The sequence below is a fragment of the Helianthus annuus genome, chromosome 16 (assembly GCF_002127325.2).
Source record: "Helianthus annuus cultivar XRQ/B chromosome 16, HanXRQr2.0-SUNRISE, whole genome shotgun sequence".
Classification (NCBI taxonomy): Eukaryota; Viridiplantae; Streptophyta; class Magnoliopsida; order Asterales; family Asteraceae; genus Helianthus; species Helianthus annuus.
Window position 1 is genome coordinate 145329233 of NC_035448.2, and position 72089 is coordinate 145401321.

The following is a 72089-nucleotide window of genomic DNA, read 5'->3' on the forward strand; positions in this document are numbered from 1 at the left end:
AGGGATTGACTACGAAGAAGTTTTTGCTCCGGTTGCACGACTGGAAGCAATCAGGCATATGCATCATACAGAAATTTCAAAGTTTTTCAAATGGATGTAAAGAGTGCTTTTCTTTACGGGAAGGTAAAGGAAGAAGTCTACGTATGTCAACCTCCAGGGTTTGAAGATCCTCATTTTCCAGGTCATTATTTCAAGTTGGACAAAGCGCTCTATGGTCTTCACCAAGCTCCACGTGCTTGGTACGAGACTTTGTCAACTTATCTGTTAGAGTGTGGGTACACCAGAGGAAAGATCGACATGACTCTCTTTACCAAGAAGATCGGGGAAGATGTAATGCTGGTTCAAATCTACGTCGACGATATCATTTTCGGGTCGACTAACGAGGAGTTGTGTAGAGAATTCGAGACCGTCATGAAGGCAAAATTCGAAATGAGCATGATGGGAGAGCTGAAGTTCTTCTTAGGGCTAGAAGTGGAGCAAAAGGAGGATGGGATTCTCATTCATCAGGCCAAGTACATTCGGGATATTCTCACGAAGTACAACATGAACGACTGTAAAGTTGCCAGCACCCAGTTCGCCTCTCAGACAGAGCTTACTCTAGATCCTCAAGGAAAACCAGTAAACAAGTCCTTTTATCGCTCGATGATCGATTCTCTGATGTACTTAACGGCTAGTAGGCCGGACATTATGTGGGCCGTCTGTCTTTGTGCTCGATTTCAGACAAATCCCAAGGAATCTCACGAAACTGCTGTAAAGCGCATCTTCCGCTATCTCAAAGGAACTCCGAAACTAGGTCTTTGGTATCCTAAAGATAGCAATTTTGATCTTATTGCCTATTCTGACAGTGATCATGCAGGTTGTAAAGTAGATCGCAGGTCTGTATCAGGAGGATGCCAATTCTTGGGAAATCGTTTGATCTCATGGCAAAGCAAGAAGCAGACAACGGTGTCCACCTCAACAGCTCAGGCAGAATACATTGCGGCCTACAGTTGCTGTTCACAAGTTCTCTGGATACAAAATCAGTTGTTGGATTATGGAATCAACATCATGAAGACTCCTATATTCATCGACAATGAAGCATGTCTGGGAATTGTGAAGAATCCCATACACCACTCAAGAACAAAGCACATTGAAATTCGAATTCATGTAATTCGAGATGCCTACGAGAAGGGGTATATTCAAGTGGTGCCAGTGGATACAACACAGCAGCGGGCCGACATTTTCACGAAAGCCTTTGATAAAACTCGATTCAACCAGCTGGTAACCTGGTTGGAAATGGTTAATTTCCGTGAATGGAAATGAATCTTGTGATCCAAACTGTCCGTAAATACTCTATCCTTTGTTAAAAAAAAACCGTTTGTTGAGAGTAAAACAAGTATCGAAAAACGTCGCCCACCAAAAAGATTTTCTGTTTAAAATTTTATTTTCGGGCAACGGACTCACGAAAATAAAAATTTTAGGGGGGATATTTTCAGAAAATCCAAAAACAGATGCTTATGTCTGACTCCTGCTAGAGGAAGTGATAGAAAATTGCTAACACTTTGTCATTTCTTGCAAAAAAACAGAAAACAAAAAGAAATCGGGGTACCAAGCAACGACGTGTCGTTAGATTCAGCAACACCGACGAGTAAACTGCTGTTAGGGAGCAAAACATAACGTCTACACAAGAATTCTGGCTTTTCTCAGGCATTACGCATCTCAGTGGGTAACACGTTGCGGCATATGGCTTAATGGTCTTGAATCTTGCGTTGACAGATTGCCAAAGTCTGAGATTTCGGGTCGTTATATTGGTATTTCATTCGGGGGATATCATAGTTGTTCTTCTGCTGCATCCAGATACATGCTGACCTAGACGCTATGATATCCTTTTAATAATAAGTGCCTTAAAAAAAGGCCAAACCCTTTTCATAATAAGTGCCAAATTTGGCCAAAACCTTAGATAGATTTGTTTGGTCACTCTGCTGTACGGAAGTACTGACCTGTTCACCAAACAATCTGTCTTAGCCCTCGATAGTTCTTGGGATCTCTGTTGTACGAAACTACAGACCTGATCTCTGCTCTATTGTTGAAGAGAATGAAACCAATATACTCACCTGTTATGAGGAATCTTTGTGCATACCTTGATCGCGGGGGTATGTCCTGATGTGGGACTCACGGGTGTAATGTCTCTATTCTCAAATAGCTTGTGTGGGGGCCACTAAAGACTTGTCAATATTACCGAAAACATGATAAAAGAGCTCTCCGAAGGCATGTTGAAAGAAGGATGCATGGATTTAAGCGGACAAACATACTGGCAGTTTTTCTTGTGCCCTGGTTAGTAAATAATAATAATAATAAATAACAATTTGGCAAGTGGCGGCAATATGATCTTCTGCAGGTAAGTAGGCGAGCGTCGAATATTTCAAGAAAATCAGCATCAAATGGAACCTCCCAGAGCTGGAAATTCGAAGTTCGGAGTCAAAATGGCCTAAATTTTATCAAGTTTGTGAATATTACGTAATAAATAATATTTTAAACAAAACTGGGCAAGTTTTACGAGAAAGTTTGAAATCTTGGAGCGAAATTAGAAAGTTTTGAAAACACTCAAGTAGGCAGCGAAATTAAGATACCAGCGAAATTATTATTTCGCTGGTTATCTAATTCCATGTATATATATCCTTAACCGTCATATTTTTAAACTTTTCAAACTTACTTCATCTTCTTCTCTCTAAAACCGGTCACACATCACAAATAAGTGATTTGTCGAAAATAGTTTCAAGAGCATCCAAGATAACCACATTGCATTCATTACTGTTAATCAAGCCAACAGGTAATCCATATAATATATCTATAAATCTTTCTGTTCATGATTATAAATGTTCAAGTGGGTATTAAACTCGAAACATAGTATCACAAATCAGAAGTCTCTTTTTTTGTTGATTTAAGGGTTGCTTGCCAAAAGATCATTTGTTGTTGGTTTTGGTTAGAACCTGATACATTTAATCGTGTCTTAGAGATAATCAAAGAGTGTTAACTGTTAGGGTTTTTGAAAGGGTTTAATAAGAAAGGATGGTGCCAGCGAATTAACGATGAATGCAGCGAACTCAGCGATTTTATCCCAAATCAAGGAATCTCAAAAGTCTCGAACGCGAGTTCGAGCAATTAGCGAATTAGTCTATTTCGCTGGTATAGCAATCTAGACTAATGTCTTCGCTGACAGATCGTCCCCTAAAACAAACCCTGTCATCGCTAAGTTCGCTAGCGAAATTACCCCGGTAAATATGCACTTGATCCGAATCTGTTGCCGACCAAAACCAACCGAGCCATCAGCGAACTCAGCGAAGACGACAGCTTGGCTGGCCAGCGAAATCAGCGGAGACAGTAGCCTGGCCTGTCAGCGAAATTATACACAAATTTTTTTTTATTTATTTAATTAACTTCATTATTTCTATTTTTTTAAATATCTTTATAAATATTAATTTGTCTATAGCTTTTATTGTAAATATTTTCCTCTCTCAAAACGTCTCTAACTTTCCTCGTTTTTCATGTCAATAACAGAATGGTGAAGAACATTGATTGGGATAAAACGTCAAAGCACAATCAAAGTATAGATCTCAAGCAGGTCCCACAGGATTTCCAAGATGCAGCTGGATGGGTTCGATCAAGCAGAATCGGTTACGCGGTCGAAACAGATGTTAAGGTTTACAGAATCCACATTCAAGAGTTCTGGGAAAATGCAAAGCCTGAGACTATCAACAACGTCAGAGGGATATCGTCAACGGTTCGAAACAAAAGAATAGAGGTGGCTGAAGATAGGATCCGCAAAGTTTTGAAGCTGCAAGACAACGCTCAAGATCCGATCAGCTTGAGCAAAGATGATATTCTGGATGGTTTTTGCGGCATGGGTTATGCACAGGATTTCAGTCAAAAGAAAGAGATAAAAAGAAGTGGGCTAACAAGAGACTGGAGATTCATAGTTCATGTGATTGCTATGAGCCTGGCACACCGGAAGGGTGGTTTTGATGGACTAAACTTGGAGTGGTCGGCGGCTATGCTAAATTTGTGCATAAACCAGAAGTTTAATCTATCTAGTTTAATATTCAATTATATGATCGAGAATGTAAGAGGGCCGACTTGGGCAATGTATCCAAGGTTTATTCAGATGATGATCAACGACCAATACGAGAATCCGCCAAACGATGGAGATCTCTACAAATTTCATGTTCCAACAAGTCGCTAATTCACAGAAATCAAGACGAATGAATGGGTGTTGCTACACGACTGGATGTACGCTGCTGAAAGATTACCGTTACTGAAAGAAGCATATAGAAAATACAAAGAGGCACTTCGAGAAAAACAACAGAGAGCTGCACAAGCTCAAGCTGAGGCAGCTGAAAAGGAAGAGCGCTCGAAGGGAAAAAGAAAGGGAAAACAGGCTGCTGAAGATGAGCCACCTAAGAAGAAAAAGGCATCTGAAAATCCTGAAAGACTTATGAGTGCAAGCATCAGGGCGGCCGAGTCTGAAGAACACCGTCGTCATATTCAAGATTTGAAAGAAATTCACGCCCTGCAGGAGAAAGAAAAGAGGGAGAAGAAACTCAAGAGAAAAGAGATGTCAGCCTCTGAAAGACCAGAGGTTGTTACAGAAGAAGTTCAGTCACTGAATGACTTCGTCGATGCCTTGATAGTAGATCCTGATGAAGCCTCAGCGAACAAGAAAACGGCAGATGAAAGATCTTCCAAAGTATCTCCTGTAAAGCCGACCAGGATTTCAAAGCCCCGGTCCCTCCATAAAGGGTTCGTCCCTTTCAAGAGCTTTATGATAAACTCATCAAAGACACCGGTCCATCTGTTGCCAAGGAAATCTGTCTTCTCAAAAACCAAGTAAATGACACAAACATCCTGAGAGAGAAGATTAAAGATCAGCGTAAGAAGAACAAAGAGATGAACGCCTACATGGCCAAGCAATCAAAGTTTATCAGATTCCAGCAGATGGGGATAGAGAAATTGTACAGAATGATGAGAAACATGTGCGAGCAGATGAAAATAAAGCCTATGTTCCCCTTTGATGAAATCTTCGACTTTGAAACTTTCATAGGAAAAGAAACTGCCAGAAAGGAGAAAGAAGCTGAAACTAAGAAAAGACGTCTGGAATCAGTCGAGAAGGTGACTGAAGGCGATGAAAGTGATGAAGAAGAAGTTGATAGAGATGATATGCCAGCCAGATTCATTGAATGGGGTCTAGAAGAAGAAGTACTGTATGAGCAAGAAGATGGAAAAACTTTCTCTCCCCAGCATCCAGAATGGTTCAAGAAAGAAAGAGAAAGACTCCCTGATTTTTATCAGGTGATAACTGTCGAAAAGAGTGAAGCTACCGACAAAATCAGTAGCTGGATGTACAACAACCTGAGAGGAATGTTTGTGGTTAAAAGGCGAGGTGGCGTGATTCAGTACTTTCAGACCGGATTTGATCTCTTTACACTTCCCAGGTGGGATTTACGTGAGCTTGGCCGTCTGGACCTTCTAAATCCAGAAAAAAGAGGCATTGGCAGAGACTTTGAACGCCTGATCGCTAAAGAATGCAACAAGGATTTCCCTAATCATAGCCTACAGTGTCCAAGACGAAGAGTGTCGAAGACAACCATAGATCCAATAACAGGGAAAGGAAAAGTGACGTGGGTGATCAACCCTGCTAAAGTTGTCACGAGAATCAAGCTTCCTGAAGAAATTGCTGTTGCTCTCAAAGATTTCAAGAAATGGTTTTATGATAGCAAAACTGGCGAAGCTGTGGTCAGATCCAACGAAAACGTGGATATCCGAATCCTGGATCCTATGGAAGTATTTATGTTTGGTCTCTGCGATCTAACGGTGTTAAATGCAAGCCGCATAAACGTGGGGGCTGGAAATGCAAATCTTGAGGAGGCTATTCTATTTCAGAGAGCGGTAGAAAGAGCCTGGAAGATAAAGAGAGAAATGCTGGATCTGGTAGACAAGATTGAGAAAAGAAAAGAAACAGAAGAAAAGAAAAAGGAAGCAAGGAAGAAAAAGAAGCATGAACGTAAGAAAGAAAAGACCCCTGCTTCAACAACTGAACCCACCACAACATCATCACCTCCGGCCTCATCCACATATGAGGCCACTATGGAGGATCAACCAATTAGTGAAGCTGTTACTACTCAAGAAACTCCGGCTGTACCAATCGAAACTCAAGCACCACCCGAAACGACAACGAACGAAGAAAATCCCAAAGAGCCTGAAAAGCCAGCTACAGAGAATCCAGCGGAAACAACTGAAGAATGAGAAAACAAGTATGCAACGATCTAGGGGGGATATTGTTGGAACTTTTGAGATCGTTCATACTTGTGCTGGAATAGTTTTATAGTTGTTTGTAGCTAATCTAATAGTATAGGGGCTTATTTTGTAATTCCATAGAATTAGAAATCCTGACTTGGTGTAGTTAAGATTCCAGCAAATTTATAAATTTGCTGGCAAGTCAGGCACACTATATATAGCCCAAGCATTGTAACCTAGCCAAGCTTTTGGCTCTCTTGATGAATAGAAGTGTTGTTTACATTTAACCATTGTTTTGTGCTCTAATCTGATATCCAAGGTGCTTTATTGATTTACATTCTTGTTTGGATTCAATACAACACTTGTTGTATTCATTAATCCATTAGCTTCACCTTCATTCTTGATCATTCTTAACTTTTCATAAGTTCAAACACTTAATCAATAGGTGTTTTGGACTAAAACAACCAACCACTGTGATCCAGATTGATATTAGGATCTACATTTCCAAATGTAGAAGGTATGAAAACGCAGGGCATTACAGTCTCCCCTCCTTTAGGAAATTTCGTCCCGAAATTTACTTAAGAGAAAGACTTGAAATAGTTTTAGCAAAACGTGATTATTTAAAATTGAGACTTGAAAATTTTGAAACGTTAAAAGTATGAAATTTTGAAGAACGACAAGATAGGTTTGCAAAGGAGTTCGTTTGTCTAAAATAATTTGAGGTACCAAACATAATTGAAAACGTATAGGTGCGTATATGGGTAAAGCGAGTTTAAACAAGTTTGAAAATCTTAAATTGGATAGGTATTAAAATGTGTCGTATTAGGAAGGGTGAATCTTGTATAAAACAGTTTGTATTTTGATGAAAGTGGGGTAGTTTGCATAGGAAGTTTTAAGGATAGTATAAAACCACACATTTGTAAAATGTAGGATCGTTTTACCGACCAAATGAGTCAATCTGAGGCAATACACAACTGTTTGAGAGGCGGAATCAAACAAACAGCTTAGAATCAGTGAAGAAATGAGTAGAAACAGATTGTTATACTTCAAAACAAGCTTCTCATTCAAAATAGACTTGATTACACGGTAGAATTTCAGCAGCACTTCGTTACACTTCAGGTAATTCCGTACCAAATGAGAAACTAGACACACCTATGTATAGGCATGTAATTCCGCATGGAATTACACATTCCATTTCAAACGAAATTCCCCTAGGTAATTTCGTGCGGAATTACATCATACCATTTCATGCGAAATTACATTAAACACCCTTAAACTTTACATATTTGACATGTTTAACCCCTATACATCATGACCTAGACTTTAGACGTAGGCTATAGACAGTATGCACCAACAAACTCCCCCTTGGATATTGTCGGAGTCTTCAGTCTTGGTCTTCAGCACTTTCCTTCACAATGACTTGAACTTCTCTTCCCTCGGCTTAGGCTTTTTCATCAGCAGCTTCCTAAGCTTTTCGTTCTCATCAACTCTTTTCTTTTCCTCAGCAGCCATTCTTTGATTAACAGTATGCCTCAGAATGTTATCTCTATCTTCTCGAGCCTTTCGTTCTTTCTCAGCTTTCAACTTTTCTTCTTGCTCTATCTTTCGCCATTTAGATGACCATTTGCTCTCAGCGTTGATCCCTTTTTGGAAGCAGATGGATACAACCTTCTGAAATTGCATGGCTTGGTCTTTATCTTCAGCTTTAAACCCTATTTTGTTCACAAACAAGCATTCAATGTCTTTGGCCGAGCAGTTAACCAGCCACAGAGGATCATACACATGAATGTATCTGACTTCAGCTTCAACTCTGTAAGTAATCACAACTTCAGTCGTCAAACAGCTATATACCCAGTACAAGAACCCAGTATGGAAATCCTGCTCCATCTTTTGCACTAGAATGTTCTTGATTACTCTCGGCTTCTTTATATTCAATATCGTTTCTTCAATTCCAGTTTCAGGTCCACTCTCTTTACCTTCTTTGGATAGTGAGGCTTCCAGTGCTTGAAACCTCTGAACGCTTCAAACTTCATCAATCCCCAGACGGGCACATCATACTTTCTCACCGGATAATCCAAAGTTCTCACTTTTGATAACTCTTCCACATCCCACCATGGTAGAGACATGATATCCTGAAAGTACTCAAAGTATTGAACACCAAATTCTCGTCGAATAGCATACGCATTCACTTGAGGCAAGAATCCCCAACTGATGATATCCCCGAGTGACACATCTATGTCTCTTTTGTAGTACTTCAATGGCTGCTTAAATTTTCTTTCATTGCTCTTTCTAAACCACTTCTTTCTTTCTTCCTTCTGTGCATCTTTTGTTGTACCATCAAAGTTCTTGTCTTTCAAACATTTAGCAACTTTCCTTCTCAACTCATCTGCATTCTCTTGACTAAAAAATTCAACAAGAGTTGGAAACTTTGAAGTGTCTTCAGTCACACTTTCTTCATCAGTACAATCCTCAACCTGAACCCTATCATAGACGTTTGCCTCTTCAACATACTTGTACTCATATTCAGGTTGTTGGTTGACATCAAAAGCATTCAACTCTTCTTCAAAATCAAATTTGAAGTCAGGATCAGCAATACGTGTCATCTCTATAATATCATTCATGGTGTAAATATGTCTGAATTCTCCTTCTTCAACTTCAGGCTCTAGACGCAGAATTAACTTTTCAACCTTATAAACGTGGCGCACCATGGAGGCATTCTTCGGAACTATCCTTAGTTTAGATTAAGTTTTATGTTTTCTAGTTTAATTTTAACTTTCAGGAATAAAACACACTCGGGATGATGAAGGATAATAAGGGAAACTTGCACCAGCGCCCCATGCACGAAAACAGAACCATCCGACAAATTTTCTTCGTTACAGCAAGTTCAGCACGGGCCGTGTCCACCCGACATGGCCCCGTGCTGCACAATCTGCAGAAGATGCCTAATTCAAGTAACTGGACACGGGCCGTGTTCATTGAACACGCCCCCATGTCCAGGCTTCTGTTTCTTTTTACAAACTTTTGTTACTGGCACTTGAACACGGGGCCGTGCCCGGACACCACGGGGCCGTGTCTAGAGTGTGGGGGGATGCTAAAACTGTGAATCTTGCAAGTCCTAATTAACAAGCTTTACACAAAAATCTATTGGAACCGCTAATCACCCAAAATTTTTTTTTTTCAAAAATTTTCATTTTTTTTACTTGTCTAAGTTTAAGTTGGGAATTTCAAAAGTCTAAAAAGGTTATATTTTTATAAATTTACAACCGATAGCGTCATGATAAAAAGAACCAACATAAGAAAATTATGAAACGGCATGACAAACTTAGTTAAAATTTGATTATATATACTTGATCACATAAAAACCCATTCCCACAAAAGTGAGTTTTGAGCCTTTATTGAGCATACAAATACATATCTTTAAACTAAATGCTCATTTTTCATTTCTTGTGTGAATAGCCGCTTGGTTCTTACAACTCTAGAACTTGCCACGACAATACATTCCCGGTCGTTACCAACTTAAACCCGAGTAAGTAAATGATGGAGGCATTAGGACTAACCCTTTTTATTTCTACACCATTATTTTTCTTTTTTTTACCACCTACCCAAAATCCCCCTAGTTAACCCCTTTGAGCCTAAACCTTTTCATTTCTTAACCTACTTCAAACACCCTTTTTACACACCTAAACCCTTTTCCTTTTAAACCATTTATTTTAGTAACAAAACTCGGTTTCTCTTATGACTTTGAAAAAAAATGATGAGAATGAAGCCAAAGAAATAAACAAACAAGTTTATCAAAAATAACTTTGTTTGAAATGCTTCATCAAAAAAAAAAGTTTTGAAAAATATCAAGTCTTACGAAAACCGACGCTTTTTAGGCTTTTCGCCCCTTTACAAACCACTAACCCAACCACCCACCTTTGGCCCAAGCCTAACCCTTCACCCAAAAAGTCCTCTTCATATCTACAAAGGTCTATAGTTAAAAAGGAGGAGGATTGATTACTTGGCAAGCATATGGTAGGAGTAAGTTCCATGCCGCTCTCGAGTGATTCACTAAAAATACACCTTCGGCCGAGTGTTGAGTGATCCCCCGTGAGGTATGTGAACTCGTATATAAATAGAATTTTAAAAAGGCATGTTATGCCCTAATAAGTAATTTATCTTATGAAACGTTTTTAATAAATCATGACGAATAGGATTGTAAATAAATAAAAATAAAACTCAATAATGAATCTTGGAAATCCCGACACTCTGTGACAAGCCCAAAAAATCTTCTCTTCTACCCATTCCATTTGGGAGTGTAAAGCCACATTATAAAGAGTTTTGCTTGAGGACAAGCAAAGATTCAAGTGTGGGGGTATTTGATGTACACAAAATGCAACATATAAATTACAGCAATTGTGGCATAAAACTAACCATTTTTTAGTACTAATGTTGGAAAAAGTGTGTTTTTGTCTTCCTTTTGTATTTTCAGGATTAAATGAGCTTAAATAAACAAAAGAAGCAAAAAGGTAGCTAAATCTAACACAAATACAAGAAAAGGAACAAACGTGGCATGCCCGACCCCCCGACAGCATTTTCCCATGCAAAACAAAAGAACAGAAGGCTGAACACGCCCCGTGCTCACTGAGCACGGGGGCGTGCCCAAGTGTCAGCAGAAAAGACAAAGTTGTAGAAGCTTCCATCGCTCACCACGGGGCCGTGCTTAGAGGACACGGGGTTGTGGTCAACTATAAGATTCGCGAAATCCAGGAAAATCTGATAGTACAGATATGCTTCTGCACACGGGGTCGTGCTCAGCGGACACGGGGGCGTGGTCAACTAATGCAGACAAACTGCAATTAATGAAGAAAGAGAGGAGGATGGACACGGGGCCGTGCCCGAGCTTCTGTTCAGCCTATAAATAGGAGTGCTTGGTTCACTTGCAACTCATCCCTTGGCACACCACCCCTCTCACACTTCACCCGCCACCCACCACCATCACAACACCATCATCCACCACCATCATCCATTGTCCATCATAGAGTGTGTGAGTCGTCTCGGGATCCAAGATTGATCGTAAGAGTTCTTGACAATCAAAGGCCATGTTTGCCTAAGTCTCTTACATCACTTGGTGAAGACAAGTGTTTAGTACAATACTTTTTATTTTTAATCTTTTCGCACTTTTTATTTGGTTATGTATTAATGACTTTAATAACTAGTTTCTTATGTTGAAGGTGATTCTTCCTTATCATTTGTCCGTGGTGTCTTTGCATTATTTTACTGTCTATATAAAATAAAAGATTTTCACCATTCATATCTCCACGGTCTATATGTAGATATGTTGGCTACCTGGTCGGGGGTTAAGGGAACGGTTTGGTAAGAGTCTTGCCATTGTTCAGTGTATAGATCATGCAAAGGACCTTGGTCAAATTTAGTAGGACCTCCTTCAATACCCACCGGTATTGGATGGAGGGGGTCCAAACTCTTTGATCCCCTCATAAGTTAAACTACTATTAAAACTTTAACCCGGCTACTTAGGACTGTATCCCTGCTGACTCAGACTACTTAGCCGAGGGTAACGTCACCTTCAAAAGAGGGGCCTACCACATTATGCATTAATAACTTAATTAATTATCTTTCAATAATCCGACCCTTTAGGATTGTATCCTTGCTGACTCAAACTACTGGGTTGAGGGTAACGTCGCCTTCAAAAGAGGGGCCTACTACAATAACTAAGATAATCTCTTAAAATGTGCAAAAGTGCGGAAATAATCAAAGGTTACACTACACACGAGTCGGATCCAAGTGATTCATCTTGTATATCTGTTTTTACTTTTATTTTATTTTCAGCATTTTAGTTAGTTTTATTTTTCTAGTTTAAAACCTTTTTTTTCTAACTTTTGATTTGATTAGACGTTGAGGATAAACCGATACTAAAAGCTCTTGTGTCCTTGGACGACCTCGGTATCTTACCAACACTATACTACGTCCACGATGGGTGCACTTGCCCATATGTGTGTTTAGTGTTAGTAAATATCGTGTTTTATAAATTTAAAACTTGGCTAAAAAGTGTAAAACGGGCTTAAAATATACACCTAATATATATAGCACTTCACACGCATCAAGTTTTTGGCGCCGTTGCCGGGAACACAAGGATTTTAAGAAAGTTAGGAATCAACGGCCTAATCGTTTTTTCTAAATTTTTCTTTTATTTTTAGGATTTTCGTAATTTTCCAGCTTCTGCAGAGCTCAGCACGGGTCGTGCCTGGTCGGACACTGGCCGTGTTCAGCATTGTCACTGGCAGTTTTTATTTTCCGAGTTACAGAGAGCTGAGCACCGGGCCGTGTCGGTGCAACACGGGGCCGTGTCTAACTCACCAGTAACAGGGGTCCGGGAATGTAGGATCGTTATACGACCTGACGAGTCGATCAGAAGAGTACTTAGACAGAATCAGAGGTGGAATTCATTGATTCGGTCTTCGTATAGCTTGATTTCACTATTTAACGTCTCTTTTATTGATCTACTGACAAATTACAAGCTCTGGAGACAAACTGGCAGGGCTTCGCCTTTACATACACACTGACTCCTAGAATCGCTCAAATGACATACCTATATATAGGAGTCATGGGTTCGCTTATATGGACATGTCCATATAAGCGAACCTCATATGATCAAATAAGCGAACCTTCAAGCTTATGATCATATGAGCGAACCTACATATATGACACATAAGCGGACCTATCAAATACATATGTTCTCGATTTCCGTTCACTATACAATCAGCCCTAACCTAAGACTCGAACGAAGATGTAGTCGACAGACAACTGCACCAACAGACTCCCCCTTGAATGTTGACGGAATCTTCAGTGAGAGTCTTCAAACATTGACAGCTCTTCACTCTTAATCGGTCTTCTTCAGGAACTCTTCCTGGAATCTTCTTCAGGAACTCTTTCTGGAATCTTGTACCCAGATCTTTCTCAGGGTCTAACTTTCATCAGACTCCCCCTATCATAGAGCTGGGATCGCCATCTGGAATTCGTTATCACCATTGAAATCAAATCCTGGCTTTATCAGTTTAAGCTCATCTCCGGTTCTGCTGTAACTCCTGGCTTTCCGTAGCAACAGGATCAGAAACCTGCATAACTCAACCACTCTATCACAAATCAATCAAGTTGTGATTCAACTTAATGAATCAATTAAACATTTGAAAATTTTCACACTTAAAACTTTTCAACATTTGAAACATTCCAAATTCTGAATCAATTTAATGAATTATCTTAAACATTTCAAACCAATTTAACCAAACCTCTGATCATCATGTTTAGCCTTTGAGATTTTGAATTTCAGCTCTCCAACATCAGTTGTCAAAAATCTTTTTGAATTTTACAAATATGAAACACAAATGCAATAACAACAATTAAAATGCAGAAATGAAATATATACAAACATATTTTTGTGAGTTCGTGCAAGAGGATCATATCAGCTGTTGACAAAACACTAGCACCGTTAAGCTGCTATTTCATTTTAAGCTTTTAAACAGTTCGCGTTGATTGTCGATATATTGATCCACTTAAATTCTCACAAAACTTTCAACCTGTTCGGGATACTGAATTAGTGTTTTAGAACTTAAACATCTACATGTGTCCCACCTCAGTATATACTCCCGTATCCAGACCCCAGTATTCAGTCTTACAGGTGAGTATACCACAGCTGATATCTGTTAAAGGGGTAGGTGCGAGGGCCGTGAGAGCTCAGGTCGATACTTCCGTATACGCAGAGAGATGACGGCTTCGACTTTTGGTGAGTCCCCTTTAGAGGATCTTTTAATACAACAGCAAAGATTATCAATTTTATTGTTTAATTAGATTGCTGAGGGCGAGCTTATGGTTCAAAGCTTTTTGCAGAAAGTATTATTCGGGAACTAGGTCAGTATTTCCATACAGCAAAAGTCCCGGAATAAAACCCCAGATATCACTGAGTATAAAGACCTAGTATCTCAGAATACGGGACCCTTCAAACAGGATTTCAGGGGTTACCTATATATCCTGGAGGTGTTCCCCACGTAGACGCAAGTGAAATTTATGTTTATATCCCAAACTGATCTACTAATTCTGTGAAAACCTACCGGCACATCTTTAGCGAGACTGCTTAATTGCATTTATACATTACAAATCTTTAGCGTACTGTGCCAGTCTAGCTGATGTACTATCATTTCCTCTTATTCGCACCAAAAACTCATTTTTAATTTTTCAATGTTTTTGACATTTTCAAATTTTCTAATTTTTTTTTAAAATTTTACTCCCCCTAAAATCAAAATATGTTTCAATTTTGATTTTCTGGGAAAATTTGAAACAAACTATACAAAGCTTGACAACATGATATCGAATTGCTTCGATTCGCCATCCACTTGACGTAAACAATCAGAACTCCCCCTCTCAACAAACTATTTTCCCATTATGATCTCAAAACACTCAAGTTTATTTTAATCAGAATGGTTTTTTCTGGAAAAATTAGTTTCTTTACCAAACATTTGTAGGTTCGGGGTTACTTCATCACATTGTTCTTTTCAAACATTTGAAAGATTTATCATTTCCAGATTTACCATAAACCATATGTAGAAAATCAAGTACAATTTAATGTCCCTGCTTTACTACATTTAAAGCGAAAAATCACCAAAGTGAAATTTCTCAAGAAATGTGCCGATTCATGTTCCACTTTTACCAACCTGGGAACTCCGGCAAGTCAGGTTTTTCTATTTGAATAGATTCACCCAAGCCTGACGGTCCTTGGGTGATTTCGAATTCTTGTTCAACAATGGTGGAAAATTTGCATCATCCATTGTTAAACCTGAATTCTCCTTTTTTACCTCAACCACTGACTCCTCTGGCTTTGACGAACCAGAATCATTGCCTGAGTGTGGCTTGTCTGACTTAGATGAGCCAGATTCATCGCCGACACCTTTCATCTTCTTCTTTTCCTCTTTTATCCTCATATTTGTATCTGATGAACTCATCTTGCTTGACTTTGCAGCCGAGGAAGTTGATTCATCAGAACTCTTATTCTTTCCAACGGATGAACCCGAGGACAAAATCTTCTCCAAATACTCTCTAGCCTTCTTTCTCTTCTTCCTCAGTCTGTCTTTTTGCCCCTGTGAAAGTTTAACTTTCTTTTCTTGACTTGTCTGATCTTGAACTTTAGGTTTCAGAACCTTCTGTTCATGAGGCTTGACTTTGACTGGAATTGTTGCCAATTTCTGAGATTTAGCCCTCAATCTGTCATTCGATCTTCTTGGGCACTCTCTGGCAATGTGACCTCTAATTTGACAGTTAAAGCATCTTCTCGTCTCAAAATTCCTTCTCTGGCAGTTAACAGCAATGTGTCCTTGATAACCGCATCGGTAACACACTCTGTTATCGTACCATGTACCACCTTCACACCAAACGCTCAGATCATAGCATTGTCTGGCTTGGTGATATTCTTTCCTCATGTTTGCTGGATTTGGCTTTTGAGCACTGTGGTCCGACCTGCACCACTTATTACCAACATTTTTTGAGTTTTCATTTTTTATTTTTTGTAATTTTTCATTACGATTAGATGATCGATCTGATGAATTTTTATTATCTTTTTGTTTTTGTTCCACTTTCTTCTTCAAAGGTTTTTGCTTAGAGCATTCTCCCTCTTCACTCGATTGTAGAACAGTTTTCTGAAATTTTTCTTTCAATTTCAAAAACAATTTTTGTTTTTCTAATTTTTCATTTACATCATCAGATTTCTCATCGCAATCTTCAACTTTGACATTGTCAAAGTTTGTGACATTGTCACTTATTGGAACTGAATTGATTGGTTTTGGACAGGGAAAATTCACACTGTCTGATGCAGTCACAAAACCTATCAATTTCTTTTCAAGTTCATCTATCTTGTTTCTTGCATTCTCAGCTTCATGTTCAAGCTGAGATATTCTTTCAAGATGAGACTTGATTGATTTTTCATTCACATTCTTCAAGTTTTCAAGAACAGACTTTTCACTTTCCAAATCTTTTATCTGTTTCTGAAATTTCGTTTCATTTGCTTTCAAGTTTTTGTTCTCAAGCTTTATCCAGAAATCTTCATTTTCTGAGGATTTCTTGTTGCTTTCAAACTCTTTTTCTTTTTCTTTCAAAAACTTGTTTTCAGATTTCAAACTGTTCAAACCATCCAACAGTTTGTCATTTTCAGCTTTTATTTTCTCACAATTTTCTTGCAACATAAGAATCTGTTTAAAATCAGCTTGCTTCTCGTCTTCCAACTTCTTAACTTTCAATGTCAAACTTTCCGCATCCTTCAAGAGTTTGTCATTATCAGTCTTGAAGCTGTCACATTTGAAGCACACTAATGCAGAACTTGACGTTTCATAATTCACAGATTCTTCAACCTTTGGCACTTGTTCTTTCTCTATCTTATATGTACCTGCACCAAAGATTGTAACAAAATCAATAGGATTTTCATTATCATCAATATAACAACCTCTTTTCATATCATATATCAAATTTCTTTTTGCTGCCCAACAAACATTGATTCTTTTGTTTATTTCTTTTATCACATCTAAACTCAAATCTTCCAAATTCATTTTTATCTTATCCAATATTTCTCTCTTCTTTTGATAATTCTCATAATCATGATTTTTAAGTTTTCTAACGAATTTATTCAGGGATATTTGTGAAAAGTTATAATTTTCTCTCAAATTTTTCAAGCAATCATCCCATTCAGCTGATAGTCCATTAGCAAACTTTGATATCTTATCAGCTTCTGTTATTACTATTTGATTTTCCTTCAAATAATCAATCAAACGATCAAAACGTTTCTCCAAATCATCCAATTTTTCATCTTTCTTGCTCAAAAAACATTCGAAACGTTTACTCCAAACCTCTTTGGGTAATTTCTGATAAGAACTACTAAGATATCCTCGATACTAATCATTCAACCTTTTAAGATCATTGTTTTCCTGCTCATCAAACCTCATTGTCATTTTATAGATAATCCCGACAAATCTTTGTTGTTCACAAAAGCGAAACGAATAATGTCTAGATGAGCGAAACTGATCACAATGAGCGGAACTAGTCTGTTCACAAGAGCGGACCAGTGTTGTTCAACCAAGCGAACCACCTAATGTTCTTATGAGCGGACCAGTATTGTACACAAGAGCGAACCAGATGATGTTCACTGAAACGGACCACTCAAGCGAACCTGACTGTGTCACAACAAGCGAACCACCACTAAGTCACAAAAAGCGAACCAGACTTTGTCACTTCAAGCGAACCTCAAAAGCGAAACAGACTTATAAGCGAACCAGCTAATAAGGACCTTTGGAGCGGACCAATGATGAAATTTGGAGCGAACCAGATTTTTGAAGCGGACCTATGACAATTTGGAGTGAACCTAATGCACTTTGGAGCGAACCTAATGCACTTTGGAGCGAACCTGTGATGTCACAAGAGCGATCTAAGTTCGAAGATAATTTCACTCATTTTTAGTCCGTATTTCAGTCCAAAACTTTCATGGGTTTATCAATGTCCAATATCACACAGTATGTGAAATTTTGATCCAATTTTATCCAGTAAAACTCCCTGAACTGATGAAAGAAGGGGTAGAAATCAGAATTTTTGAATGAAAACGAGCTAAACGGTAAGAATTCTTCCTCCTATGCTCTGATACCACATATAGGATCGTTATACGACCTGACGAGTCGATCAGAAGAGTACTTAGACAGAATCAGAGGCGAAATTCATTGATTCGGTCTTCGTATAGCTTGATTTCACTATTTAACGTCTCTTTTATTGATCTACTGACAAATTACAAGCTCTGGAGACAAACTGGCAGGGCTTCGCCTTTACACACACACTGACTCCTAGAATCGCTCAAATGACATACCTATATATAGGAGTCATGGGTTCGCTTATATGGACATGTCCATATAAGCGAACCTCATATGATCAAATAAGCGAACCTTCAAGCTTATGATCATATGAGCGAGCCTACATATATGACACATAAGCGGACCTATCAAATACATATGTTCTCGATTTCCGTTCACTATACAATCAGCCCTAACCTAAGACTCGAACGAAGATGTAGTCGACAGACAACTGCACCAACAGGGAAACAATCACTGTACCTCCGACCACGGGCCGTGTTCTCCTGAGCACGGGGCCGTGGTGAATCTTCTGACCGACATTCTTTTCTATTTATATTTCAGTACTTGGAACTCAGGCGCCACATTCGCATTCTCCACATAGTGTATGAGCTCCAGTTCCAGTAGAGACATAAAAGAACCCCTAAACGAACCCGAACGCTTCTACGCAAACGACTCAAAGTTAAAAATCAAGAGAAAGTTTCGGGGGACCTAATTTCAATGGCGGACCAACGTACTCTCATGGATTACCTACGTCCCACCGTAGGTAATCTAGGCGCCGCTATCAATGCGCCGAATGTCGAAGCCAACAACTTCGAACTTCGGCCACATTTGATACAAATGCTTCAAAACTCCGCAACCTTCCATGGGCTTGCGGACGAGGATCCCCATCTATATATTACTAATTTCTTAGAAATATGTGATACCTTTCGGATGAATGGAGCATCTAACGACGCCATCCGTTTTCGAATGTTTCCATTTTCACTAAAAGACCGAGCTAAGGCTTGGCTCAACGCCCTCCCAGTTGGCTCGGTAAACACCTGGGATGAACTGGCCCAAAAGTTTCTATATAAGTATTTCCCTCCTGCTAAAACAGCTAAATTAATGACTGAAATTAATATATATTCACAAGAGGATGGGGAATCCTTATATGAAACTTGGGAAAGGTTCAAGGAGCTACTAAGAAAGTGTCCTCATCACAATCTTGCGGTATGGCAACAAGTATCCACGTTCTACAACGGGTTGTTACCACACACAAGACATACACTTAACTCTAGCTCCGGGGGACTTTTAGGTAATCGCCGCCCAAATGAAATATATAATCAAATTGAGGAAATTGCTCAAACCAATTTTCAGTGGCACACCCCCCGAGGAAATAAATCTATTGCCCTGGGCGCCCATAAGGTTGATGAAAGCACCTCTTTACAAGCCCAGATCGAGGCCCTTTCTTCAAAAATCAAAAAATTAGAAATGACAAAAACCGCCTCGGTTATGGCTTATGAAGGGTGTGGTGGACCACACGAAAAGTGGAGTTGTATGAAAGAGTTAGATGATCAAACAGAGTCGGTAAACTACATTGATAATAGACGTAGGTCGTCAGGTCCTCCAACGGGTACCTACAACCAAGGATGGCGTAATCACCCTAACCTTGGCTGGAGAGATCCCGGTAATAGAAGCAACCAACAAAAATTAAACCAACGAACAAACTTTCAACAACCAAGAAACGAGTCACAAAATTTCTCTCAACAACAAGGTGGAAGAGAAAGGCTTGAAGATACTGTATCTCGCCTCATCTCCGATACCGAAAAGAAAAACTCGGATCGATTTCAACAATTGGTATCGAATTTTAGAAATCAACAAGCTAGTATACAAAACATTGAAAAACAAATAAATCAATTAGCTCAAAATTTCTCCGATAGACCACAAGGCGCGTTACCAAGTAATACCGAAACCAACCCAAAAGCACAAGTCCATCTCATAACATTGAGAAACCGTACCATGGGTTCCGAAGAAGCTCCACCACCACCAACTGAGAGAAGCACAACCCCGCCCCAACAAGAGAAGGCTTCTCCACCAATTCAAGAGCCTACTAAGGCTCCTCCGATTCCATACCACGGTCGATTAATTCGTCAAAAGACCGATGAGCAGTTCGCAAAGTTCAAAGATCTATTAAAACAATTGCATGTTAATGTTCCATTTATCGAAGTCCTAACTCAAATGCCTAAACACTCAAAATTTATGAGTGACTTCCTCACTCATAAAAGGAAAATTGAATCATTGCAATTAGTTAACTTAGGCGAAGAATGCTCCGCCTTACTACTCAACAAACTCCCGCAAAAGAAGATTGATCTTGGAAGCTTCACATTTCCTTGCTCAATTGGGGAATCCCCCATTCGCAATGCACTAACCGATCTTAGGGCTAGCATAAACCTCATGCCAGCTTCAATGTTCAAACGACTCGGCCTACGAAAAACGAGCCCTACAAAGATGAGCGTACAACTTGCCGACCGATCCATCAAATATCCACAAGGTGTCGCTGAAAATCTATTGGTCAAAGTTGAAAATTTCGTATTTCCGGCCGACTTTGTCATACTAGACATGGAAGAAGACGCTGAAGTCCCTCTCATCCTAGGGAGGCCATTTCTAGCCACAACACAAGCAGTGGTAGACATGAATGACGGAACACTAACAGTGAAGTTTGGGGAAGAGGAAGTAAAGTTTGGGGTTGGAAAAAGAGTAGAAGACGAAGATCCGGTCCACTACACGAAGGTCATCGACTCAAGCTTGGATGATGCTCTCCGACAGTGCATGGGATGCAAAACCTCCCGCTTGGGTAACATATGACCAGGTTTTGGGTCTAGCCAAGGACCCTTATAAACGTGGCGCACCACGGAGGCATTCCGCGGAACTATCCTTAGTTTAGATTAAGTTTTATGTTTTCTAGTTTAATTTTAATTTTCAGGAATAAAACACACTCGGGATGGTGAAGGATAATAATGGAAACTTGCACCAGCGCCCCATGCACGAAAACAGAACCATCCGACAAATTTTCTTTGTTACAGCAAGTTCAGCACGGGCCATGTCCACCCGACACGGCCCCGTGCTGCACAATCTGCAGAAGATGCCCAGTTCAGGTAACTGGACACGGGTCGTGTTCATTGAACATGCCCCCGTGTCCAGGCTTCTGTTTCTTTTTACAAACTTTTGTTACTAGCACTTGAACACGGGGCCGTGCCCGGACACCACGGGGTCGTGTCCAGAGTACCAGTAACATGAAATTTTGCTTTTTCACACCTTTTTACACATTCAATCAACCTAAAAACTTATTTTTGAGACACATTGAGGACTATGTGTAATTTAAGTGTGGGGGGGATGCTAAAACTGTGAATCTTGCAAGTCCTAATTAACAAGCCTTACACAAAACTCTATTGGAACCGCTAATCACCCCAATTTTTTTTTCAAAAATTTTCATTTTTTTTACTTGTCTAAGTTTAAGTTGGGAATTTCAAAAGTTTAAAAAGGTTATATTTTTACAAATTTACAACCGATAACGTCATGATAAAAAGAACCAACATAAGAAAATTATGAAACGGCATGACAAACTTAGTTAAAATTTGATTATATATACTTGATCACATAAAAACCCATTCCCACAGAAGTGAGTTTTAAGCCTTTATTGAGCATACAAATACATATCTTTAAACTAAATGCTCATTTTTCGTTTCTTGTGTGAATAGCCGCTTGGTTCTTACAACTCTAGAACTTGCCACGACAATACATTCCCGGTCCTTACCAACATAAACCCAAGTAAGTAATGATGGAGGCATTAGGACTAACCATTTTTTTTCAACGCCATTATTTTTCTTTTTTTACCACCTGCCCAAAATCCCTCTAGTTAACCCCTTTGAGCTTAAACCTTTTCATTTTTTAACCCACTTCAAACACCCTTTTTACCCACCTAAACTCTTTTCCTTTTAAACCCTTTATTTTAGTAACAAAGCTCGGTTTCTCTTATGACTTTGAAAAAAAATAATGATGAGAATGAAGCCAAAGAAATAAACAAACAAGTTTATCAAAAATAACTTTGTTTGAAATGCTTCATCAAAAAAAAAGTTTTGAAAATATCAAGTCTTACAAAAACCGACACTTTTTACGCTTTTCACCCCTTTACTAACCACTAACCCAACCACCCACCTTTAGCCCAAGCCTAACCCTTCACCTAAAAAGTCCTCTTGATATCTACAAAGGTCTATAGTTAAAAAAGAGGAGGATTGATTACTTGGCAAGCATATGGTAGGAGTAAGTTCCATGCCGCTCTCGAGTGATTCACTAAAAATACACCTTCGGCCGAGTGTTGAGTGATCCCCCGTAAGGTATGTGAACTCGTATATAAATAGAATTTTAAAAAGGCATGTTATGCCCTAATAAGTAATTTATCTTATGAAACGTTTTTAATAAATCATGACGAATAAGATTGTAAATAAATAAAAATAAAACTCAATAATGAATCTTGGAAATCCCGACACTCTGTGACAAGCCCAAAAAACCTTCTCATCTACCCATTCCATTTGGGAGTGTAAAGCCACATTATAAAGAGTTTTGCTTGAGGACAAGCAAAGATTCAAGTGTGGGGGTATTTGATATACACAAAATGCAACATATAAATTACATCAATTGTGGCATAAAACTAACCATTTTTAAGTACTAATGTTGGAAAAAGTGTGTTTTTGTCTTCCTTTTGTATTTTCATGATTAAATGAGCTCAAATAAACAAAAGGAGCAAAAAGGCAGCTAAATCTAACACAAATACAAGAAAAGGAACAAACGTGGCATCAGCATCTTCCCAAGCAAAACAAAAGAACAGAAGGCTGAACACGCCCCGTGCTCACTGAGCACGGGGGCCTGCCCAAGTGTCAGCAGAAAAAACAAAGTTGTAGAAGCTTCCATCGCCCACCACGGGGTCGTGCTCAGAGGACACGGGGCCGTGGTCAACTATAAGATTCGCGAAATCCAGGCAAATCTTGATAGTACAGATATGCTTCTGCACACGGGTCGTGCTCAACGGACACGGGGGCATGGTCAACTAATGCAGACAAACTGCAATTAATGAAGAAAGAGAGGAGGATGGACACGGGGCCGTGCCCGAGCTTCTGTTCAGCCTATAAATAGGAGTGCTTGGTTCACTTGCAACTCATCCTTTGGCACACCACCTCTCTCACACTTCACCCACCACCATCACAACACCATCATCCACCACCATCATCCATTGTCCATCATAGAGTGTGAGTCGTCTCGGGATCCAAGATTGATCGTAAGAGTTCTTGACAATCAAAGGCCATGTTTGCCTAAGTCTCTTACATCACTTGGTGAAGACAAGTGTTTAGTGAATACTTTTTATTTTTAATCTTTTCGCACTTTTTATTTGGTTATGTATTAATGACTTTAATAACTAGTTTCTTATGTTGAAGGTGATTCTTCCTTATCGTTTGTCCGAGGTATCTTGGCATTATTTTACTGTCTATATAAAATAAAAGATTTTCACCATTCATATCTCCACGGTCTATATGGAGATATGTTGGCTACCTGGTCGAGGGTTAAGGAAACGGTTTGGTAAGAGTCTTGCCATTGTTTAGTGTATAGATCCTGCATAGGACCTGGGTCAAATTTAGTAGGACCTCCTTCAATACCCACCGGTATTGGATGGCGGGGGTCCAAACTCTTTGATCCCCTCATAAGTTAAACTATTATTAAAACTTTAACCCGGCTACTTAGGACTGTATCCCTGCTGACTCAGACTACTTAGCCGAGGGTAACGTCACCTTCAAAAGAGGGGCCTACCACATTATGCATTAATAACTTAATTAATTATCTTTCAATAATCCGACCCTTTAGGATTGTATCCTTGCTGACTCAAACTACTGGGTTGAGGGTAACGTCGCCTTCAAAAGAGGAGCCTACTACAATAACTAAGATAATCTCTTAAAATGTGCAAAAGTGCGGAAATAATCAAAGGTTACACTACACACGAGTCGGATCCAAGTGATTCATCTTGTCTATCTGTTTTTACTTTTATTTTATTTTCAGCATTTTAGTTAGTTTTATTTTTCTAGTTTAAAACCTTTTTTTCTAACTTTTGATTTGATTAGACGTTGAAGATAAACCGGTACTAAAAGCTCTTGTGTCCTTGGACGACCTCGGTATCTTACCAACACTATACTACGTCCACGATGGGTGCACTTGCCCATATGTGTGTTTAGTGTTAGTAAATATCGTGTTTTATAAATTTAAAACTTGGCTAAAAAGTGTAAAACGGGCTTAAAATATACACCTAATATATATAGCACTTCACACGCATCACCCATCTATAGGTATAGCAAGAAGAAAATTTTGTGTATGTGGTGCTCGTAGACACTCAAAACGGCTTTTTGTCTAACAGTCAAGTCAAATTGTACTTCGATGTTGTGGACAGTTTTACTAAAAAGAGCACTCGCCAATGCATGTTAGGCTTTAAGGGGGTGTCTTTGTTAGTGATACCGCTGAAGTGAAAGCTTGGAATCGTATTACGAAGACAAGGCAAAGCATAAACATAATCAGAATCCATACCACATATGTCACTGTCTCTTAAGATGTGGTACTGTAGCACCCAAGATTGGGTCCTCGAGGCCACTAAAACATAGGATAAAACATCTACAGCCGAATACAGCTCTAAACCCCCAAAGCTAATAGGTAATCTAACAAAGCAAAACAAAATTAACTAAAATGTTTACCATCATAGAATTGTTGGCGTGCATTTTAAAGTAAATTGTTATGTGGTTGTTTACTAAGAGTGAGACAAATAGTTAAAGAAGGAATCATCTAGTCCTCATAATCTTTCAATTCTTGGATTGGAGGCTAGTATCACTTGAATTCAACTAGTGTTTTTAAATGACACGTGTTGCGCGAAACACATTGGTGTTTTCGACCATGGGGTATAGTAAAGCGGGGGTTTAGGGCATGGGTTGACACATGGATTTCGAGCCCCCCGCTGGTAAGTGACGTGTTGGGTCAGTTGGCAAGGCGTGGCTAGCCCGCGTGGGTTGGCCAGTTTTATAAAAATTAAAAAAAAAACTAAAATTAAAAATACACACAGAATTTAAAAAAAGCCTAAAATTATTATTATTAAAAGTTCCTAAAAGTTACAAAATTCTATAAAAAAAGGATTACAAAATTAAAAAAAAGCCTAAAGCGTTAGGTAGATTTCGAACAGTGTGAGCTTGTCAAACGGCTTCCGCTCCTTGCCCCAGAACTGGATCTTGGCCACCGCCACCCGGTCTTCGTGACTTATATCACCGCACGGGACGCTATCGTAGTAGACTTTAAAACGGTCGAGCTTCGGTCGTAGCTCGCGCCACTTGTGTTGGTACGCGTTTAAATTGTGCCGGTCTTTCCCCACGTTGTGCTGGTAGCTAGCGAAAGCTTCCGGCCAGTAACGGGTCTCACCGTGTTGGCGGCCCTTCATCGCGTTGTGTCGGTATCAAGTGTGGGTAGCGGGTTCGGGTAGGTGGAGTGAAGGTTTGGGGTAGCGATGTGGACAGGCGGTGGGGTTGGGCGGTTTTATAGTGACTTGGGTGAACCGTTTGGCTTGGCCAAACGGTTATTTTTTAAATTTAAACCTAGCCGCTATGGCCTTGCCAACCCAGCCAATGAGAGCCGGCCACGGATGAAACTCCCGCCCAAGAGGCCACACCGAAACCAAGCCCACCCGGGGTGGTGACTTGGGCATTTGTACCCAACCCACGCCCAACCCTCGCCCAACCCTCGCCCCATAAAGCCAAACGGTTATTTTTTAAAATTTAAACCTAGCCGCTATGGCCTAGCCAACCCAGCCAATGAGAGCCGACCACAGAAGAAACTCCCGCCCAAGAGGCCACACCGAAACCCAAGTCCACCCGGGGTGGTGACTTGGGTATTTAACCCTCGCCCCATACCCCATAGTCTAATAAATGAATATAAAGTATTATTAAAGAATTATGTAATCACTGTTCATTCACTTTTAATTTTATCATATATATATATATAGATTCTTGCTCGGTGTGGATACTTGTTAAAAAAAAACATCTTGGTTGTTTGTTCCATCATCACCATCTAATATAAGAACATAGTTCCAAGGTTGTTTACCTTGAAAGTTGAAACACTATATGTACGTTTTTGTTTGATTTCTTAAACTACATGTAACTAGGGTCATTTATCAGGATTTAAAAGAGTTTTCCTGGTGGTCAAAAGGCATGTCCTCTTTAGTGCAGATGCCGGTTCATTATTTGCTTGGGCTATTTACGAGGGACATATGGGTGAAGAGGCGAATTGGGGCTTTAATCCCGGGTTCGAAGTTGACGGGGGGCGAGGATTTACGGATTCCATCCGGTTCTCACGCATCAGGGGACAAGGTCTCATGACGGTCGAGGAGTCGACCTTGGACATAGCCCCAAGCAGGTTGGGTTTACACGTGAGATTCTTTGTCGTTTGAAAAAAATGAGTTTCAAGCCGTACATTTTAGTTTTTGTTGAAATTAAACGTTTGAAACCTATTCACGCCTAACACTCACTTGTTACCAAAATCACAACGATGGGCTTTATATCACACAAACCTTTTGGTCTCTTTCCACTGCACTTCTTGAAAAATATTAAACATGTTTAAAGTATTACTAGTTTCTTTTGACGTCGTGCGTTGTGGCGAAACCGAGCAAATGGTAATGTAAAGCAGACGTGTTTTAAAAATTAAGCATGTTGTTTAGAAAGCCAAACCATTAGAGTAGTTTAGTTTATCATCGTACCGTTATGACACCAAATAAGTACTTTATTTTGAGTACAACTTAATTTTTAACAAAACTTATAACGGAATGTCAGCGAAAAAAATTAAGCACAACTACGTAGTTAAGTTTTTAGAAAAAAAGTTATAAGCGTAAATTATTAAAAAAGTATCAAATTAATCGATAAATTAATATATGTTCTAAAAAAAAAGAAAAAAGGATTATAAAAAATGGTAAATGAAATATATGATTTAAAAAAGGAAAAAAAATAAAAATAGGCTATTAAAAGTAAATATAATAATAAACTATTATATTAAATAAAAATAATAAAAACGTATATATTATTATAAAAATAGAGTTACTATTCATCGTCCTTCATAATAAATATATATATATATATATATATATATATATATAGGAAGTATAATGTACAAAAGGGGTAATCGTACTTCACGTACGCTAATATGCTGACCGTCAGATCTGTTTGATCATCTCGCAATTAAGGTTTAATCATTAAGGGCAGATTAGTATTTTTCATTCTTGTCACAGGGGTAATTCAGACATTTACTAAAAACAAGGAAATTACGCGAGTTCGTTATCTCCAGCATCCCGGTAATTACGATCAGTATCAGTTTCAATTAATTTCCATTTTCAAATTATAAAATTAGCGGTTATTGGTGGGCGAGTAGGGTTTCATCAGTTTTTTCTTTGTAATGGATCCACAGAGTAGTAATGCTCGAAACATAGATGATGTCGAATTTGAAGATGCTGAGGTCGATACCGGACATGATGATGCAGAGCAATATCGGAATCCGACATCAGACAACAACGTTACCTTAGACGATCAGACTAGTAAGTTGTAAAGTAAATGGCTTTATTAAATGTGTTGTGTTTTATCTCCATCATTTTCACAATTATTAGTTTTCTTAAATGTAGTTTTAATCACGAGTGTTTGTTTGAATTCAAGAGAAGTTTAATTTACTGGTTGTTTTTTGTTTATGCGGTATTAGATTCTGAAGCGTTATTATATTACATGCGTTATTTATAGTGATGCGTAATTTTTTTTTTGTTTCAATTTTCGTGATTTTATTTTATTTCTCTGTATGTTTATAATATTTTCTTGTTGTCATTTTTTAAATGTAGATGAAAGATTGTATATCCCAGAGGTAGCTTCATCATGTGTTCCTGTTATTGGAATGGAGTTCTCTTCCATAGAACAAGCATATGTTTTTTATCAGACATATGCCAAGAAGGCAGGGTTCTCCGCTCGAAAAGGAGGTGAACATCATGTTGGTGGTATTATCAAGTCTAAATATTTTGTGTGTTCAAAAGAGGGGCATAAACCACAGGTATTTGATGAGAATTATTCGAAGTTGTCTAAGCCATATAAACGTAGGAACAGACCGACTATTCGAACCGGCTGTAAAGCACAAATTAAACTTTGTTCGACGGATGGGGTGTTGTTTAAGGTTGATAAGTTTGTTCAATCGCATAATCATTCATTCGTGTGCCCCAAAGATATGCACTTATTACCAGCTTATAGACATCTGTCTGAGACACAAGAAGAGATGATATGGGAGCTTGGTACATTGAATCTTGGGCCAGTGAAAGCCTTTAATATAATGAGAAAAAGATACGGAGGGTTTGAAAATGTAGGCGCAACTAAAGACGATTGCAAGAATTTTAGAGCTAGGATACATAGCTACATCGGACAGTATGATGCAGATATGGTTATCAATAGGTTGACCGATAAAAAGCAGTTTATGGTTGATTATTCATTCTTTCATTCGGTCGATGAAAACAAACGATTAACCGGCCTGTTTTGGGCCGATGGCTTGTGCAAACGTAACTATGCTGAGTTTGGAGATGTCATATCGTTTGATGCTACATTTAAAACCAACAAGTTAGTCATCACTTCAAGCTTATTACTGTTATTTTTTTTATAATCATCTTGTTTTTTTATTCATTTTTTGAATTCACATTTTGAAGGTATAAAATGGTTTTTTTACCTTTTACTGGTATTGATAATCATTGTCGAAATGTGACACTTGGAGCCGGGTTGTTAGCATCCGAAAGCATTGAATCATACAAGTGGCTTTTACAGTCATTTTTGAACTCATTTGGTAAGCAGCCGAATGTGGTTGTCACTGATCAGGATCCCGCGATGAAACAAGCCATCGAAGCAGTGTTCGATAAGAGTAGGCACAGATTATGTATGTGGCACATAATGAAGAAACTTGCTGATAAGGTTAGGTTCAAATAGAGTCTGCGTGATTATGTTTAGAACTGGCGTAATAGTTGTATTGGCTTCATATCTTTATTTGACCAGACTAAAAATATTCATCATGCGTTATTATATTCATCATGCGTTATTATGTTCATTATTCATTTTTTTCATTACCCTTGTTCAATAAGTTCCAATTCTTTGGTTTAATAGGTCGGACATCAGCTGTGCAATAACGAAGACTTTAAGAGACGTATGTGTGACATTGTATGGACAGATTCGATTACGCCAGAAACGTTTGAGAGAGACTGGAAGCTGATAATGATTGATTTCGGTCTAACCGAGAATAAGTGGATTGATGATATGTTTGGCATGAGATCTTCGTGGATCCCAGCGTTCTATCGTCATGAGCCTATGTCTGGGCTTATGCGGACCACTTCTAGATCAGAGAGCGAAAACCATTTTTCTGTCAAGTGGCGAATTCTCAACTTACCCTTGTTGAGTTCTTTAACCATTTTGATGGTTCAATGGACATTCAAAGATTCAACCATCGGAAGAATGACCATATATCTAGAAATACAGTCCCAGATAACTTTTCTGAATCTACTCTAGAGGATGATGCCATGAAAATTTACACCAGGTCAATTTTTGCTGATCAACAGGCAGAGTTACAAGGAACACTGTCCGAGTGCCTTCCTATAGAGACTAAAATTGAGGAACCTTTTTTGAAGATAAGTATGAAGGATTGGAAAGCTCACGGCGACGGTTTATTAGAGGTAATAATATATACACCAGCTAATATGCGTTTATTGCCAAACCATGTTGACTTTTTATTTTATTTTTATTATTTTTTTGTGTAGGTATGTTTCAAGAAGGGGGAGGATGTAATTGCATTATGCACTTGTCGCAGGTTTGAACAATATGGATTGTTGTGCAAGCATATATATTTCGTGTTCAAGATGTTCAAAGTGAAGGAAATTCCCAACAAGTATGTAATGAGAAGATGGACTAAAGATGTGGTACCGAATGATCTTAATAATACATTTGATATTACTGTTGACGGTGATGATGCGCATAAAAAGGCCAAAGAGGTTGCGTATGAGATTATGCAGACTGGGGAGTATCTTATTGGTAACCTGATCAAAGATTTCGATCATCTACTTATAGTCAGGGATCGGATGAGAGAGATGAAAGAAATGGTTGATGAACTTCGCATAACCAAGCCCATCGACCCTAAGTTTGATAGATATTCAAGGTTAATTGGTTACGAGAAACCAAACACTGACGATCCACCTACAGTCCGTGTGCCAACTGGTATTAGAAACAAAGGACGCGGTTCACATAAGCGCATTAAATAAAAAAAGAGAAAATTATTAGTCTAAAAGGCAAGAGAGGTCGGACATGCAGTCACTGCAATATCAAAGGTCATGACATTCGAACTTGCAAGGTGTTAAAGGGTGAAGGTACTGCTGCTGATAAGGTTGCCAATAAGGAGGGGAGGAAAAGAAGAGCAATTCAGTTAGAGAAGGATCCTAATTTAGTTGATGAAGAGGACGAGGAGGTTGAAACTGGTGACGAAGAGGAGTTTGAGGAGTCCGACGAAGCAGAAGATAGTGATTTTGAATGCGAAGACGAGTAGTGTTTGAACAACATAAACATTCCATATTTAATGATTTTGTTATGACTGAACTTTATGTAATCTATGACATTCACATGTTTTTTTTACATCATATGCGTGATTAAATATCTCAATTGATTTTTTTTACCCCTTTTTTGTGATTAATCATAACCATACACAGGACTATTTGAAATGGAGACTTCAAGTGACCAAACACTGATTCTCATCTCCATAACTAGCGTAATAAAATAAAAACTCATGCGTGATAATAATTAACATGCACTTTTTTCATATCAATATTGCTAAAGCAACATTCAAAAAAGTATGAGACATCAAGTGACATAACACTGATTCTCATCATCATAACTAGCTATGGGTGGATGATTTACCAAAATATACCCCCACATATAAGTTCAATACACATAAAACCGGACTTAAAACTACCATTGTTCAAAATACCAACAACACATTAGGTCATCCCGAAAATCAACAAAATAGTGTATTAATCAGCCATACCACCTACTTCGGTGACATTATCTTCCCAACCTCCTTCTCGGACGTCTCCATCTTCTCTTCAACGGTCTCCACTGCATCTTTCAGATATGAGTATACCAGGTTATCTGCAGATGCTTGATCCTTCATCAGTTGTATTCCTTTCTCCCTCAACAAAGACTTTGGTTCTTCCAGCAGCATTCCCCACACTTCCTGGTTTTTTTTTGTTGTTCTAATAGCCTTCCCTGCACATCCAGAATACTGTTACAAGAGTTAACATTAGAAGCAAGTTCCGTTAACCTGCGGGTATTCAAGAGCTCCTTGATTGCTTCGTTCGCGGGATCTGTCGACATTGTTGTTTTTGAAGAGAGTTTGATATATATTTTTTTTGAGTATATGCCTAATGGGGGTTGAGTGAATCATATATGTGTGTTACTGCGTAATTAATTTTGGTAGTTGAGAGATATTTTGGTAAGTTAAATTTAATATTTTACATCATTACAAGTCATATCGACTTAACAGTAGTCTATCTAGTTATAGGGTTTCATTATTTGGAGTGATAAGTATTTTATATATCAAGTTGTATACTGATAATGTTTGCCTAATTATCACTTCATGCGGGATAAAACTTGGGCATGCGTTATTTTTTTTAATTCCTGCGGTATAAATTGGACATGCGTGATTTCCTAACTTCAAGCGTTTTTTTTAATATAAAAGGAATCTAACTTGTATCTTGCGTGATTTTACATAAAAGCAATCTAATTTGTATCATGCGTGATTTTTTGTTACATAACATATGTACTTGTAATGGGCCAAGAAAACTACAAAAAAAAAAAAAAAACAGCTGTCATGGTCAATAATTTGATATTTGTCCTCTTGCTCTGCAATTCCCTTTTATATATCGTTGGAAAACCGTTCAATTTTTATTCGTTCAATTTTTATTTTAAAATATGGCAGATTCTTGTAATTCATCGAGTGGTTCGTCTTCGTCATCTGGTATGCGTGCTTATCTAAAAAAGAGAATCGAGGATCAAATAGCTGAAGACAAGTCTTGTAAAGACTTGCTCGAAACTAACATTCATAGGGTTAGAGAGAACATGAAAAGGAGAGAAGAGATACTGAATTTGTTGTCTGGTATGTCAGATTCAAGTGTCAAAGAGGTGGCTATGATGTTTATGGTTGATCTTGGCAAGCGGGATGAGAAACAGTTAAAACAACTTGCGGACGCCATTACCGTCTTAGGATGCTCTATGGAGTTGAAGATCCAGTTTTTAGAGACGTATTTCTGATGGTTATTATGTATCGTCAATCATATGGGGTGTGAAATCATGTCTATCTAAGTGTTTTATATTTTGTATGAAAGTTGTGTGTTTGAATAATGAAAATGTCCGACTAGTTTATGTTTATAACCAGAAATTATTAGAATTATAAATAAAAATAAAAAATCCAACATGTCAAAGATGTTTGGAACAAAAGACAGCAAGATAGTAGTCCTACGACTTTTCATTTTGTTTCCCCTTTTTGAGGTTGAAGAACTGATCCAATCTGTTACTTATTTTGCTGTCTAGATCGTGCAAAGCATCTGCGGGGATCGAATTCTTCATAAAGTCCGTAGCTTTGTCGTATACCTCTTTCCTTATAAGATTGTAGTCGGACAATACAATCTTACTAAGATATCTGTACCGCAAAAACCGTAGTTGTGAATCTTGCATCTTCTTTTGTTCTTCCGTTTTAAACCTTGCATCCCATGGAGATTTGCCCTTGTATGTCTCCATATGTCTCATAGTGAAGACACCACAGTCACAACCGTTTTGAAGAGTTCTCCAATCCATTTCCTTTCGAATTATTTTTGCTTTTTCCAACTTTGTTATCCACTCTTTTTGTCCAATTTTGCCTTTTAGGTATAGTATTAGAACTCTCCGCTATAAGCACGATAAAAAATCATATTAGTACCTATTCATCATAATAATAAAAAGCTACTTAGAATTACCAGCTTTTCGGGGCGTCCACGGTAGCGTTTGGTAAACGATTCGGCATACCTAGAGTTATCTATTAACTCGATATCTCCATTTTTCATGTTAAAGCATAGGCACCAGTAATGATCAGAAAGTAGTACTGGAATGAAGATGAGATCAACTTTGTCAACTTTCTTCACCTGATACTTACACAATATATCGTCTACGCTTGGTCCGAATACTTTCAATCGATCACTATCTGTGATTTTTGGCTCAAACATTTCGTCTTGCTGCAAGAATTTTCGTGTTTTTTCTCATTAAAATCCATCGCTCCATTAAGCGTTAACAAGAGTGATTATAATATAGAATGGTTGGGTAACATTAAACATGTATTCATTAAACATTAATACACGGGTATGTAATATATAAAACTGCAACCATGCGTGATTAACATATTAAATTTTCAACCTTGCGTGATTATTGTTGAAAAACTTACCAATATTGTAGTTGGCAAGAACAGCCTGTAGGGTGATGATTTTTTGTCCCTTTTTTTCTCTTCAAAGTTTAAAACATCTACAAATGCGTCCATTCCACCATATGATATGTATTGCGATGGGTGGAAGGTTTCAAATATGATTTTTAGCGTTTCGACTCCACTGTCAGACTTGTATATCAATGTCCTGTTTTTTAATACCAACAAAGAAAAGTTTAAAAAAAGATGAAAATTTTAAACTAATTATTAGGGTTAAAAATCTTACCCAATATCTCCCATCGGAGCTAAGAGATAACAGATGATTGTTTGGTCACGTCCCAAAAGTGGCTCATATAAGTTGGTTACCCTGTTGCAGTAAGGTGATCTGTATGCGTCACCTAGTTCTGCCATCCGCTTTTCGTTCTTTTCCCTGATCATGTTGATACGCGTTCTCACTAGGTGTGTATGCCTCTCGTCATCCGTTTTATTTGTGTTCGCTGACACAGGAGTCTTTTGATTACTTGCACTTGATGTTTGTAGGATCGGAGCCAATTTTAAAAGTGTCTCAACCGACTGCATTTCTGCTTCGGTCACTTCATCAGGTTCATCAGCTGATGTTGTCGGAGGCTTTTCTTTATCATAGGCGTCGGTTATTGTATTCTGTTTATGTGCTTGTTGCTGACTGCACTCTGCCAAATTTACAGGTTGGTCCATGTTGTTTACCACATCTGCTTGTGCCACTGTTTTTATGTTTGATTTGGTTAATTTTTTGTAATCACAAGCTACAAAAATGTACCTTTTTTTAGTAATGAACGTATTTTTGTTACCTTCTGTAGTCTGCCTGTATACGCCTGGTTCGATGGTTTGTAAAGCAGCCAGGCATGAGTCCGAAATACCACCATCATCAAATGGGGTATTATGAACATCATCACATCCTATAAAATCCCAAACGTTTTGGTTTTTATTAATCATAATTTCCTGTAAATATTAACAAATAAGAGAAATTATTATATACCTTTATCTTTCCCTGTGTTTTCATGTTCCAACCTTGCATCTCCATCGCCCTCTAACTCTTGATTTGTTTCGCCACCCTGTCCAACTTTGTTTTGAACCACCTCATCACCAGCAGAGCTTACTTCATCAGGTATCGAAACTGTATTTGTAGAAACTGTATTTTTAACCGCATCATTCCATTTTTTACACCTTTCCATAATTTCAACATCCCAGAAAAACTTCTCCTTTACCCCCTTAACGAGATTATTCATATCCGAAACCAGAGAAATGTATTTCTTTATATTTTTGTCCATTGTTTTCAACAACACCTGCGGAATTGGACATTCAAAAAGTTCAAGCGTGATTACCAGTCTAAGAAGCCAAGTTTCATTTTTTTTAATATCATGCGTGATTATCAGGATATGTAAATAAAATTGGACCAACAGCTTAAACTTGTGGGTAGTAAATAAAATTAGAAGCCCATTGCACTTTTTATGGCATCAAGATTTATGCTAATGGGCCTCCTATGTGACAGTCATATATATTTTTTCCTTAGTCCAGACTTATGTCATCCCAAACCAGCAGCAGCATACATTCATTTTTTGAAACCCCAACTGTCAAATTCTGAAGTCCCCAACCATGCGTTATTAATATGTTGTCCAATATGCGTTATTACATGTACAGTAATTATTTTCTAACATCATATACAAGTATTATAGCATGTGTTATTGACAGTAACAAAAACAAAAAATCCAGTTTACCTTTTTACTTTTTTTCGAGGCTTCCCACGCAGCATGATCATAGATCACCCCGGTTAGTTGAACCGGAGTGCTGCAGTAGTCAATCTCTTTTTGCGTTTGTGTCCCTATGTCCATTTCATCTAAATTCAAAGCTGAAATATGTTCATTCGGATTCCACCCATCAAACCAATCCGTATTTGATGGTATGTCACCTTCGTCAATCGGATCTTCCCCATCCAGGTTTCCAGCCAGGTTTCTTCTGTTGTAGACATGTGTCGTATCCACTGGTGGTATTATGTACTCATCCGTATCTTCCATACGCTGATCTAATGTATTGAATTCGGTGAGGTTTTCTTGTACCGCAGCTGCCTCGTGTATCGGGATGTTGTCAGCGAAAAGGTCAGTGTACAGCGTCGAAGTGTTCTGTTTTACGATTTCGAATGGTGCGGTCGTAGCCTCTTGATGTTGATGATCATCGCCATTGATGCGTGAGGCAGTAACATGTTGTTGATCCTGGCGATTATCATTTGCTCCTTCGTCTTTCTCCACTTCATCACAATCTTCAACATTTAGCGGCCCGTTGTTGTATAAATATTCTTCCACGTCGTCGATCATACCAGAGGTTACATACTGTATGACAGGCATTTTGACAGCTTCATCGAAAATTTTGTGTCTTTTGTTGAAATAATGGCTGTATAGAAGCTGCATATTGTTTTTTGAAAAAAACCAAATTATTAATATTAATATCGTATTTAGCATAACCTTTAAAGATGTGTACATAACATACTGTTAGGAATGCAACCGGGCCATTGTATTGTGAGTCTAACTTTTTCCAACCTTGTCTTGTTCGTTTCAGCGATTCTAAAACGAAGGAGCACCAATCCAGATTTGGAATGTCTTCCTCTTTGTCAATTGCAAGTAGAAAACTTTGTTTAACAGTTGTTGACTTTGTTATCTCTACAAACAAAGTGTTCCAGTAGGCTAGGAAATTTAGCTTGAATAATCGTCCGCCAGTGGTTTGCTTTGACATAGTTCTTGCAAGTAAAGTATGAGTAATTTTGTTTGTGTCTGGCCACTGGTTTTTGAACTCATCTATGGTTGTTTCTGCGCCTTGAGTAGCCGTATTTTTCTCCACTATTGCTCCTTTCCTAGGCTTATTTTTTTCTCGTACAATAACATTACCCTTTGGAATACCAAACACGTCATGTACTGAATCTCGGGTGATTTCTATCTTGTGATTTCCTATGTTTAGTGTGCTGTATTGCTCGTCATAGTTTCGTACGAGCCAATACCCTAAACGTGTGCTTATATGATAAAGCTTTATATTAAGGACATCACCAAATCCAATGCTCTTCACATCCGCCACCTGCGCTTCAGTAAAGTGCTTAACTGTATCCAAAAAACCTGAAGGACTGCACCGTAGGCTTATTACATCATGATGATAATCATAGTACGGTCTTGGTTCTGTCCTAGTAGGTTCTGCATCGGTAATCTTCCGTTTCCCCTCGATAGGATCCATCTGCTTTTCGTTTTTCGATTGTTTCTTTTTTACTGGCTCAAAGTCATCACCATCTTGGTTAGTAGTATTTGGCCTTTTTCTTGTGTTTTCACCCCTTTTGACTATCAAGTCTCTAATAGGTACCTCAAAGTCATCATCATCATCCTGTAGACTTAATTTTGTATGCTTTTTATTAACCTTTAATTTCTGAGGTTGCTTTGTCATCATCAACTGAATCGGGGGCTCAAAATCATCATCATCATCAACAACCCCTACATCATATTTCAATACAAAATTTAAATCAAGCAAAGAATCATGCTAATGCCGCTTGTTATCTCAAAATCTCCAATTTCACAATTTTTAAGCTAGAACCGCTAGGTCATATCAAATATTCAACATATGTAATAGCAATCATGCTAATGCCGCTTGTTACCTCCAAATCACCAATTTCACAATTACCGCAAAAGCCCCAATATTATAAGTTTCATATTTAAAACTTGTAAATTTCCCAATTCACAATGTAACCTAATTCAATATTACATATCAATCATGATAATGTCGTTTGTTAGCTCAAAGGATTCAATTTCACAAGTGGTAAAATTCCCAATTTCACAATGTAACCTAATTCCGCTAGTTCATTCAAAAGAATCATCATCATCTAATGTTAAGCCTGCTAATCCCGCTACTACATATCAATGAATCAACAAAAAATTATGCTTGTTCTTATCAAATAACGCTAGTTAACCAACCCTAATTTTGTCTTAAAAAACTTCAATCAACATCCAACCTGTAAATTGGTAAAATTCCCAATTTCACAATGTAACCTAATTCCGCTAGTTCATTCAAAAGAATCATCATCATCTAATGTTAAGCCTGCTAATCCCGCTACTACATAACAATGAATCAACAAAAAATTACGCTTGTTCTTATCAAATAACGCTAGTTAACCAACCCTAATTTTGGCTTAAAAAACTTCAATCAACATCAAACCTGTAGTTATGCCGCTAATGTGCACCGGCTTCACCGGATCATTTCTTTTCTTGCTCCGTCTTTCTCTTTTAGCTTCTTCAACATATAATGTAACCGCCGATTAGTTCAACTACAAAGTTGGGACTGGCTAACAAAATAAACGGGGTTCAGAAGATGATTTAATCGATACCTCTTAATGCCGTATTCGTCATTCTCAAGTGAAATCGATGGTCGTTGGTTGTTCACCGTTGTTAATCGTCTTTCTCCGTCGGTCAGAATCGTTTGAAACTCACCGAAATTTTTGATGATCAAATATGGTTTTTTGATTAGATACTGAGATTTAGCCGGGTATTTAGGTATAGGAAATTGACCATTTTAACCTTTGGTTCACATAATTACGTTTTAGACAGACCTTTAATCAATTATTTAATCACGCTTTTAATCCCTTGATCCTACGGTCAGGATTATCACGTATGTAATGTACGATTACTAATAATGTAGGTTAACCGCTCTCTCTCTCTCTCTCTCTCTCTATATATATATATATATAGGGGAGAGTTTAAATGAGAACGCTAAATATCGCGAGAACCGTGAGAACAAATGAAAAAACCACGAGAACTTGGTCAAAAACAATTCAAATTCGAAATTTCTGTTTACACTTATCATTATTATTCGAATACCATGTTAGAAATTAAATTTACACGTTTAAATTTACGTGAATTCGTAAAGAAAGAAAATTTACACATGTGTAAGTTTGCGATTTACACGTGTGTAAATCTATTATATTTACACATGTGTAAAAAAAATCTAAAAAGATTGATTTTGAGAGGAGAAATGAATTATTTGATGTTGTGAATTCTTATTTGATGTTGCATTTTAATTAGAATGAGGTTTGTATTAAAAAATCGGTTTTTATTGGTTTTCTCATTCGTTCTCACGGTTCTCGCAATATTTAGCGTTCTCAAGATAACCCTCCCCTATATAGAAAACCCTAAATATTTAGGAAACCCGGGAAACTCAAAGCTCCCGACTTTTTTTTTTTGAAAAAAATAACACATGTAATATACATGTTTTTAAGAGTTTTGGGCCAAAAAAAAAAAAGCGCCGAAGGGTTTTTTTTAAAAAAAAAAACAAATTTCAGTAACTTTCAACATTTTTTGTCTAACACATGTTAGTCAACGAAGTTTTTGAAACTTGTTTATTTTTTTAAAAAAAAAGTACTCGGCGCTTTTTTGTTTTTTTTTTGGCCCAAAACTCTTAAAAACATGTATATTACATGTGTTATTTTTTTTCAAAAGAAAAAAAAGTCGGGAGCTTTGAGTTTCCAGAGTTTCCTAAAAATTTTAGGGTTTTTTGTCTAGCATTACCCTATATATATATATATATATACATATATAGGGGAGGGTTATCTTGAGAACGCTAAATATTGCGAGAACCATGAGAACGAATGAAAAAACCAATCAAAACCAATTTTTTTTTTATACAAACCTCATTGTAATTAAGATAAAACATCAAAACAAGAATTTATAACATCAAATAATTCATTTCTCATTTCAAAATCATTCTTTTTAGATTTTTTACACATGTGTAAATATAGCAGATTTACACATGTGTAAATGGCAAACTTACACATGTGTAAATTTTCTTTATTTATGAATTCACGTAAATTTAAATGTGTAAATTGAATTTCTAATATTGTATTCGAATAATAATGATAAGTGTAGAAAATTTTTTTGAATTTGAATTGTTTTTGACCAAGTTCTCATGGTTTTTTCATTTGTTCTCACGGTTCTCACAATATTTAGCGTTCTCATTTAAACTCTCCCATATATATATATATATATATATATATATATATATATATATATATATATATATATATATATATATAATTGACCAATTTAATCAACCAAACACAAACTTCAATTTGGGTTAATCTAGAAGACTTTTAAACATGATAAAGTATCATCGAAAATTGACCTATATAATCAACCAATTCACAAACTTTACAATTTGGGTTAATTTGACTTTAGTTTAGCATCTTCTTTAATATTTACAATTAACGTTATTATTTGGATAACCAACAAAAAGATTTTAATTAGTGATCGATATAATTGAAATTTAAATAAGTTACTATTATGTTTAAGCTAAATTATCTTAAAGCCTCATTCTATATCGTAGGTCGGTTTTGAGGACATAATAAAGATCACATGTCTAGAAAGTATTAAACATTTCAATATTTCATACATCATTTATGTTATATAAGGTATATGGGAATTTAATTTGGGTCCACTTGCTCTTGATACTTCTTACTTAGACCCTTTCGTGGCCTCCAAATATGATATTAGAAACAATTCTTACTTAAGCTTGGAACTAACGAATTGGGGCCGTTCCAACCAAAAAAAAAAAAAAAAAAAAAAAAAAACCTCGAATTGGGGCTCCTCTTGTTTTCTGTGTTTGGACAAGCTTCAAGAATTCGTTACACACACCATTCTCTCTTACTCAATCCTTGGTCGGTCCAAACACCCCTTTTACTTTTACTTATAATTATATACTGGCTTTTTTTGACATTGCGTTGCGGTGAAACCGAACAAATGATAATGTAAAACAAACATGATTTGGTTTATCATTGTACCGTTTTATGATACAAAAAAACATTTTATTTTGAATACAACTTCATTTTTAACTGGAATACTTTTCATATTTTGATTAATTATTTTGTCAAGGAGAAGTTATATATCCTTTCTTTCAAGACTTTGCAAGATATGCACAACAGAGGCCAACAACTAGATGAAGTATGCCCCCTTTCTTTTATTCGTTTTTATTGTTTTATGTGTTTCTTTGTATTTGTGCTTGTGCGGATTACAATGGGTTGGGTATTGGTAATTCCATACCCATACCTGGTTGTAAAACCATGTGTGATGTCTCATACCCGGCCCACTGAAACTAAAGTACCATTGATCATGATAGCATGTCACCAGTCATCCGCTAAAACATCTATCTTACGATAATACAATAGGTATGCTAAAGGTGAAGTTTATTTTCCATATAATATAATCTAACTAAAATATAGAATGAAGCCTTAGTAGACAAGGGTTGATGAAAAACATAAAATATATAAAGGAGTAAATTACAAAGTTCGTCCTTTATGTATGTCATTTATTACAAAGTATGTCCTTTATCTTTAATAAGCTCAGAAAACATACTTAATGTTTGAAAAACCATTCAGGTTATGTCCTTTACCCTAAACCTAGTTTGTTTTCCCAGTTAAGTTAGGTCACGTGAGAAGCACATGAGGGCATTAATGTCATTCTACCTACCAATTAATGTGCCCTGTTATAAAAACCTAAAACCCCACCATCATCTTCTCCATCTTTCAATCAGTTGCATATACCTAACCCTAATCCCCAATTCGTCCCCCCTGCAAGTCACCCTCAAATACGCAATTGTTAGTTTGTTACCACCATCACCACCATAAACAACCTTCCCTCTTCTCCCTCACCACCACTCTAGCCACTGCCACCCGGCCACCGCCACCCAACCCCAACTACCACCCGCCGTCCGCCACCCATCCCTCCAGTCTTAGATCTGTTACTATGTAAACCCACATAATTTTACAAAACAAACCCACAAAAATTTTACATTACTTGAACAAAAGATTGATACTTTGAGATCATACTCAACGATATATGCATCTAAACACGAAACCAGCAGTTTAATTGCTCCGGATTTGACGATTTGACTCAATTCTCCAGTTCGTACTTCGAGAAATCAACGGTTTAGACTCGTTTTTGCAGATCGGAATTCCAGATCGACGGTTTTTGCATATCGAGAAATCAACGGTTTAGACCAGCTTGCTCTGAACCGACAGAACTGGCCGATTTGCAGATCGGGTACTGGCCAAGTTGTAGATCTGGATTAGCTTGCTCAGATTCCAGACCGGGATTAGCTTGCAGCGTTTTAGTTAGCTATGCGTGAAGACTGATGAGGAACACCATGTGTGTGGTGATGTTAGAGAAATCTAGATGAATTATGTGTGTTTTTCTTTTTTTTTAGTTTTAAATTTTAACAGTGGACAACTTCACTTTTGGGTAGTTGACCCACCGCCCACAACCCATCCCTCTATAAATTCACATAACTTTTAGTTTGTTGAATTAGAGTGTTCATAAGTGTTTGACTAGATCTGGTTTTTAATCAATTAGGTTAGAGCAGGAATTAAGGTTTTTGTTTGGGTTAGAGTTTGAATTGATTTGAATTGGTTGCAACCTGGTGGTGGTTGTGGTTGGGTGGCGGTGGTCGGGTGGCAGTGACTAGAGTGGTGGTAAGTGAGAAGAGGGAAGGTTGTTTATGGTGGTGGTGGTGGTGGTGGTGTTAGAGTGATGGTAACGGTTTTTATAACAGGGTACATTAATTGGTAGGTAGAATGACATTAATGCCCTCATGTGATTCTCACATGACCTGACTTAACTGGGAAAACAAACTAGGTTTAGGGTAAAGGACATAACCTGAATGGTTTTTCAAACATTAAGTATGTTTTCTGAGCTTATTAAAGATAAAGGACATACTTTGTAATAAATGACATATATAAAGGACGAACTTTGTAATTTACTCTATATAAAGTAATTAAGTATATGATTCGGGTATATGGTTCAGGTATATAGCTTTGGGTAATTGGGCAGGTATCACCCAATCCCATACCCGCGGAATACTTTTTTTTCAAATCCCATACCCTGTCCCATACCCATCGGGTTTCGCATATACCCCTCTTGAATATATAAAAAAAGAGTCTTACAGACCATATGACCACCATAACTATCTAGGTGTGTTACCATATTCGACTTTAGTTAATATCATTTGATCCCGGTCTTTTGGTCTTTTTGCAGGAATTTTTTTCTAATTTAATGTTTCATCTTGGTCAATATTATTTGATTGCGGTTTTTGTTCTATTCGACTTCAGGAAATTTGTCGGTTCGGGTCTCAGCTAATAGTTCAGCTGGAAATTTGACTGGTGGCTTGAAGCACTGCAACATTGGTTTGTGATTGATTAAAGGGTTTTTAGGTAATTTATAGGGTTTTTAGGTAATTTATGATGCTTTTAATTTACTGTTCGAGAGGAGATTTAGTGGGTTAGCTGTAGTTTTCCCTTTGATTTTCACATCAGATATGTAGTTGTTAAAGTGCATAGCTCGTGGGCTGATTTTCGTGACTATTTTAAGCAACAGGTGATTTGAATATTCAAGCTTTCGGTTTAAACATCTTTAGTAACATGTTATTTAATAACTTAAGTTATATGTAATGTACGGAGTAGGGAGAAAAGGTTGCTCGCATTTACCATAAGGGGGGCAAACATACATTTTGTAAGTCATCGAAATTCATTATTTATTTTTAAACTAATTATGAAAAATAAAACTAAAAATGTGTTTGGTGCATGCAGGATTTTTCATACAAGAGAGGAGAGTGGCTCGTGTTTGGGCCCGAAACCAGTGAGCTACCACCCGAGGCTTTGAATGAGTGCAAAAATGAGCCGTTTGGTGGTAGGACGCTTAAAATTCCAAAGGTTGAAGTCGTGGAGGCGGGTTTCTCTTCTTTGGAGACGATATATATTATCCTTCACGTGTTGTATCAACTCCTACGTCACAAGCTTATAGGTATGAGGCACTCGTATGCGGATTTTGGTAGAAACTAGAAAGTGAATAGTTTTTTGATGAAAAATTTAATTCATTATGGTTTCAGAAAACACTACTCACCAGGGTATGGAGAAGTCATTTATGGTGGAAAACCAACTAGGCTTAAGAATCTACTTGTAATATTTGACGGTGGAAGTTCATTTACATACCTAAGTTCACAGGCTTATGAAGGCTTACTTTATTTGGTTAGTTTTCTATAATAAGAATAAGTAAAAATATCACCATTATTATTATTTTTTTCATTGTCATTATTATTTTGGATGGCAGTCGGGTAACAGGTTGGAGATTATTCCGAACACAACTCAGACTTATTCGTGTCAAAACATCAACTCTGTCTCACACAGACTTAAAATCATTAACTCGAACACCAAGTGTGTAGCCCATTTATCTAAACGAGTTGAGTACGTTAGTGGATTTTCGAGTTGTATTCAAATTCCAACTCATCCTCAAACAATGGCGGAGCATTTACCATCGCTTTTCGGCACAGAAAAGTATCAAGTGAATTGTCCGTTCTATTTCAAGATCGGTTTGAGTAAATTTTAATGTTTTTTTTTAATTTATGAAACAATTCTGAAACTTGAATGTTTTTTTTAGTTAGAAACAGTTTGAGTAATTTTAGTAAAATATTACATATTCTGATGTTATTGCAGGGGTCTAATGTTCAAACTGCCTTACTTGTGTCAAAAGATGGTCAACGGGGATTCACATTCCTTAAGTACAAGTGGTAACAAAGATGTTTAATTCCTAAGGTGTATATATAACCGATATTTGTCTTTTTCTTGATGTTTTTGTACACGGCTTCTAAAAAAACTTTGTTACCATTTTATGTAATGTCATTTGATTTGCATTACTTTAACGACACACTTATCGAATGATAAAGCTTGCATAGGTAGTGTTTAGTAGCATCTTGAGTTAAACTGAAGCAAATTTTGTATAACATTTTATTTTTATTTTGTGGGACCTTAGTAAAAGATAAAGTGGCATAACTGAACACATCATAAGATGGGTTTATTCATTTCCTACTCTTAAGCTATGACCAGACTATAACAGATCAAAATTTGAGGTTACAATTTAAAAAATATATATTTAGATATTAGAAGTTACTTAAAAGCAACTTTCAAAATAATAATCAAATATAAAATTAGGTTTTGGGTCAACCCACATACATGTTTAGCTAAACGGTTCGTGTTCAGGTCGATGTGACGAGTTTGCAGGTGGACAGGTTTAACCGGCTTATTTTTTTTTTTTATAGAAAATGTGTTTTGTGTCATAATTTTTTTACCAATGTTGTACTTTATGCCACACTTCAAGTCTTTAAGTGCATAAAGTTTTATAAAATAAACGTAATTGTATACTTGTATAGATTATTATAATAATTTTTAATTTTAGAGTATTAATATACGATAAAAATTAAATTCGGGTTAAACGGGTCGTGTTAGTGTTAGGGTTCGTGTCAAACTTTTTGAGTTCGACATGCCAACCCGCAAACATTACATGACCCATTCAACACCCCTAGATGACCCGTTACGCTGTATGCAATTGTTACAGGCTGCAGAGAGTGTGCACAATACCAACCTAAATGCTATATCAATTCATCGCTTCAAATGTGTATCCAGAGAATGGCGAGACGGGCTATCATCCTTTCATCTTGGTCTGAATCATTCTACATACGTAGAAAATTATCTGCTAATATTTTGAAAATTATATGGTAATTGTTCCCATTGAATCACTGTATAAATATCCTCACAAATTTTATAAAACAAAACCCTTGTAATAAAATTAAAAAAAAATATTAATATCCTTAAATAAAGCGACCCGTGGGTAACACGGGGTTATAACCTAGTTTATGTTATATAAGGTATATGGGAATTTAATTTGGGTCCACTTGCTCTTGATACTTCTTACTTAGACCCTTTCGTGGCCTCCAAATATGATATTAGAAACAATTCTTACTTAAGCTTGGAACTAACGAATTGGGGCCGTTCCAACCAAAAAAAAAAAAAAAAAACCTCGAGTTGGGGCTCCTCTTGTTTTCTGTGTTTGGACAAGCTTCAAGAATTCGTTACACACACCATTCTCTCTTACTCAATCCTTGGTCGGTCCAAACACCCCTTTTACTTTTACTTATAATTATATACTGGCTTTTTTTGACATTGCGTTGCGGTGAAATCGAACAAATGATAATGTAAAACAAACATGATTTGGTTTATCATTGTACCGTTTTATGATACAAAAAAACATTTTATTTTGAATACAACTTCATTTTTAACAAAATTTGTAAGGAAATGTCGAGGAAAAAAAATCAAGAACGACTACGTACTTAAGTTTTTAGAAAAAAAGTTATAAACGTAAATTATTAAAAAAATATCTAATTATTTGATAAATTAATATATATTCTAAAAAAGGAAAAAAAGAATTATTAAAAATGGTAATGGAAATATATGGTTTATAAAAAAAGGAAAAATAAAATAAAATATGTTATTAAAAGTAAATATAAAAATAAACAATTATAATATATCAAATAAAAAAATAGTAAAAAGCTATATATTATTTTAAAAATAAAGTTACTATTCATCGTCTATCGTTAACTATGTATACATAATGTCTAGATAATTATAATTTTTACTTAGGCTATAGGGTGTGGTCATGACCCTCATGACCACCATGACCCTCCACATAGACACCATATCATCCATATTTAATCCATCATTTAAAACCACCACCCTAAGGGTGTGGTCATGACCCAAACCACTATCCCCTTTATTTTTTCTAATTTAATTTTTGTCTTAAAATTATCAAATGGGAGGATCGTGGTAATCGTGGTTTAATCCATGGGAACCACCATCAATCAAGGAGGGGAATGATGTACCATTTAATTAATGGTCCTATGCAAAAATAATGTCTTAATCCATGATCCCCACACCCCATAGCCTTAATAAGTATTATATAAAACAAAATTATTACATTTATAACGTTTAGGCAGACGAGCCTAAACAAAACTTGGCACATGAAGCTTGAGTATGAGCTTGTTCACAAAACGAGCTTCAATCAGGCTTTGGCTTGTCACGATTAAACTTTTTAGTGAGCCAATTTTGATTAGTTTATAACGATTCTAACTTATTTGTACCATAAATATATCACGTGTGCCATGTTTTTAATGGTGCTTAACATTAGTTTGTAAAGTCATAGAATACGCTAATAATACTAATGATCTCTTGGTCTAGTGGTTAAAGTGGAGGTTGGAAGCTTTTGTTTCTCTTGGAGGTCTTAGGTTCAAATCCAGACAAGGGAATTTTAATACTAACTTGGTGATACTAATATACTAACTAATAACCTGGTTAGCGACATCCTAACCGTACGCTGTTATAAAAAACGCTAATATAATAAATTAATTAAAATGTTATAGTTGGACTATAGATACTAATATATAAATTATTTAGGTGAAAAAACAAATCAAATATAAAATATCAGTGTAGGCAATATTGCGGTACCACCAAACCACCTACTAGGAAAAGAAAATGAGAAATGAATATAAAACAGAAATAAAAAGAGTCTGCGGTGTAGGGCATACGTCACACATGTGGACCCACCTTGACATATCTTATCACGGGGTGGCTCCTTCTCACCCCACCAATCCGCCGCCCTCACTTTCCTTGCTTTATGCGTTTGCCACTTTTTTTTTTTTTTTTGTTATTTTACTGGGTTAAAACCCCGTATATTACACGGGTTGTATAAGTGTAAATTTATATAATAAATAATAAAAACGATCTATCTTTAAAAAAAACCCGTGTATTAAACGTATTGAATAAAATATAATGTCATATATTAATACAAACAATCATCAAAATTTACCCCACAACAAACTCTTTCGGGGCAAACCATTTGTTTTACATGAAACGCTGCTCCAAAACACTCATTAACAAAAAATCGGTTCCTTCTATTAAGGAGTTAGTGTAAACAACACACACAAAAAAAAAAATAATACTAATAATAAATAATAAAATAAAAACCAACATGCGTGCAACTTCAATTATGTTAATTATCATAATCTTTCATTTGGAGCATACAACATAAAAAACCCGTAAATGCATTACTACTCTGAATACATTGTTAAGCCATAAAAAACCCGTAAATGTATTACCACTCTGAATACATTGTTAAGCCGTAAAAAGTTTTTTAGTATTGTTTACTTTATTATTATTATTATTATTATTATTATTATTATTATTATTATTATTATTATTATTATTATTATTATTATTATTATTATTATTATTCTTTTATCTTTTAGAGTAAACTGCAATTTTATCTCCTGAGGTTAGGGGTCATTGGCATGTCTACCCCCCCCCCTAAGGAAATAATTGCAATTTTAACCCCCACTGTTCACCTTTATGTCGCACTTTTACCCCCCGGCGTCAAAATGGGTAACAGAACTGTTAAGTCTAAGTTGAAATGACTATATTACCCTTACAGTTTACCCCCCAACATTCCTGTTAAGTCGCACAATTACCCCCCACTGGTAAATTACTAATTTGTCCTTTGTTATTACCCCCTGTACTTTGTGTTAAGACACAACATTACCCCCTGCAACTTCGAAAACCCTTCCCGCCAAAATCAAATACCTATTCTATGATTCTATAATACAAAATCTGAACCTGGTAAATTAAATACCTAATATCTGTTATAAGAACTGGTAAATTACTAACAAGAAAAGACCCCAAAACTGGTAAATTACTAATTCTGAACCTGTTCTATGCATCTGTTATAAGAAGTGCAGGTCCAATGTGAACAAATCACACTCCAATACTTGCTGCAGATATATTGATACACTTAGTTCACATTTATATAAGGTGTTCAAATATGATGAACCAGTTGACCAAAAATGTGGTTAATCAGTAACACATGCACTAACAACCTGCTTAATCAGTAACACATGCACATGATCAACCACTGTAATTCCAGTGTCATTATAGAACTTAAAAAGATGCACATGATCAACCTGAAGTAGCATAGCAAGTTATCACAGCAAGTACCAACCTACAACCTGCTATGCTATTGCTATGCTATGTGTTATTTACTTCAGTCTATTGCTATTTGTTATTTACCACCTGCAAATGCACATGATTAAGCACACTGATTAAGCACATGATCAACCTGTGCGTGCTATGTGTTATTTACTTCAGTCTATTGCACATGATCAAGCAGGGTGTGTTCTATGCACACTGATTAAGCACACGCACATGATCAAGCACACTGATTTAGCACATGCACATGATCAACCTGAAGTATCATAGCAAGTACCAACCTACAACCAGTGTTCTATGCATCTGATTAAGCACCATTATGCCCAAACTGTGATCAACCAGTGTGTGTTATGCCCAAAATTTGATCAACCAGTGTGTGTTATGCCCAAACTGTGATCATCATTTTAGACAACCAGTGTGTGTTATACCCAAACCCAAACTGATTAAGCACACTTATGCCTACAACCCAAACTGATTAAGCACACTTATGCCTACAACCCAAACTGATTAAGCACACTTATGCCTACAACCTGCAAATCATCATCATCATTTTAGACAACCAGTGTGTGTTATACCCAAACCCAAACTGATTAAGCACACTTATGCCTACAACCCAAACTGATTAAGCACACTTTATGCCTACAACCTGCAAATCATCATCATCATTTTGGACAATCATCATCATTTTAGACAAAAGCTAAATAAGTTAAGTTAAGTTAACCTACATATTACACAAAAGCTTCGATTAAGTTAAGTTAAGTTAACCTACATATTACACAAAAGCTAAGTAACTACTAGAGTAAACATCCGCTCAACTCTCCGGTGGTAGATGGAAGTTGAGGACAGGCCTCCCAAACACAGAGACCACCAGGTGGACCACCAATGATGAGCTTGATAAGCTCATCGTCAGGTCAACTGTAAAAAAACCAACAGTGAACCAAATCAGACCCTAAACCCTGTTTATAACATGATAATGACTAAATCTGACCCTGATTAACTAACATTGGCCGATTATACCTTTGGTGTGGCGGATGATATAGCGGATTATCCAACAAAACACCGGCATTTCCACTGATCCGACGAGGAGAAGAATGATCGGACGAGGAGAAGAATGATCGGAAGAGGAGATGTCGCCGGAGAGAAAATGATTGCCGCCGGTGTGTTATGTCGCCGGAGAAGAAGGATGAATGTCGATGGTGGGAAGGTTAGGGGGTAATTATGCGGGGGTCTCTTACTTATAGGGGGTGTTGTATCAAAGAAGCTTCACATAAGAGAAAATAACAATTACACCCTTTGACCAACAGGTTAAAATGTTGACTGTTAACCCATTTTGACGCCGGGGGGTAAAAGTGCGACATAAGGGTGAACAGTGGAGGTTAAAATTGCAATTATTTCCTTAGGGGAGTAGACATGCCAATGACCCCTAACCTCAGGGGGTAAAATTGCAGTTTACTCTATCTTTTATATAGTAAATGAAAATCTTTTATAAAAAAGGTGTATCCTTATCTAAATTTTTGTTTAAAATTATTTATAGAAAAACAAATATTTATTTTTATCTAATTTTTAGTTTAAAATTATTATTGTTATTTAACAATAGATAAATAAGAAAATAAGGTGAGAAAGCATGAGGAAGTGACACGTGTCAAAAAAGATTTTTGTTTATTAGTATAGGAAGATTCTATTTGTATATTTTATAACAAGAGTTGAGTTATAATACAAAGTATTTAAAAATAAGAACGGTAAAAAGCCACCAGAAAGTGACAAGTGTCCTATGAGGAATTAAATGAAAAGGGTAATAAAACACAATGACCATAACGTATATCACAATGGCAATAACATATAACACAATAAGTATCAGACTAAATAAAAACACAATTGATGACAACAGATAAAAGACTCAATTAATGACAGTAGATAAAAGACACAATGGAGAGCAGATAAAGACACAATGGAAAACAAATTAAAAACACAATACGCAACAAACTAAAACACAATGAACAAAAATAATAAAAAAAAATTGAACAAATTATTAAAACAAAATGGACAACATATTAAAACACAATAAATAACATATTAAACACAATGACCTGAACTAGTAACACAATTTATAGAAAACCCATATATAACACAATCTTTATTGTGTCATATATTGTGTTATAAGTTCTTATAAAAAGTAATGGATAGAACCCAAATTAACATTGTGTTATAGGTTTTGATAATAACACAATGGACATGATGTAAAACACAATGTAAAGTAGATCAAAAACACAATCAATAACAACAGATAAACACACAATGGACAACATACTAAAATACAATGACCATAACGTATAACACAATGGCGACAACATATAACACAATAAGTATCAGACTAAATAAAAACACAATTGATGACAACAGATAAAAGACACAATTAATGACAACAGATAAAAGACACAATGGAAAGCAGATGAAGACACAATGGAAAACAAACTAAAAACACAATACACAACAAACTAAAACACAATGAACAAAGATAATAAAAAAATTGAAAAAATTATTAAAACATAATTGACAACATATTAAAACATAATGAATAACATATTAAACACAATGATCTGAACTAATAACACAATTTATAGAAAACCCAGATATAACACCATCTTCATTGTGTTATTTATTGTGTTATAAGTTCTTATAAAAACGCAATGGATAGAACCCAAATTAACATTGTGTTATAGGTTTTGATAATAACGCAATGTATAGAAACTCTACTGACCAAAAACCAGTTAAAAGACACAATGACCTGAACCTTTAACACAATGCAAAAAAAAAAAAAAAAAATCCAGTAAAAATGAAATTTTTTATTTTATTTTTATATGATAATATGGTAGTCATATTAAAGATAAAAAAACGCTCGTTATTATGTGAATTTTTTTTTTAAAAAAAATGTCGTATGAAAAAGTTATGAACGTTTTAAGTCGATGGGGGAATTGGCATGTGCCTTGCATGTGGAGAGAGAAAATCCATAAATATAGGATTCCCTTTGTACCCTTCTATTATTTTCTTTTCCCTACAACTAATCTCAACTCTCCAAATCTAAGATCAATGGACTAAAATCCTTCTTACCTTTCTTATCTATTTTATCCTTTGTATTTGATCCTAACCATTAGATTCAAATCCCATAGCTAACAGTATTTAATGAAATTCGCTGTTCAAAATACATATATATAATTTAATTAAAGTTTTCATTTCACAAATTTATCTCTCATTTTTTCAAACCTTCCCGTATCTTATTCATAAAAATATAAGATTAACTTTAATGAGTTCACTTAGTTTTCTATAAAAATATATGGATAAATTATAAGGATAAGAAATGAAATTGAGTGATACTTTTAAGTAGTTTTCTTAAATTTTAATGTTGGAATAAGTAAACCGAATAAGATGTGAATGTTCTAGTAATTGATAACCGCATGACTTCTTTTAACATTCGATATTTAAAAAAATTGTTTAATTCATAGAACCACTTTAGTTTCATACAAACTAGTTGATTTGCACCGTGCTTCGCGGCGGTATTTCAGCTCATATCAATTTGTTTTGTTCTCGTATCAGTACGATACAGACATTCGCTATAGCAATCATCACACGTTTTACATCGATCAAAAACAAAAAAAAAATGAATATGGTACCGGTATCGATGTTATTTGGATAATATAGGTTCTGTTGGTCACGGTATCGATATTGTTTCGCTGATGGAGTTGTATAAATGAAGTATTATCGAAACCAAAAACTAGGGGTGTTCAAAACTATCCGTATCCGAATATCCGATCCGAAATATCCGATATCTGAATTTTTCGGATTCGGATTCGGATAGTGATTTTCAAAATTTTCGGATATTTCGGATATCCGAATTATCCGAAAATTTAATTTTCATTTTTTTTCGGATATTCGAATATCCGAAAATATCCGAAGTATCCGAAAATATCCGAAATATCCGAAAAATATCCGAATATCCGAAAACTTATATTCGGAGATCCGAAACTATCCAAAATATCCGTTTCCGAATATGAAAAAAATAATTAAAAAAATAAAAATTAAATAAAAAGTTGGATTTTCGGATATCCGATTCACTATTCGAATCCGTATCCGAAATTTCGGATATCCGAATTCCGGATATCCGAATTCCGGATATCCGAAATTTCGGATACGGATTCGGATAGTGAAATCCGGTATCCAAAAATTTCGGATATCCGAATTTTCGGATATCCGGTTTTGAACACCCCTACCAAAAACCATAAAAAAGAATACGGGTACCGCTACTGATGTTGTTTGGTTCGGCTCGGTACAGTGCAGTACAGTGTTGATATGGTGTCAGTTTATCGAAACTAAAAATCATAAAAATAAATATCGGTACCAATACTGATGTTGTTTGGTCAATTTTATGTTCGGTACGGTAGCACACGGTATCCGTTTTCAATAAGATTGACCAAAAACCATAACAATGAATATCGGTATCGATGTTATTCAGTCGGTTTTCCGTTCGGCATGGTAGCGGCGCAACATCCATTTTCTATAAGATTTATATCGAGATATTGGGAAAAAAATCTAACATAGTTGCGTCTTTGGATCATTTTCTAAAATTAACATACGCAAGTTATTAGCAAAAATATCATATTAAATAAAAGTAAGATACTATTAACAAAACTAGAACAAATACTTAAAAAATTATTTACTATTCATGGTCCTTCGTGCTGTCACACCCCCAAAATCCACACGCGGAGTACCACCGCTTGGAGGCGTGACATGACCAGGATCAAGCCACCAATTATATTGAACATGTAAATATATAGTAAAAGTTATCCATCAATACGAAAGGTGTTTATCAAAACCAACATAGTTAAGTATAGCGGAAGCATTAATGTAAAAACCCAATCATAAGTATTAATGTATGAAATGACATAAGTAATCACGATCCATTTGCCCATAACGACCTGCTCCTCCTTGTGCAAGCTCCATAATGTTCCTAAGGTCCTGCAAGGCATGCAGCAGATAATCAACAACTAGTTGAGCGAGTTCACAGAAGGTAAGTTCGTATTAATAATGCGTATGTTCATCTAGTGGGGGCTTCCCATACAAGTATATACTACTGGTGAGGGATTCTCACATTTATCCTTTATAATGGGGGCTTCCCACTATGGTACTTACTAGACTATTTGCAACCATGTGTTCTTCTTAATCCGAGAACAGGAATACGTACAAGGTCACGCAGGATTTACGTGAGTGCCCTTCCCCGAGGACAGTGGTACGCGTGGGGTTTACGTAGGATTTACGTAAGTGTCTGTGACACCTGTGTCACCGCGACCATCAAACAAATACCAAGCCGATGAAATATTGTATTTCATACTTGGGATCTTGTATAAATATGTGTATGTTTTGCACATATCAATTTTGTTCAATTTCAAACTCTACATCGCTTTCTGGAGCATTATACGCAAACTGGTGCGTAAACGTACTCAGTTTAATGCGACAAATACTCCGGAACATCAACATATACTCAACATACCTTAAATAACCTTTACATAACTTAGAAATAAGTTTTGAGGGGTTTGGTATGCTAAAACAAACTTTTGGATCATTCAGGGGCTAAAAGTGTCAAAAAGTGCACAAGTTTGCACTTTTGCGCATAACTTACGTTCTGAATACATCCGGACATCCAAAAATTTATGTAAGCACCCTTATATTATGCCTTAGTGTTTGGCATGAGAAAAATCCATTCGTCGCGTCATTTGGATCGTCTTTCGCGCTTATGCGCATTCCGTCGTAATTAAGCGAACATCGCGATCGTACGGCCAAACGAACCAACATCCGGAACATTTTTGAGCATGTTTCATGTCCACAATGTTTAGGCATCATTTTAGGGCCTTAAAGTTGGCTTTACGGGCCTTAGAAGTGTCGGAAATGGCTTAAATACGCAACAGGGACCAAAACTGCCATTTTTTGAAAGTATGTGCAGATCAGAAGCTTCAGGCGGCCCGCGTGAGTTTTGCCTAAATGTTGAGGCAGGCCGCGTGAGACTGTCAGACAGATTCAATGTATGCATTTAATGCAGTTGGCCTTTCGATCGATCAAGGGGCAATGCCCTTTCACCCAATCAAGAGCCAAGGGGCATTTTCTGACTTATCACAACATTGCGACAAGTGTACGCACGAGATCGTGGCACGATATTCGATAAACGATCCTAACGGTTCCACTTTTCCTATAAATACCCCCCCCTTTGTTCCAAAAACCCACACAATCTAATCTTAAGGCTCTTAGTTGGAACCATTGTTTCATACCTGAGCTATTTGATCTAGATTAGCACTCGGGGACCCTCCGTAAGTCTTCTTTCGCTCTTTTATTCGCTTTTCGAGTCCGAAAGTCAACGTTTTCTTGACTTTCTGCATTGACCAGCTTATGGTCGATGCGAAGTTCATGGAACTTCATAACGTGAGCGTGATCACAATGGTTATAGTCCGTAGTGACTATACCTACTGATCACCACGTTATCTAGGCTCAGTGACGAGTCGTAGTTTCGGCCAAAATGTGCATTCTTGCATATTTTGTAACCAAACTACTCGTGGGCATCAAAGCCGTTTGTTTTGATGTCAAACCTGTTTTCAAACTTAGTTAAGCATGTTCTAACATGCTTAGCTCGTCACTTTTAGTTTAGTGCTTATATAGGGTCGTAAGGTAAGCGATCTAAACAATCGCTTATACTTTCGAACCCGACCCATTGGGTCGATCATTAGGATCCGACCAAACACATTAGGTGACCATAGCTATAACCTTCCGAGGTTATACCTTGTGGTCACAATGTTAGGCGTTCCAGACGCGTTCTACGCGAACGACGCGTAAGGTAGCATAAGCTACCTAAACGGGTCGTGATGGACCGTAAGCACTTAGGTTAAGTTTCATTTTAGTATGTAGGCTTTGATAAACCATATTACACGAGTCTCCATACTCGTTTGGTTTACGAACCCGCGTACTATCCAATCCTTCCGATTTGGTCCGGTATATTAACATAGCTACCTATTACGTGCCGTTTGATATCCCGTGATCTTTAGCATTATCTGGTTATTATACAAGGAATTCAAAGCAATCTCAGGTGAGTACATTGAACCCCCTCTTTTACAGTTTTCCAAACTGTTTTGGGGTGAAACACATGTGCCTACTTGCTACTTTTATGCTTTCCGGTTTTCACATCATATACTACTATGTTCGATAGTACATATATAGTACATGATTTCATTGTGTTTATGCTATGTATGCCCATTGTGTGCGTACTTAGTACATTGCTTTACATTTCATGCTACGTACGCCCATTGTGTGCATACGTAGTACATTGTTTCACATTGCATTACTGTTGCATATGCTCATCCAGCATATGAACACATTACACTACATTTTGAACCGTTGTACTCTACAATACATTTCATGCTACGTACGCCCATTGTGTGCATACGTAGTACATTGTTTCACATTGCATTACTGTTGCATATGCTCATCCAGCATATGGACACATTACACTACATTTGAACCGTTGTACTCTACAATACATTTCATGCTACGTACGCCCATTGTGTGCATACGTAGTACATTGTTTCACATTGCATTTCTGTTGCATATGCTCATCCAGCATATAAACACATTATACTACATTTTGAACCGTTGTAACCATTTGACTATACATAAACATTTCTACCGTTGTTAAACATTTCATCTTGATGGTTTGGTTTGAGTAAGTGATTTAAGTTACGAGGCATGTGTAATATGATACAAGCATGGTGGATACGCCGCTGGTACTTCCTATATATAAGTGTTTGTATGGTATTACATATCGTAGCGTTATTTGAATCATTTCAATTTGAGACATAGAACATTTTATACAAATAACACGCTTTTCACAAGACATTGATTTACAAACAACAAATCTTATACAAACTCTTTTTACATGGTTATTCAGTTAACCATGCATTGTTCTCTTATTTATACATATCATTTGATCTTACTGTTTTTCAAATGATTTACAAGACAAAGCAAAATACGAGGTTCATGACTAAACATTTTCTCAAACTCAAGTCATGAATTCCGTTTTCACAAAACCAATGTATCTCATAGGCATTTTTATGCTGACGTACCTATTTTCACATGTGTTTTCAGGAGATGATGCATAGGACTTATCAAGACATACTTAGGCGGACCTGTGCCTTAGTGACTTAAAACGAGACAAGAACTAGTTAATTTATGTTATGTACACTTTGATTCTTGTTCAGACAATGTAAACTTTCATGTTTGATTTATAAAACGAAACTTCATTTGCCATGGATTTGAAACAATTGATTCTGTTACAACACTCCCCGACGTTTCCGCCACGTTTTGTATGTTCTACGTGGTCGGGGTGTGACAGAAAAGATGGTATCAGAGCCAATGGTTATAGGGAATTAGGTTATTAGTAATGCTTTGACCTAGTCTATAACCTTCCTAGGAACCTAACGCGAGTTTACTTGCGTTTAGTCACAAAACAATACCGTCACCTACCCTTAGGCGACGACCACAACAAGAACATAAATTTCAAAACCGCCTTGAAAACTAATCATCTGTTCTAGGATGATTGATTACTAGGTTTTGAACCCTCTATTGTAACGTTTTGAACCCTTTGTTATAAGGTTTTGAACCCCTTTGAATTTTCAAAACTCCCGTCAAAGTTTTGGGTCCTAACTAGTGTGAACACGTGCAAACTGGAAGAGTGAATGCCTGTACCCTGGGTTTTCTGTCTAAGGTTAGAGTGTTCGTACAAATCCACATAATCGGACCAGTCACTCTTACCTGGGAACTCTTGGGGTGAGTGTCCACTTATAGGCGAGCATGTCTTCACGATACACTATGAGGATCTATTTGCTTTGATTCAGCCTTGGTGTTGTTTGTTTGCTTCATAATTCAAACAAGTGACCATCAACCGTGATTATGGTCAGTGATTGTAACATCCTATTCTTACCCAATACCATTTTATTTGTTTCCTTTCATGTTTTCCTCTTTTAGAATGCCTCCTCGACGCGAACACCAGATAGCAACTGCCGAGCTGGCAGAAATTATTGCGCAGCAGATGGCTGCTCAATTCCCAAATCTCTTTGCTCAATGGAACCAAGCCAACCACAACAACAATGGTACATGCAATTTCAAGAGCTTTAACTCGGCTAAACCACTCAAGTTTAGTGGTTCTGAGGGAGCAACTGGGCTTCTCCAATGGTTCGAGAGCATCGAGAATACCTTTCGCCACGTGCAGTGTCCGGAAAATCGCAAGGTCGAGTTTTCTTCGAGTGTGTTTCAGAAGAGGGCTCTTACATGGTGGAATGGGGTAATGAGAGACCGTGGTGCAGATGTTGCTCTAGCACAAACATGGGCTGAACTGAGAGCTCTTATGATGAGAGAGTTTTGTCCTCGTCATGAACAACGAGCGTTGGAGAAGGAGTTTGATGATTTAAAACAAGATAGTGGCGAACACAGGGCATATACTGATAGGTTTGAGGAGTTGAGTCTACTTTGCCCGACTATGGTCGCCCCACTCGACAAGGCTATCGAAAGGTACATCGACGGCCTGCCTGACTCGGTACAAGACATTGTCACTGGTAGCAACCCTACCACACTCCGTCAGGCTATTGAGCTATCTGCAACCTTGACTGAATCGCAGATCAGAAAGCATAAACTTTTTCGAAAGGGTGACAAGAAGCCAATCGAGGAATCAAAGACCATGGATGAACAGACTGAATCTCCTAAGAAGTCAAAGAAGCGAAAGGCTTCTCAGAACTTCGCCATGGTCGCTCACAATGGTCAAGCCGTCCCCGACCAACCAGCTCAAACCCCTGCTAGTAAACCATACAATGGAACTGCACCTTTGTGCAACCAATGTGGCCTCCATCATCACGCCAATGTACAATGCCGCAAATGCCAAACTTGTGGACTTATAGGCCACACAGCAAGAGTCTGCCCAGTTGCAGCTGCGCCAAACCAAGCTGGCAACAATCCTGCTCAAGGTCGTTTTCTACCAGGCTCTTGTTTCAACTGTGGCGAGATGGGTCATTTCCAAAGAAATTGCCCAAAGCTTGCTAATGCAAATCCAGCACAGGGATAAGCATCTGACTGACAAGAAGACAACATCGTTTAGAAATAATCACGTCTTATGCATTATTTTCTTTTGTTGTCAAGGTCCAAGAAACCGTTGTTATCGTTGTTTATAAATAAATTTTTATTTACATTGCAATGTATTTGTGTGGTTACATATATAAACGACATACCCCCTTACAATACCGACAATCAAGGAACCGTATTCCTTAAAGAACAAACTACCCCCAAATTCTCCCATCCTATGATCTCTTGCGTCTTCCACGAAATTCCTAAGTACCCGTTTAATCTAAGGAAACGAAGTACAAGGCGCAGGTAACAACACATGACGAATACCCAAAGTACCACTATAAATCCTTAATAGGGTACCTAAGGATTTCCCGTAAGTCCTTAATTGTTGTATACCTTAATTCGAATGTAGTGATTCCTTGTAATCAAAAATCAAATTTTAGGAGATCTTCCTATCTTCTCAGATAGATTCCAGTGAACATTGAGACCCGTCGATTGGTTTCCATATCCGTATTCAATCAATAACAAGTTAAAAACAAATTATGATCAAGTTAAACAAGTATGTGACTTTGTGCTTATGTGTTCCCTTATGTGTTGTTGTGTGATCCAAATTATGCTATCCAAATCCTCGTAGAATCTTACATATCCTTGTACAAGAGATTCATCGTAGAATACCCAGGGGTATTACTTAAAATCCTCAATGGACTTCTAAGTTATTGTTAAGTCCCTCGGATTATAAAGTACTACTTCATAATTAGACCCTTAAGTGGTCTAGTTAAACAGATTCATCCAAAAATCTGGATAAGGATATCATGTGATGATATAGCTGAAAGGACTCTTTGGTGGCCTAACTAAGAAGATCCCCTGTCTATCTAATTAAAAGGAACCGATGGAAGTCTAGTCACCCTCATCACAAGTTTGATATCCTTCCCCAAAACATTACAAAACAAACTGTGCGGACTGTGCAAGGGATTACGTAATTATGGATGCATACATAATTATGGAATCTAGTGCACAGAAATCACAGCAAGTTCTGTCATGTGTCTAGAGTTAACCCTATTCATTTCCAACTCTGAGGAAGCAACCGTTGAAGATGACTCTGTTAGTTCATTTTTGTTTTTGAAGATTTATCCGTTGAGGAAATGAATATCCGTTGTGTAATCCTTCATTTCCAATTCTGATGAAGCAACCGTCGAAAATGACTCCGTCTGTTCGTTTTCGTTTCTGAAGATTTATCCGTTGAGGAAATGAATATCCGTTGTGAAATCCTTCATTTCCAACTCTGAGGAAGCAACCGTTGAAGATGACTCTGTTAGTTCATTTTCGTTTCTAAAGATTTATCCGTTGAGGAAATGAATATCCGTTGTGTAATCCTTCATTTCCAACTCTGAGGAAGCAACCGTTGAAAATGACTCCGTCTATTCATTTTCGTTCTGAAGATTTATCCGTTGAGGAAATGAATATCCGTTGTGAAATCCTTCATTTCCAACTCTGAGGAAGCAACCGTTGAAGATGACTCCGTTAGTTCATTTTCGTTTCTGACGATTTGTCCATTGAGGAAATGAACATCCGTTTGCTTATTCCGTCATTTCCATTTCTGAAGAATACTCGTTGAGGAAAATGACTCCGTCTGTTCATATTCGTTTCTGAGGAATGACCGTTAAGGAAATGACAGGATATTGCCTTGCATATCGCTGGTGGTTATTTGGCAAAGTCACAAATAGACTCCTACGAATAAATTTCGGGACGAAATTTCCTAAAGTAGGGGAGACTGTGACACCTGTGTCACCGCGACCATCAAACAAATACCAAGCCGATGAAATATTGTATTTCATACTTGGGATCTTGTATAAATATGTGTATGTTTTGCACATATCAATTTTGTTCAATTTCAAACTCTACATCGCTTTCTGGAGCATTATACGCAAACTGGTGCGTAAACGTACTCAGTTTAATGCGACAAATACTCCGGAACATCAACATATACTCAACATACCTTAAATAACCTTTACATAACTTAGAAATAAGTTTTGAGGGGTTTGGTATGCTAAAACAAACTTTTGGATCATTCAGGGGCTAAAAGTGTCAAAAAGTGCACAAGTTTGCACTTTTGCGCATAACTTACGTTCTGAATACATCCGGACATCCAAAAATTTATGTAAGCACCCTTATATTATGCCTTAGTGTTTGGCATGAGAAAAATCCATTCGTCGCGTCATTTGGATCGTCTTTCGCGCTTATGCGCATTCCGTCGTAATTAAGCGAACATCGCGATCGTACGGCCAAACGAACCAACATCCGGAACATTTTTGAGCATGTTTCATGTCCACAATGTTTAGGCATCATTTTAGGGCCTTAAAGTTGGCTTTACGGGCCTTAGAAGTGTCGGAAATGGCTTAAATACGCAACAGGGACCAAAACTGCCATTTTTTGAAAGTATGTGCAGATCAGAAGCTTCAGGCGGCCCGCGTGAGTTTTGCCTAAATGTTGAGGCAGGCCGCGTGAGACTGTCAGACAGATTCAATGTATGCATTTAATGCAGTTGGCCTTTCGATCGATCAAGGGGCAATGCCCTTTCACCCAATCAAGAGCCAAGGGGCATTTTCTGACTTACCACAACATTGCGACAAGTGTACGCACGAGATCGTGGCACGATATTCGATAAACGATCCTAACGGTTCCACTTTTCCTTTAAATGCCCCCCCCTTTGTTCCAAAAACCCACACAATCTGATCTTAAGGCTCTTAGTTGGAACCATTGTTTCATACCTGAGCTATTTGATCTAGATTAGCACTCGGGGACCCTCCGTAAGTCTTCTTTCGCTCTTTTATTCGCTTTTCGAGTCCGAAAGTCAACGTTTTCTTGACTTTCTGCATTGACCAGCTTATGGTCGATGCGAAGTTCATGGAACTTCATAACGTGAGCGTGATCACGATGGTTATAGTCTGTAGTGACTATACCTACTGATCACCACGTTATCTAGGCTCAGTGACGAGTCGTAGTTTCGGCCAAAATGTGCATTCTTGCATATTTTGTATCCAAACTACTCGTGGGCATCAAAGCCGTTTGTTTTGATGTCAAACCTGTTTTCAAACTTAGTTAAGCATGTTCTAACATGCTTAGCTCGTCACTTTTAGTTTAGTGCTTATATAGGGTCGTAAGGTAAGCGATCTAAACAATCGCTTATACTTTCGAACCCGACCCATTGGGTCGATCATTAGGATCCGACCAAACACATTAGGTGACCATAGCTATAACCTTCCGAGGTTATACCTTGTGGTCACAATGTTAGGCGTTCCAGACGCGTTCTACGCGAACGACGCGTAAGGTAGCATAAGCTACCTAAACGGGTCGTGATGGACCGTAAGCACTTAGGTTAAGTTTCATTTTAGTATGTAGGCTTTGATAAACCATATTACACGAGTCTCCATACTCGTTTGGTTTACGAACCCGCGTACTATCCAATCCTTCCGATTTGGTCCGGTATATTAACATAGCTACCTATTACGTGCCGTTTGATATCCCGTGATCTTTAGCATTATCTGGTTATTATACAAGGAATTCAAAGCAATCTCAGGTGAGTACATTGAACCCCCTCTTTTACAGTTTTCCAAACTGTTTTGGGGTGAAACACATGTGCCTACTTGCTACTTTTATGCTTTCCGGTTTTCACATCATATACTACTATGTTCGATAGTACATATATAGTACATGATTTCATTGTGTTTATGCTATGTATGCCCATTGTGTGCGTACTTAGTACATTGCTTTACATTTCATGCTACGTACGCCCATTGTGTGCATACGTAGTACATTGTTTCACATTGCATTACTGTTGCATATGCTCATCCAGCATATGAACACATTACACTACATTTTGAACCGTTGTACTCTACAATACATTTCATGCTACGTACGCCCATTGTGTGCATACGTAGTACATTGTTTCACATTGCATTACTGTTGCATATGCTCATCCAGCATATGGACACATTACACTACATTTTGAACCGTTGTACTCTACAATACATTTCATGCTACGTACGCCCATTGTGTGCATACGTAGTACATTGTTTCACATTGCATTTCTGTTGCATATGCTCATCCAGCATATAAACACATTATACTACATTTTGAACCGTTGTAACCATTTGACTATACATAAACATTTCTACCGTTGTTAAACATTTCATCTTGATGGTTTGGTTTGAGTAAGTGATTTAAGTTACGAGGCATGTGTAATATGATACAAGCATGGTGGATACGCCGCTGGTACTTCCTATATATAAGTGTTTGTATGGTATTACATATCGTAGCGTTATTTGAATCATTTCAATTTGAGACATAGAACATTTTATACAAATAACACGCTTTTCACAAGACATTGATTTACAAACAACAAATCTTATACAAACTCTATTTACATGGTTATTCAGTTAACCATGCATTGTTCTCTTATTTATACATATCATTTGATCTTACTGTTTTTCAAATGATTTACAAGACAAAGCAAAATACGAGGTTCATGACTAAACATTTTCTCAAACTCAAGTCATGAATTCCGTTTTCACAAAACCAATGTATCTCACAGGCATTTTTATGCTGACGTACCTATTTTCACATGTGTTTTCAGGAGATAATGCATAGGACTTATCAAGACATACTTAGGCGGACCTGTGCCTTAGTGACTTAAAACGAGACAAGAACTAGTTAATTTATGTTATGTACACTTTGATTCTTGTTCAGACAATGTAAACTTTCATGTTTGATTTATAAAACGAAACTTCATTTGCCATGGATTTGAAACAATTGATTCTGTTACAACACTCCCCGACGTTTCCGCCACGTTTTGTATGTTCTACGTGGTCGGGGTGTGACAGTGTCCTTCCGACCCGGAAGACAGTAGTGGGTATTAGGTTACGCAGGATTTACGTAAGTGTCCTCCCGACCCGGGAGACAATGGTAGATACTAGTTTACGCAGGTTTTACGTAAGTGTCCTGACTATCCTGAGGACGATGGTCTATAGTCTAGTGATTGCGTAAGTACGAGTAATCATTCCATATCAAACATTCCAACCCAATTCCCAACCCGGGAATCCCATGCCTTGGCTGTGTGAACTCACCTTGGTTTGCTCGGCAGATACACAAAGAGGGTTTCTTGAACTAAGGGTGGTCAACCACGTCCTAACAGGGTTACCACACAAGTCAGGTTTTGACTTAAAGTAACACACGTATGAACCATAGCAAACACGTATTTATCATGGCAACACGTAATCAGTCAAGTACACTTTGACAGTTAATATTCCATTTAACTTGTGCAATTAAAAATCAGCCCAATACTATCTGGCCCAACATGTTGTGCGATCCACAACATGTTGTGCGATCCGCATAGCCCCGGCCCAAATAGCATAAGTGAACGGTACAACATATCCAACCCAAATATTAAATCAACATTTCTTGTGCGGTCCGACTAATACCCAGCCCAACATATCATTCGGCCCAAACAGTTAAATAACATTCCCATTTGTGCGACTCGGTTAACCTTGTGCGACCCGGTTAACCTTGTGCGACCCGGTTAACCTTGTGCGACCCGGTTAACCTGGTGTGGCTGAACTGGGTTGTGCGATTGGCCTTTGGGCTTTGAGGCCCAACGCCATCAGTCCTTATCATACGCAGCCCAATGGAGGATATAGCTTGTGCGATCCGGATGGGCTTGTATGGTCCAGTAACCTTGTGCGATCCGTACAAGTCCAGTCCAATATGCACACCCGGCCCAACCTTTAGGTAACTTGTGGGCATGAACTATTTTGTGCGATTAGATCAGGTCTTGTATGACCTGATCTTGTGCGATTGTGAAGGCCCTTGTGCGATCAGTTAGTCATCCGGAAAACATGCAAATCAGTAACATAACATTCAACAATTTCCTTTTGCAACAATCCATTAACATAATTCCAATTAATTTGGTTAACATGATGTCGATCAAACATGGTTTTCCCCTTCAAATCTTTATGAACCCTAGTCTAATCATAAGATCAATAACATAATGATTTACATGAACATGTGTCGTAACATTCAACCCAAAATACAAAATTTGTAAACTTTCAATCATCATAATTAACCCATTGGTCAAACCCTAGCAGCCGACTATCATTCAACAGTTTCTATTACCTCATGCAAACAATTCATGAACAAGCTATGCTAGCCGATTATCATCAACACTAACTCATTAATTAACATTACGATTTACCCGATTACAATCCCTAATCAGTTTACAAGAACCTCATTCAATACATACATGTGGGTCGATTATTAGTACATAATTCATTTATCAACATAATCAATCAATCATGCAAACAATCATCAGCACACTAACCGGTTGTAGGTGAACAAGAATTGATCCGAATACGAGAGGATCTTCAACGGATGGGGTGCTTGGCTGCCGTCGGGTTTGAGCGAGATAGTGAGAGAGAAAGAGAGGAACTAGGGTTCTTGTGTGTTTTGATGGTTTGCCAAAAGTGAGGAAAATTTACTAACACCCTAGTGTTATACGTATAAGTTTAGTGGGCCGAAACCCCCTTAATGGGTTGCCCCTTAGTAGGTCTAAAGTACGAGTTGTCACATTATCCCCAACTAATTAGAAATTTCGTCTCGAAATTTGGTATGCACTCACTGAGAAAGCTAGGCAAGTTGTATTGTTCACTGGTTTTCCTGGGGTGTCACATCCTCCCCCCGTTGATCTGGAATTTCGTCCCGAAATTCCGCAGTAGTAGCTTCAGCCTCAGAAGTGGTTGCATTGGTTCCGAATAACTGGGGATAATTTTCTGTCATCTGATCTTCGCGTTCCCAGGTGTACTCTGGGCCACGTCGGGAGTTCCAACGAACTCGAACAAGAGGGATTCTCTTGTGTTTGAGGACCTTCACATCCCGGTCCGTGATTTCTACAGGCTCCTCGACGAACTGCAACCGCTCGTCGATAGTGAGTTCCTTAAAAGGAATGATGAGGGTCTCATCTGACAGGCACTTCTTCAGATTAGACACGTGAAAAACATTGTGAACTGCACCGAGTTCAGCTGGTAGGTTCAATCTGTAGGCTACTGGGCCTATTCTTTCTATAATCTCGAATGGTCCGACATACCGCGGATTGAGTTTACCCCGTTTGCCAAAACGAACCACACCCTTCCAGGGTGAGACTTTAAGTAGTACCCGGTCCCCGACCTGAAATTCCAATGGCTTCCTACGCTTATTCGCGTAGGCTTTCTGACGGTCTCGTGCTGCCACCATGCGTTGTCGTATTTGTGCAATCTTTTCCGTGGCGTCCACTACAATCTCTGGACCCGTGATCTGACTATCTCCCACCTCTGCCCAACAGAGAGGTGACCGGCATTTATGCCCGTACAATGCCTCGAATGGAGCGGCTTGTATGCTGGTGTGATAACTGTTGTTGTATGAGAACTCCACCAAAGGGAGGTTCTTTTCCCAGCCGTTGCCGAAATCAATAACACATGCCCGAAGCATGTCTTCAAGAGTTTGGATCGTTCGCTCAGACTGCCCATCCGTCTGAGGATGATACGCTGTGCTCATGTCTAACCTTGAGCCGAAAGATTTGTGCATCGCTTGCCACAGTTCTGATGTGAATCGTGCATCCCGATCCGAAATGATAGAGGTGGGCACCCCGTGCCTCGAAACAACTTCTTTGAGGTAGATGTCTGCGAGAGTGGAGAACTTATCCGTTTCCTTTATAGCCAGGAAGTGTGCAGACTTGGTGAGTCGATCCACGATCACCCATATGGTATCATTTCCACGCTGGGATCTAGGTAGGCCTGTAACGAAATCCATGGAAATTTCTTCCCATTTCCATTGCGGTATCGTGGGTTGCTGAAGTAGACCCGCTGGTTTCTGGTATTCGACCTTGACTCTCGCACAGGTCAAGCACTTGCTGACATAGGTAGCGATGTGGGCCTTCATGCTAGGCCACCAATAAGTAGTTCTGATGTCGTGGTACATTTTGTCCGACCCTGGATGTACCGAGTAACGAGACTTATGAGCTTCATCCATTACCAGCTCGCGTAGACCGCCATAAAGTGGGACCCAAATACGCCCTGTTACATAGTAGGCGCCGTCTGCCTTCTGTTCTAACCGCTGTCGTGAGCCGCGTAGGGCTTCAGCCCTAACGTTTTCTGGTTTCAATGCTTCTACCTGAGCATCTCGTATCTGTGCAGGAAGGCTAGACTGAATCGTAAGCTGTAGCGCTCGCACGCGCCGAGGTAGAGTGTCTTTTCGACTGAGGGCGTCAGCCACAACATTGGCTTTGCCTGGATGGTACTTGATAGTGCATTCGTAATCGTTCAGCAGTTCAACCCATCGTCGCTGACGCATGTTCAAATCCTTTTGCTTAAGGATATGCTCGAGACTCCTGTGATCGGTGTAAATAGTGCACTTGGTACCGTACAGGTAGTGTCGCCATATCTTAAGCGCGAAAACAACAGCTCCCAGCTCTAAATCGTGCGTCGTGTAGTTCCGTTCATGAATCTTAAGTTGGCGCGAAGCGTAAGCAATAACCTTGTCGCGCTGCATCAACACACATCCAAGACCCTGATGGATGCATCACAGTATACTACGAAATCGTCCGTGCCCTCTGGCAATGAGAGGATAGGTGCACTGCAAAGTCTATCCTTTAAGTGCTGAAAAGCAGTTTCCTGACTATGGCCCCAACGGTAGGTGACACCCTTCTGTGTCAGTAGTGTGAGCGGCTGAGCGATTTTTGAAAAATCCTTGATAAACCGTCTGTAGTACCCCGCCAAACCCAAAAATTGGCGTATTTCCGTTGGTGTACGTGGTGCAGGCCAGTTCCTGATCGAGTCTACCTTGGATGGATTGACATGGATCCCATCCTTGTTCACTACGTGGCCTAAGAAGTGGACTTCACGAAGCCAGAAGTCGCATTTCGAAAACTTAGCGTACAGCTGTTCTTTCCGTAGGAGTTCCAGAATAAGGCGTAGATGCTGCTCGTGTTCCTCCTGACTCTTGGAGTAGATCAGGATGTCGTCGATGAAAACAATGACGAACTTGTTAAGATAGGGTTTACACACCCTGTTCATAAGGTCCATAAATACGGCAGGCGCGTTCGTTAACCCGAACGGCATGACAAGAAACTCGTAGTGGCCATAACGAGTTCTGAATGCGGTTTTGGAGACGTCCTCATCCCGGACTCTCAGCTGATGATAACCAGACCTCAAGTCTATCTTGGAGTAATAACACGACCCTTGCAACTGGTCGAATAAGTCGTCTATGCGTGGAAGAGGGTAACGGTTCTTCACCGTCACCTTGTTCAGTTCCCGATAATCTATGCACATCCTGAAAGTGCCGTCCTTCTTTTTCACGAATAATACTGGAGCTCCCCAAGGCGAAGAGCTTGGACGAATGAAGCCCTTTTCCAAGAGCTCTTGTAGCTGCTTTGACAGTTCCTCCAATTCTGATGGAGCTAGACGATATGGTGCGCGAGCTATGGGTGCTGCTCCTAGAGCGAGCTCGATTTGAAATTCGACCTGACGTTGAGGCGGTAATCCAGGTAAATCTTCAGGAAACACCTGAGGGTAGTCGCGTACAACTGGAATGTCCTCCAGTTTCTTTTCCTTCACTGATGCATCTGAAACGAGTGCCAAGATTGCGGTGTGACCCTTCCGCAGACACTTCTGAGCCTTCAAGAAAGAGATGATGCCAACCATAGCACCACTCTTATCGCCTTGAACTTCGAGAGGTTCTTGACCAGTACGGGGAATGCGAATGATCTTCTCACTGCATAAGATCTCTGCCTGATGTTGGGATAACCAATCCATCCCTATGACAATGTCGAAGCTTCCCAAGACCATGGGAATAAGGTCGATGGAGAAAGCCTGACCGGCTAAGACAATACTACAACCCTTGACTATCTGCGTGGCTTCTAAACTCTTACCATTAGCTAGTTCTATGACGTGTTTGGTGTTTAGGGGTGTTGATGTACGTTTTAACAATTTACTGGCTTTTAGCGATATATAACTTGTATCAGCACCCGAATCAAACAAAACAGTAACATAAATGTCGTCAAGGAGAAACTTACCCATAACCACATTGGGATCGTTCATTGCATCTCCTCGTCCTAACACGAAAGCTCGACCCCTTGCCTCGTTGCCATTGTTGTTGTTGTTCCCACCGTTGTTGTGCCCATTGCCCTGGTTATTGTTGTTGTTGCGGTTCTGGTTCTGGTTCAACTGAGGACAATCGCGCTTGAAATGACCTTCAGCCCCACACTGGAAACATCCCCGGTTTCCACGCTGTGGCTCCTGCTGCTGTGGGTTCTGTGGAGCGGGTTGTTGCGGTTGCTGGTTCTGATTTGCAGGCCGTGGGCTCCTACAGTCTTTGGCCTCGTGTCCCATCTTGAGACATCTTTGACAACGACCCTTGTTGCACTGGCCGCTGTGATGTCTGTTGCAGTTGTGACACTTGGGGTGAAACCCTTGATACCTTCTATGTCTATGACCACCAGAGGATTGCTGACTAGGACTCTGGTAGTGGTCAGTCTTCTGTTGCTGAGCTTGAGATTGAACTGTTGCTGAACCTTTGCTAGAATCCCCATCCAACTTTCTTTTGTTGTCACTAAGTGTAGTGGGAGTAGCGGCTGAAGTGGTAGCACTGATGCGTTTGGGCAACTTGTTCTGTTCCGCCGCCTGATCCGTGAGGCGATGAGCAAGACGCTGAATATCTTGAATGTTGTCGAGGTTAGCCGATGTAACATGGCTCTGAATTTCTGAGGCTAGACCCTTGAGGTACAACTCGATGCGCTTAATCGGAGGGTCCACCATGGTTGGACACAAGATAGCCAGTTCGTTCGATCGCTTCGTGTAAGCTTCTATTTCTGACCCCGTCATCTTCAAGTGATAAAACTCATTCTCCAACTTGTGAATATCATCCCTTGTGCAGTACTCACGTTTGATAAGTTCTTTGAAATCGTTCCATGTGGTGGCGTTAGCAGCTGCCAACCCGAGAATCTGAACTTGGGCGTTCCACCAAGTGAGCGCAATCCCTTCCAACGTGCCAGTGGCGTACTTGACCCTGCGAGCCTCAGGGCATTCGCACATTTCAAACACTGACTCTAGCTTCTCAAACCAGTGGAGGAGTCCCACTGCCCCCTCTGTGCCGCTGAAAGTACTTGGACGACAGTCCATGAAGTTCTTGAAAGTGCAGACAGGTTGCTGCGCGTGTTGACCTGCTTGAGCAGCTGCAAGTGCCGCAGCAACTTGAGCTTGAACGAGAGCCTCTAGCTGGGCTTGAGTCATGTTAATCCGTCCAGACATGATCTTCATTGTAAAAGTAGCGTAAGTGAGAATGGTTCGCGAGTAGGGCGATGACAGAAAAGCATAAGCACGTAGGTATTCTCATGTAATAGTATTATATGTATCTAAGTGTACTACGAGCAAAGTTCTATACGTTTCTAGCAAGCAGGTAACAAACATAAACCATATTACCTAGGATGTCGAGTCTTGCACGTGGAGCGAAGCGTCGTTGTGGATCGTTGAGAGCACTGTTCTGGTTATAGTCTGGTTTCAATAAAAACGTTTTTCCCTTATTAAAACCAAGTTCTCTATAACCAATGGCTCTGATACCAATCTGTCACACCCCCAAAATCCACACGCGGAGTACCACCGCTTGGAGGCGTGACATGACCAGGATCAAGCCACCAATCATATTGAACATGTAAATATATAGTAAAAGTTATCCATCAATACGAAAGGTGTTTATCAAAACCAACATAGTTAAGTATAGCGGAAGCATTAATGTAAAAACCCAATCATAAGTATTAATGTATGAAATGACATAAGTAATCACGATCCATTTGCCCACAACGACCTGCTCCTCCTTGTGCAAGCTCCATAATGTTCCTAAGGTCCTGCAAGACATGCAGCAGATAATCAACAACTAGTTGAGCGAGTTCACAGAAGGTAAGTTCGTATTAATAATGCGTATGTTCATCTAGTGGGGGCTTCCCATACAAGTATATACTACTGGTGAGGGATTCTCACATTTATCCTTTATAATGGGGGCTTCCCACTATGGTACTTACTAGACTATTTGCAACCATGTGTTCTTCTTAATCCGAGAACAGGAATACGTACAAGGTCACGCAGGATTTACGTGAGTGCCCTTCCCCGAGGACAGTGGTACGCGTGGGGTTTACGTAGGATTTACGTAAGTGTCCTTCCGACCCGGAAGACAGTAGTGGGTATTAGGTTACGCAGGATTTACGTAAGTGTCCTCCCGACCCGGGAGACAATGGTAGATACTAGTTTACGCAGGTTTTACGTAAGTGTCCTGACTATCCTGAGGACGATGGTCTATAGTCTAGTGATTGCGTAAGTACGAGTAATCATTCCATATCAAACATTCCAACCCAATTCCCAACCCGGGAATCCCATGCCTTGGCTGTGTGAACTCACCTTGGTTTGCTCGGCAGATACACAAAGAGGGTTTCTTGAACTAAGGGTGGTCAACCACGTCCTAACAGGGTTACCACACAAGTCAGGTTTTGACTTAAAGTAACACACGTATGAACCATAGCAAACACGTAATTATCATGGCAACACGTAATCAGTCAAGTACACTTTGACAGTTAATATTCCATTTAACTTGTGCAATTAAAAATCAGCCCAATACTATCTGGCCCAACATGTTGTGCGATCCACAACATGTTGTGCGATCCGCATAGCCCCGGCCCAAATAGCATAAGTGAACGGTACAACATATCCAGCCCAAATATTAAATCAACATTTCTTGTGCGGTCCGACTAATACCCAGCCCAACATATCATTCGGCCCAAACAGTTAAATAACATTCCCATTTGTGCGACTCGGTTAACCTTGTGCGACCCGGTTAACCTTGTGCGACCCGGTTAACCTGGTGTGGCTGAACTGGGTTGTGCGATTGGCCTTTGGGCTTTGAGGCCCAACGCCATCAGTCCATTATCATACGCAGCCCAATGGAGGATATAGCTTGTGCGATCCGGATGGGCTTGTACGGTCCAGTAACCTTGTGCGATCCGTACAAGTCCAGTCCAATATGCACACCCGGCCCAACCTTTAGGTAACTTGTGCGCATGAACTATTTTGTGCGATTAGATCAGGTCTTGTATGACCTGATCTTGTGCGATTGTGAAGGCCCTTGTGCGATCAGTTAGTCATCCGGAAAACATGCAAATCAGTTACATAACATTCAACAGTTTCCTTTTGCAACAATCCATTAACATAATTCCAATTAATTTGGTTAACATGATGTCGATCAAACATGGTTTTCCCCTTCAAATCTTTATGAACCCTAGTCTAATCATAAGATCAATAACATAATGATTTACATGAACATGTGCCGTAAGATTCAACCCAAAATACAAAATTTGTAAACTTTCAATCATCATAATTAACCCATTGGTCAAACCCTAGCAGCCGACTGTCATTCAACAGTTTCTATTACCTCATGCAAACAATTCATGAACAAGCTATGCTAGCCGATTATCATCAACACTAACTCATTAATTAACATTA

General features: G+C 38.3%; 2 protein-coding genes, 2 long non-coding RNA genes and 1 other non-coding gene across 17 annotated transcripts; 3 read left to right on the forward strand and 2 right to left on the reverse strand.

Moving 5' to 3' along the window:
- Positions 1-19016: 19016 nt before the first annotated feature.
- On the reverse strand, positions 19017-19123 carry LOC118488673. Its single transcript, XR_004885217.1, has one exon. It is a non-coding gene; the product is annotated as a small nucleolar RNA R71 (small nucleolar RNA).
- Positions 19124-27183: 8060 nt separating this feature from the next.
- Positions 27184-28115, forward strand: LOC118488133. Its single transcript, XR_004883902.1, has 3 exons — positions 27184-27315; positions 27429-27555; positions 27847-28115. It is a non-coding gene; the product is annotated as an uncharacterized LOC118488133 (long non-coding RNA).
- Positions 28116-29397: 1282 nt separating this feature from the next.
- On the forward strand, positions 29398-30566 carry LOC110919695. The gene is made up of 3 exons (XM_022163957.2): positions 29398-29703; positions 29788-30225; positions 30375-30566. The coding sequence occupies exons 1-3, from the start codon at positions 29455-29457 to the stop codon at positions 30564-30566; spliced, it is 879 nt and encodes a 292-aa protein (XP_022019649.2). The 5' UTR covers positions 29398-29454.
- A 1867-nt stretch (positions 30567-32433) lies between these two features.
- LOC110919694 lies at positions 32434-35918 on the reverse strand. Of its 2 annotated transcripts, XM_035985283.1 has the most exons (8): positions 35219-35918; positions 34480-34563; positions 34292-34399; positions 33751-34204; positions 33489-33672; positions 33204-33282; positions 33028-33101; positions 32434-32959 (listed from the first exon to the last, which is right to left on the reverse strand). In XM_035985283.1, the coding sequence occupies exons 4-8, from the start codon at positions 34176-34178 to the stop codon at positions 32531-32533; spliced, it is 1194 nt and encodes a 397-aa protein (XP_035841176.1). In that variant the 5' UTR covers positions 34179-34204; positions 34292-34399; positions 34480-34563; positions 35219-35918; the 3' UTR covers positions 32434-32530. The 2 variants fall into 2 exon arrangements, with proteins under 2 accessions (XP_035841176.1, XP_035841175.1); XM_035985282.1 differs by having other exon boundaries at positions 33028-33282.
- A 4436-nt stretch (positions 35919-40354) lies between these two features.
- Positions 40355-44223, forward strand: LOC110915740. Of its 12 annotated transcripts, none has more exons than XR_004883913.1 (6): positions 41027-41698; positions 42622-42723; positions 42826-43021; positions 43099-43312; positions 43398-43536; positions 43619-44203. It is a non-coding gene; the product is annotated as an uncharacterized LOC110915740 (long non-coding RNA). The 12 variants fall into 12 exon arrangements; XR_004883914.1 differs by having other exon boundaries at positions 41027-41662; XR_004883912.1 differs by having other exon boundaries at positions 41028-42723; positions 42826-42886; positions 42973-43021.
- Positions 44224-72089: the final 27866 nt, after the last annotated feature.

Excerpts from the sequence above, each read along its gene's own strand:
- LOC110919694 (XM_035985282.1), bottom strand. The coding sequence starts at position 34,178 with ATGGACCAACCTGTAAATTTGGCAGAGTGCAGTCAGCAACAAGCACAT. Across the intron at positions 33,283-33,488 it reads TCTTGCCAACTACAATATTG|CAAGACGAAATGTTTGAGCC; the intron begins GTAAGTTTTTCA and ends AAATTCTTGCAG. Across the intron at positions 32,960-33,027 it reads GTGGACGCCCCGAAAAGCTG|CGGAGAGTTCTAATACTATA; the intron begins GTAATTCTAAGT and ends TCGTGCTTATAG.
- LOC110919695 (XM_022163957.2), top strand. The coding sequence starts at position 29,455 with ATGGACATTCAAAGATTCAACCATCGGAAGAATGACCATATATCTAGA. Across the intron at positions 29,704-29,787 it reads ACGGCGACGGTTTATTAGAG|GTATGTTTCAAGAAGGGGGA; the intron begins GTAATAATATAT and ends TTTTTTGTGTAG. Across the intron at positions 30,226-30,374 it reads ACACTGACGATCCACCTACA|GTGTTAAAGGGTGAAGGTAC; the intron begins GTCCGTGTGCCA and ends CGAACTTGCAAG.